The 63788-nt window shown below is 44.6% G+C and overlaps 5 protein-coding genes across 6 annotated transcripts; 1 reads left to right on the top strand and 4 right to left on the bottom strand.

Moving 5' to 3' along the window:
• On the bottom strand, nucleotides 28336-29312 carry LOC8080360 (23.2 kDa heat shock protein). The gene has a single exon (XM_021463828.1). It carries the CDS (start codon nucleotides 29142-29144, stop codon nucleotides 28494-28496), a length of 651 nt encoding a protein of 216 aa, XP_021319503.1. The 5' UTR covers nucleotides 29145-29312; the 3' UTR covers nucleotides 28336-28493.
• On the top strand, nucleotides 40893-44624 carry LOC8075862 (potassium channel KOR2). The gene is given in 10 exon segments (XM_021463409.1): nucleotides 40893-41138; nucleotides 41533-41754; nucleotides 41885-42584; nucleotides 42712-42783; nucleotides 42882-42980; nucleotides 43136-43357; nucleotides 43443-43631; nucleotides 43775-43850; nucleotides 43929-44223; nucleotides 44376-44624. Coding segments are annotated over 10 exon segments (2292 nt in total). The 5' UTR covers nucleotides 40893-40941; the 3' UTR covers nucleotides 44596-44624.
• On the bottom strand, nucleotides 44785-50588 carry LOC8075861 (translation initiation factor IF-2). 2 transcript variants are annotated; one of them, XM_021463407.1, is made up of 7 exons: nucleotides 50191-50588; nucleotides 49981-50071; nucleotides 49817-49883; nucleotides 48504-48837; nucleotides 46765-47799; nucleotides 46432-46581; nucleotides 44785-45559 (listed from the first exon to the last, which is right to left on the bottom strand). In XM_021463407.1, exons 1-7 carry the CDS (start codon nucleotides 50215-50217, stop codon nucleotides 45125-45127), a joined length of 2139 nt encoding a protein of 712 aa, XP_021319082.1. In that variant the 5' UTR covers nucleotides 50218-50588; the 3' UTR covers nucleotides 44785-45124. The 2 variants fall into 2 exon arrangements, with proteins under 2 accessions (XP_021319082.1, XP_021319083.1); XM_021463408.1 differs by having other exon boundaries at nucleotides 48504-48823; nucleotides 50191-50587.
• Nucleotides 52634-55302, bottom strand: LOC8075860 (PHD finger protein ALFIN-LIKE 7). The gene is made up of 5 exons (XM_021462609.1): nucleotides 55016-55302; nucleotides 54877-54909; nucleotides 53940-54168; nucleotides 53294-53411; nucleotides 52634-53202 (listed from the first exon to the last, which is right to left on the bottom strand). The coding sequence occupies exons 1-5, from the start codon at nucleotides 55122-55124 to the stop codon at nucleotides 52939-52941; spliced, it is 753 nt and encodes a 250-aa protein (XP_021318284.1). The 5' UTR covers nucleotides 55125-55302; the 3' UTR covers nucleotides 52634-52938.
• On the bottom strand, nucleotides 58098-62927 carry LOC8080358 (ferric reduction oxidase 7, chloroplastic). Its single transcript, XM_002446494.2, has 9 exons — nucleotides 62459-62927; nucleotides 62242-62335; nucleotides 61630-61827; nucleotides 60629-60863; nucleotides 60067-60394; nucleotides 59700-59970; nucleotides 59342-59597; nucleotides 58781-59237; nucleotides 58098-58646 (listed from the first exon to the last, which is right to left on the bottom strand). Exons 1-9 carry the CDS (start codon nucleotides 62721-62723, stop codon nucleotides 58450-58452), a joined length of 2301 nt encoding a protein of 766 aa, XP_002446539.1. The 5' UTR covers nucleotides 62724-62927; the 3' UTR covers nucleotides 58098-58449.

Here is a 63788-nt window from a genome sequence, read left to right as displayed (position 1 = left end):
CTCCGCCGCCGCTGTTTAGCCGTATGATTTCGCACAAGCACGTCCCGCTTTCCCCACCCCTCCATGGCATCAATCGACGCCCTCAGCACCTCCCATCCTCACCGTCGCCAAGCTCCACTCTGCGCGGCAACCGCCGCGACCAGCACCCTTCTCGGCATCAAGGGCCTCGCCGGCGAATTCTCCGTGAACCTATCTTCCTCCTCCCCCGCCGGCCGATGCCCCACGGCCACCGGAGCTCGACCCCAGCGAAGTGCCGATGAGCCGCGCCGCCGTCGGGAGCACCATTCCCGTGCTGCACAACAGCCCGAGGAATGAGATGCTCTCAGTGCCGCTGGATCATAGATTGACGGCTGGGATCGACTGTTGACCCGTGGTCAACCGGGTCAATACTCACCACGTCAGCTTCCTCTTCATTCGATCACGGAGCGCCACGCCATCAGTCAAGCAACACATCTGCAGGTCAAAGCTCCCGTCAACTTACTTTATGTGATCTAGTCCTTGCTCTTTTACCTATTTATCTAATTGTTATTAGAGTCTATACAACCTTTAGGTCCTATTTGGTTTCTATACTCAATTTTAGCCAACTAAAACATCTCTAAGGATTTTGCATAATTGAGTTAACATTTGTTGTTGTTTACAAACTCTCAAAACAAAATGCAAAGTCTAAAAATAGATTATTTCCAAGGGTTTTGCATAATTGAGCTGGCAATTAGCCAAAGTGGACCTGACCGAGATTTTTTTCCTTCCGCGCGCTCGTGATCGTCTTCCCGCGTGACTTCCCTTCACGCGCGTAAAGTCACCGCCGATTCTCGCATTTTCCTCACAGGTCGCGCCTGCTCCCCACCGCTCGTTGTAGGTGCCGCCGCGATGACTCGTATCAGACTCGTTGCAGGTGTCGTCGTGGTGCCAGCCCGACGGATGCGACCTGCCTAGGTACCCGGATCCTCTTCCTGCTCTACTCGCGAGTTCTGTAGCGGACGACGACGATGGACCATATATGGCGCGAAGAAAGTCTGGGTCGCGCGGGGGACCGGGAGACGCGCGCGATCAGCCTTTTGCCAAGTCGTGCGCGGCTTGACATATATGACAAGTTTGCTCTCTCATTTGCCAAGTTGTCTAAAATGTAAACTCCAAATGCAAAACCATTGGATACCTCTTTTTACGATTTTTAGCAAATTACAAGAATACAAAGTCCAAATGCAAAACGCTTGGAAATGCTCTAAAATCCATGTTTTAACTAGCGAGCTAAGGCCAAGGTGTTTAGTGTTTTATAAACCGTAATTAGCGTACTTTAGTGGCAAAATTATGCATGAACGCAAATAGCGGAATGATTTTTTTCAAGCTATTTCGGACTATAGCGGCAAAAATAGCTGGCTATTTTTTTCTATGTCTAAAATTATTTTAGCTATTCTTGGGTTAACTAAACTATTTTAGCTTCTTTTAGTCAATGTGTTTGAAAGTTTAGCTACTAAAGTGACTAAAGTTTAGCTAGCTAAAATTTAGCAAAAGGAACCAAACAGGCCCTTAAAACGGCCCATAACAGTTTTCAAAAGTGATTTTATACATCTAATTAATGGCCTATTTGATACAGCCCACAACAACTTCATGAGCTGTTGTGAGTTGTTTTTTTACCAAACACTTATTTCTAAAACAATTTCATGGGTGCAGCTATTTTTTTCTCTCTCACAAAGACATGAGTTGGGGTGAAACTGAAAAAAGTAGCTTATTGTAGGTCTCTCCCTCATTTCTCTCTCGTCCATATAAGAAGTAGTTGGTGAAGCTATTTTAACAAACATTTTTTTTTTCAAAATAGCTTATCTTCATCTAGAAAGTTGTTCATAGAGCTATTTCTAAAAAATTAGCTTTAGTTGGGCTATGCCAAAGAAGAGCTAATTCTAGAAATGGTTAATGATGTTATTATCTCTATTAATAATATCACTAATTTGTTTTAGTGGATAAAAATAAATATAAAATAGTTTTATTTTGTTTTTATTAAAATGAAAAATGATTAATGATGCCACAATTTATAATTATGATGTCATTTATGTGTTTTATCTAATAAATATTGATTTAAAAGGATAATTTACAAATAAATTATTTTGTTAAATAAAATATCTCTAAAACTTCAAAATCCCATATTTTTTCAACGGTAGCTCCATTTTCAATGGATCTTTGGCTCACACGATCGTAGAGACAAGCCCTACACGACACTAACCTTTATAATATGTTTTTGTAGTGTCACACGACACTAACCTTTATAATATGTTTTTGTAGTGTCTTGTATGTTATTTTAGGTAAACTTGTTATGTTTGTATGCTTGTTGTCTCTCGAAGAGAATATGTCTAAGTCTGATCGAGAAGGATAGTATCCCAATGTCCGAATAACTATTTGAAGGCAAGTGTCCTCGACCATACTTGCTCCTATGTTTATCTTATTTTGAGTTAAAGTAGCTATACCATTAGCTGCATACTGAGTCTAAATTTGAATCCCATGTTAGGATTTACTAGAAACTTGTGATATCATCCTTGAAACCTAGGTTTGGATGGGTAGCTATCTTGCTTAGGTTGCGGTCTAGGGCTAGGCTTGGTTATGTTAGTTTTGACTAATTGATGATTCAATATGTGGGATGGTAATCTTTTTAGCAACGTGGTGATTAGGAAATATGGATGGTTGCTTTTGCTGGTGGTATGTGCTAGATTTTTGGGTAAACGTTTTCTGGTGGAAGGTTAAAATTGGTGGAATGGGCTTGTGTTAGTTTCTTGCCTAGATTTTAAGGAACAGCTCATGGACAAGTAACTCAGCAAAACAACGCAACCATGAGGCTAGAATTGTACCTAGTTATGCTATAGGTCTGACCAAAGGAAAAGGGTCAACAACTCACCCAGAAGTTGGTCTCAAAAGTGATAGCTGGCTCATCGTCCAGACCACTTAGGATTAGGAGGGTCAACAAACCCCAGTCCTAAAGCCATGTGCTATCTTGGAGGAGGTGAAGAGCTGTTGTCGCCTAGACATCCTACTATCACCTCGCTGAACAACTGGGTACCAACACCACTACAGAAGTCCCCTCTTGAGCCACAAAATGGCAAGTGGTGCCATCATGATGGTTTTCGCCTCCTCTCTCACAAATGTGTTCTCTAGGGCTGGTTCTACAGACTGAGGCACTCCCTCTAAGTTATAGGTGGAACTAGAGCTAGTGTATAGCACTAGCGCTTTTGTCGACCATGGCTCGTGCTAGGAGTGCTTTGGAAGATTGCTCAGAGAGGAGTAAAAGAGGGCTTGTGCTTTTGTGTGAAGAGAGAAGAGGCTCTAGGTGCATTATATAGGCTTGGCCTCTACTACAAGGAGGGATATTTCTACGCAATACCTAGGGGATAACAATCCTATTGAGTCATGGAAGCTTATTGCACGGACAAGGCTCAAGAGGAGTTAGGGAACGGTCTCCCCAGGGGGCGCCCACACCCTAAGAGGCTCTGCCATGACTAAAGCTTTTTCTAGAAGCTAAGGCATGTATTAGATGTTTGTATTCCTTCTCTGGTATGTCTATCTGACCATCATAGCTACACCATTGTACCACTATATTGACCTCTTCTCGCTCACATCCCTACTCCACCGATGGCGGATGGACTCTCGTGAAGTCTATGACCCTAATGTTATATAGTGTGTTCACCGCAACTAGGCTAGATCATCCATTTGTGTTGATCTTGATCTTTAGCTAATGCTTTGGCTCTCGCCGATCTGCTAACCAACTTCACTCTTCTCAATGGCACTAACTTCTCAACACAGAAAGAGGAGCTTGAGATTTGGCTTGGGGAGAAGGAGTTGCACCTAGCACTACGTGAGGATGCGCATGTTGCCCCAACAGCTGAGGGTGATACTGATCCCACCTTAGCTGAAAGGACAAGTAAGTATGAAGGAAAATTGGAGAAGTGGGGACACTCCAATAGGTTGGCTATAAAGGTCGTGCAGAGCAACATTACTCCTACAATCAGGGGAGCCATTCCTACCTCAGATAATGTTAAGAACTACCTTGCAAACATTGAGGAGTAGTTCCAAAGCTTACTTTAATTATGAAAATGAGTTCAACTAAGTACTTAGTGTTCACTAGCATTAGAGAGCATATCGTGACAATGGTTGATATGTTTGAAAAACTTAAGACCATGGATATGGAAATCTTTGATGGCTTCTTAGTGCACTGTATCATGACTTCACTTCCTATTACCAAATTTGAGGTGTTTAAGATTAACTACGACGTCCTAAAGGAAAAGTGGAATGTGAGTGAGCTCATTGTTGTGTACTAGAAGAAGAGAGTCTGAAGGCTAATAACAAGGATCATGTCAACCTTGTTGGCCAAGGCAAAAAGAGGAAGCATGGGGATGGGGATCCTAAGGCTAAAAAGAAGTTGAACTTTGTTAGAATCTCGAACTTGGCAAGAGAAGGAAGATGAGAACACACGCGAACACACTGGACACAAGGTTTTGGTGCTGCAAAGCGGCAACGTTTTTAGTTGATTGCTACTTCTATATAAAGGAAATACATGCATCTTTACATGGCCACTAGGGAACTAGAAAATCATAGCATGCGTGACTTTTCAGATTACTAGCACAATACCCTAGCAATAAAAAAACATATGTAAACTTGCAAACAAGATATGAATCTGAAACAAAAGGCTTGACATGTAAATCAAGAAGCTGATATGTAGAACGCGATTAACATCACATTGATATGAGATAATTGGACTTCATTGCTCTCATAATATATGTTCACAAGATGCAACTTACAAGCATCCATAAGAGAACTCTACAAAAGTTCCTGAAGCACTTAAAACAACTACCGGCTAATCCAGCATGCGCTGCCTCTCTTTTCTATGGGTCACACTTGTGTGCCTCTGCAATTCTGTATCCATACAGACAACGTTGTCCACCTTTTATAGGCCGTCCTCCATGCTGATTCAAGCCTCAAAGTCACTACAACCGTTCACATGGTCTGCACCATGACCAAGCTCCACGCCACCAAGCCAAAAATAGTTGTGTGAACCTCTCCTTGCCAATTGCCACATCCTGGTCAAAATTTGATGGCGCCACCCGCGTGTGTGCCTAGCCGAAGACGATCACTCACTGATCTACTTCCAAAGAATAGAAAAGCTATCCAGGGCTTACTATAATAATCTCCTCCTAAGCCCTGAAGTACATTTACACAATTTTTTCATGCTGATCCTATCGTGAAGCTCTTGAAACCGACTACGACCGTGCGCTTTCGTGAGGATGTCACCCAGCTGCAGCTCAGTGCTGACTTACTTGACATCGATCAGCTTCCTGTCGCAGCATTCCTAGATGAAGTGGAACTGAAACGACCTGATTTTCCACGAAGGGAAAATCCACATAGTCGAAGTGTAAAATGACCATTTAAATCAAATTACCCAATTCCAGTTGATAATCATCATCCATACATCGTACAAAAGCATTAAGAATAGAGAGTATTACATTATTACATTGCCACATGGCAGAAACAAAATCTAAATTATCAACCGGAACAGCTCGATAGATGTGGAAGGTAGAAACTCCATTGAATTGAGCGAAGGCACGAATCCCCTAGTCGCTATATCCCTCGGAGTCATAAGAACCTGTATGCCAAAGTATCAGTACGATTTGTACTGGCCACTCCCACCCTATGCGCTAGCTTTGTGGAATTGGATGCAATAAAGGTAAATTCAAGAGGCCTATAATGAGCTCTGGTTTTCCTAGGCATAAAGTAGTCAAATAAACCAATTAGGGGCAAGGCCTGCTTGGCCACTTCCTCTCTCGGGCTGGCCATGGACGAGCACCGATTGGGCCGAATGCAGGGGGTCAGGCCCATGCGGCCTTCCCTCTTCCTCAGGCGTGAGCTGGGCCACGGAGCCGGCCCACTCGGCCTCATCGCGGCCTGCGGCGCGGGGCTGAGCGGCGGCGGCGTCCGGGGCACGACGCGGCGGTGTTCGGGGCGCGGCATGCGGAGGCGCGGCGCGGCAGAGGCATGGCGCAGCGCGCGGAGGAACGACGCGGGGGTCCGGGCGAAGAAAGAAGGGGCGACTGGGGTGCTCACCTTGGAACGAAGTGGGTGTGGATCGGGTACGGCTCGTCGTCGCGGCGCGGGCAGAAGACGACGACGGCGGCGTTCGGTGCGCGCGGTGTGGCGCGGCGACGTTCGGTGCATGCGGTGTTGCGCGGCAGTGCGCGGCGGAATGGTGTGGGGCAGGTGCTGTGCGAGGGCGGGGTGTGCCGGCGGCCTGTGCGCGAACGGCACGATGGCGGTGCGGTGGTTGCGTCGTCGGGCAGGAGGGGGAGGTGAGACCGCGGGGGCCACTTATGGTGAGTTGCAGCAGCTGCGCGTGGAGTGCGGGGAGGGTAGGGGCGGTGCATGCGCGTTGCGGGGAGCGTGTGGACGCATGGCGTGGCGCGGTCGTGCGGAGGCACGGAGCTCGTGGGCGTGCGCTGGGTCGCGTAGGAGAGCGCTGTGCGCAGACGGTGATGCGCGATGCATGCGGGAGCGCGGTGCGCGCGCGTGCGCGCGGTGGCGAAGGCGGGGTCGCGGCTGGATGACCACGACCTCATCTCTATGCATGATCAATGCTCACCATCCGAGAGAGCGGAGGGAGAAGAGGGTTGCCCGGTGCCTCGGTCAGAAATAGAAATGAGAGGAGAGGACATATGGCTATTGTTTCTTGCATGAAAGAGACTTGTCCATCGCCCATCTGAAAGTTAAAGGAGGGAATTGTGGGCAGCCATGAGAATAATGTTGCCTCCTTTTATTTGTAACTAATAGAGGGTAGGCTATATATAGATTATTACTACTTCCAGAGATTGCTGTGATGCTCCATACGTGCATGGTTTGGCCAAATTAAAGTTAGGAGTGTGGATTGTTACGTGAATGAGAAGTATATATTTATTCTTTTTGTTATGTGAGTGTGGATTGTTTTGCCAAGGACCGGTACACCCTTATATGGCATTAGTTTAACATAGTAATTTAATAGAGTTATAATGCAATAAGAGTATATGCTTTAGAAAATTGAACTACAATACAAAAGTCCAAATAAAATTCCAAATCACCATCATGAGTTATAATGCAATAAGAGTATATGCTTTTGCAATAAAATCCTAGGGTGACAATATAATAAAAATAAATGCAATGTGGTGAGGCTTGCTACATGCCACTCATCAATCATGGGATATTTTCATAATTTTTTTTGTAGTTGCTATTTTTGTATTCGGTAATTTTTAGGGTTGTTACAGTACTACCCCCTTATCAGGATCTCGTCCTCGAGATCAAGAGTAACTAACTGTAGGGTCGAGATGGCGGACTAGAGGGGAGGTGAATAGTCCTTTCTAAAACTTATTGCGCCGGCTAACCAAAACAAATCGGAATTAAAACTATCGGTCTAGCCAAGACTACACCCCTCTATCTAAGTTCTCTAGCACCTTGAAAAGATCCTAAACAAGCAAGCAAGGTGCTACCTTAGCAAGAGCTCACCTAATCAATTCTAGGAGCAAGGTCACACAAACCTATGCAACTAGTACTTTGCAAACCGGGGGAGCTCCTACACAAACTAGTGAGGCAAAGCGCACAAAGCCTAAGCTCACTAGCAAGCTCAATAACAAGGCAACCAATACCAAATTAGAGAGCGCAAATTACTTAGCTACACAAACTAAGCAATGTGACTAACAAGGTTACACAAACCAAATTAGTCACGCAAGGGAACTACTTCTAGCTACACAAGCAAGAAGGTAACTAGCAAGCTACACAAGCTAATTAATTACAAGAGCAACTACACAAGCACAAGTATATGAAAGTAAGAACAAGCTTGTGTTAGGGACTTGCAAACCAACGGGAAGAATAATGTTGACACGATGATTTTCTCCCGAGGTTCACTTGGTTGCCACCAAGCTACGTCCCCGTTGAGACAAGCTCCAAGGTTGCCGCCGTTCCTCTTGCTAGTGGTGACCCGCAAGTCACACTCTCCCACGTGGAGTGCTTACCACAAGCTCTAGCACTTGACCCGGCCGGACCACTTGTCACTCTTCACGTCTCGCTCAACTAGAGTTGCTCTTCGCGATCCCCGCGGGGTGAGCACCGTACCCCTCACAAATCCTCCTCCGGAGCACCGCACAATCTTCTTGCGTGCTTCAAACGGAGTCACAATCCACCAAACCGTCTAGGTGATGGCAATCACCAAGAGTAATAAGAAATCCCCAATCACAAAGATTTCCTAGTGCCACCAAATGCAAATCCCGAATGCACACACTAGGGTCTCACTCCCTCACTCAAAATAGCACCAAGCCTGAGAGGGACAGAAGGGGGAAAGGGTGGATCTTCAACCTCTCATCCACACCCACAAAGGGCTCTCAATCTCTCTAAGAAATTTTAACTCAAAACCATGGGAGAGATAGAGGAGAGGAGGAACCCTAACTTCCTTGTGCTCCAAATGGGTAGAGAGAAGAGTAGGAAGAAGAAAATGGCTCCCTCATCTTCTCAGCTCGCGCTCCAAACGGTATTTATAGAGTACCACCGGAAGTTCCGGTGCCTGGGACCGGAACTTCCGGTCTGACTAGATCTGACCGTTGGAGCCTCGGTCCAAGCAGATCTGACCGTTGTGGCCAAGCAGATCTGATCGTTGTGAGAGACTCGGACCCATCGGAAGTCCCACCGGAACTTTCGGTCAGAGACCGGAAATGAATCCTGACACGCGAGGCCATGCGCAAAGGCTCCTATGCGGACTTCCTTTCAAGGACCGGAACTTCCAGTTGTGGACCGGAACTTCTGGTCAAGGACCGGAACTTCCGGTCAGACACCGGAAGTGTTTTCTCAAACGCGAGCGCACCTCTCACAGCCCAACCGGAACTTCCTGTCAGGCTGACCGGAACTTCCGGTCAGGCACCGGAAGTACCACCGGAAGTCCCACCAGAACTTCCGGTCCTGCATTCTCAGCACCATCTCAAAACTTGTTAGGATGCTAACTTTTAGCTCCGAACTCCGAATTCGATGATCTTGGACATTTTGGAAAGCTTACTTAGAGGGCTATACAATCCATATGGATACTCAATCCAAAACATAATGGATCAAAGCAGTATTTCAATCTAAAAGTCATCCTAATGTCCGAAGAACACCGAAAAGCCTCTCTCTCTTCTCCAAGTTGATCAAAATCAACTCCAACACCTTCTCCTTTGCAAATGTGTCAACACCACCAAGTGTACACCACCATGTGCATGTGTGTTAGCATTTCACAATCATTTTTATAGGCTTTCTCAAGCATCTCACCACGTCACTAAGCGCTAGGTATATGCAAATGAGACTCACACTTAGTGGCACTAGATAACCATTGCAATTAAAGATTTCCCCTCTTTATAGTACGGTTATCTATCCTAAATCCGGTCATAAACTTCTCTACACACCTATGACCGGTGAAATGGAAATGCCCTAGGTTATACCTTTGCCTTGTGCATTCCATTCCATCTCTTCCAATGTTGATGCAACACATGCACCAACCAATCACAAAATGATATGATCCACTTCATATCATCACGTGACCGTATTGGTTCATCGATCTTGACCTCACTTGCTCTTCTCCATTGCCTTGGTCCATCGGCGCCAAGTCTTGCTCAAGCTTCACCGTCACATGCGGTCCCTCGCTTCGAAGCCTCCGACTTGCCCTTCACTCTTGCAACCGGTCCGTCGAGCCAAGCCTCATCTTGATCTTCTGCACCTTGGTCACATGACTCCATGTCATGTCTCATATGCAATGAGCTCCTTCATCATCACATAATCACCTGTGGACTAATCTCCTGTGTATCTCACATAAACACCATTAGTCCACCTAAGTTGTCACTCAATTACCAAAACCAAACAAGGACCTTTCAATCTCCCCCTTTTTGGTAATTGATGACAACTCTACAAAGATATGGAAATTAAGCTTTTTCAAGCTAGCACTTCACACAAGTGTAAGTTGCTAACTTGTTTTGGATTTTATGCTACTTATCCAACATTTAAGCTCTATGTCAAAATTTGGATAAGCACCATAAAACCCTACTAAGTGCTAAGGTGTATAGAATAAACCTTTGTAGCTCGATACCAAAATCGATAGCATTTGAAGCATTCAATTGTACACCATCCTTAGCACCATGTGTAGCTAGACAACAAAAACACTAGAAACCCCGTGAGATCAACATTATAAGCAAGGGTCTAGTTTTTACTTGATAAACACAAGTCTAGCTACCAACCTATGCATGCTAGTTTTCATATCATCAATCAAGTTCTATAACTAGCATACACCACACAAGCATGCATATTGTATTTTGAAACTTATGCAATGCAAGCAAGCACATGAATATGCACAAATCAAATGCAAACAATCAATGTTCATGAGCTTGCTCCCCCTACTTGTGTGCTTCTCATGTTCAAGAATTTTGATCCATCTTTTTTCCTTCAGTGCTGCTCCCTCTTAGTCCATGTCCATGTTTGATCTCTCTCCCTTGAAACATATCTTTTGTTGTCCAACTTATCCCATGATTATATCTTTGTTCCAACTTCTCCCCCTTTGTCATCAATTTCCATAAAAGGTGTGATATCAATTAAATCAATTGATACCAAAAAAGTGTGAATCTCATTGTGACAAAGGATTGCATTGGGATAGATGGTTGAGGCTTGAATCTTGTATTTTTGATGGACATCACCATATGTGTTGGAATGACATTACTTGAATTGCTCTTGAGATACCACATAGGATCTTTGACCTTGATACCATTTGGTGGGGCACTCCCCCTATGTCATAGCATGGGTCATTCACTTGTCAATCTTTTTGGTAAGGGAACTTTCTTTGCTTGATGATCACTTAAAGTTGAGGATCACTTGTGGAACCACCTTCTTGTATGATAGATACCATATGTATAAATGTGATATTTGGAATATCTTATCCGATATCATATGGGATTCTTTTATCAATTAAGGTCTTCTAGTATGGAACCACTTGTTTGCGATCTTGAACATTTGCTATCATCTTCATGAGTACCAATTGTAGGATACTAATTGAAGAAACATTTGAATCTAGATATCCACTTGCATTGTTGTCTTGTTCTTGTACTCTTATCTTCATGAGCTTCTATTTGTTGACTTGAACTAAGTTGATTTGCCTAAGCTTCCAAGTCCGGTTTGAACCAGTGACAAGCTTTTTCACACCTCACATTAAGGGTTATCTTGCCAATGTTGTACTTGTCACTTGTTAGCAATCGAAAATAGATCAAGTACATGGGTTCACTAGCTCATGAACAAACTCATATACATACCACTAGATTAATTAATCATTCAAGCAATTGTGGTAGGCTTATGAATTTAAAACATTTCATTTGTCATGCATGATCCTATTAAGCATGTACTATATGCACTAACCGCATAGTAGTAAGGGATGAAATGATCATGCACATTACAATGATACCTTTGCTATCTTGGAGTAGAGGATAGTCAATAAGATTCCAATTTAGCTCCAAATAGCAATGTGAAGTCCAACTATAAGCTTGGTGAAGACTAATTATAAATGTTAATTGATAGATCAAATCTTCACCTGTATGAAATGAAAACCACTTATATGATCAAGTGCACTATCTTGTTGTGGTTGGCTTGCTTCATATTTTCTTGTTATTGCTTGCATGAGAGAACTACTAAGAATATCACTTGAAATAGCATGACTAGCTCTCTTTTGGGTTGTTGCTTGCTTTCTTGATCAATCCTTTTGATTGCTTCAACTAAGCATCTCAAATATCCTTTAGATCACCACTTCCATGTTAGCCTTCCAAGCACCACACTTGGTTTACCCACTCCTCGGGCGGCACGCCCCTCACATAGGGAGAAGTGACCTCTCTCCAAAGAACTATTTTTGATACTCACTTGAATTGCCTTTGATTGATTGATTCAAGTGATGGACTTAGTATGATGAGTAACCATGAATCCTTCTTTAAGTCCTTTTCTTTCTACTTGTTTAAGTCCTTTTCTTTCTACCAAATGATTTCCAATAGTCACTAGAACTTAAACTTCATCTTCATCTTGAGTTTGATTTTGCTCTTCAATTTGAGTACTAAAATGTGCACACCAAGTACACTCCACAATCAAATAGCCTTGTACTCAATACTTGTCATGCTTCTAGATTAATTCAAAACCAAACTTAGGTGCCTCAAACACTTATAATCATAATTCCAACTTGAGGACCTTTCAAATTAAGTGACTCTAGATCAATCCAATATTTGTCACTTTTCTGGCAGATTCTGTACCTTTCAAAGAATAACTCATATCTCACAATGGACAGATCCAAATACTACGAAATTTGGTGGAGATGTGCTTTACTGAGTCATCTAGCAGCTGTAAAAATTTAAGCTTCCTTTGACTTCTAGATTGCTACCAGATTTCAATTCTTCCACCACTGCAACATGCTGAGAACTGCTGCACTATTGCTGACAAGATCCACTCAAAACTAGAGTATCCCTTATCCAATTCTCATGAAATTTCTACAGCATATTCTATGATAAGTGTACCGCATGCATTCAAAATTTCAAGCCATTCCAAATAGATTTGATCACTCAAACTCAGACTTGATCACAGCTAGCTCAGTTTTTCAAAAATGGACTGATTTCAAGCAATCGAGCTATGCTTCTTCAAATTGAATCAAACTTGAAATCAACTTGATTGAATACTTTCACAAGACATATATCAATTCAATCCACTTAATAAAAGTCATCTTATGAACTTATCCAACTCAAATCAATCCAAACTTGATTACTAAGCATTTATCCATTCAAACACCTTATAGCAAGCAACATTGCATATATATCCAATTCAATCAACTCATATGCACCCAAATAAATGTGATCAACAGAGATATACCTTGGTTAGCTCATGATCATCTAATTTGCAAGCTTCAACTCATGTATTTACAAGCCATCAATATAATCAATAAATCACCACAACTTGAATATTTGCACTTGTATGTTGTAGCACTTGGACTTCACTTATTTGTCTTGGCATTGGGATAGGATAAGCACTAAGCTTCAATTCTTAACTCAATCATATAATGAACAATTATAGGATCAATTGAATCAAGCCTCCAATGCCGATGGTACCTACACATATTCATCCACTTTTTGATGGTACCCAAACTAGTTTGGGTCCTCTCAAGTTAGGAGCAACATACTTAGGCGATGCCTTAGTATGAACAGTGGGATGTTTTGCAATAGCAACCATAGAGGTACCATTACCATCCTTTCTAAGCATATTATGGTTATCAATTGAAATTGGCTTAGAATTATTACCTAGGGGACATGAATGAGCCATGTGTCCCCTTTCCCGGCATAAGTAGCAACTTCTTTTGGATTGAGCCTTTTCTTCCTTGCTCATGTGTTGCTTCTCATTGCCTTGCCTCGTAAGGATTGCTTGAGCCTTCTTCTCAAGCTTGGTGGGACACCTCGAGGCAAAGTGTCCCTCATTCTTGCATTCAAAGCACTTGATGTGAGCATAAGCTTTCTTCTTGTCTTCATTCATGCTCATCATCTTGGCATCTTGGATTTGTATTGGATGCCTTGCTCTTCCACCCCTTCTTATTTTCTTCTTCTTCATTGTCAAGTCATCACCATCACGGTTGATCTTGATTTGCTCTTGGGGTGTCTTTTCTTGCCTAACTTGTGGCTTTGGTTGAGGCTTTACTTGTTGCTTCATCAATTGCTTGGTTGGGCACATTGAGGTGAGGTGACACCAAGTGCGGCACTTGAAGCATTTGACATGCTTAAGCCTTTCTTCTTCCTTCATCTTCTTGAGCTTCTTTTTATTAGGGCAACCATTAGCAAGATGTCCCATTTCATGGCACCGGTAGCACATGAAATGAGAGAGCTTTTCTCTTTCTTGCTTCTTTATCTTCTTTTCTTGCTTTCTTTCGCCCTTTGTAATCTTCTTCTTGAAGCCAAGGCCACATTTGTCACCATAGTTTCTTTGAGTCTTCAATATATGCTCAAAGGTGACTTTTGAGTAGTAGCACCTCTCTAACTTGTTGCTCAAATTCTTCACTTCACTTTTGAGGTCATTGTTCTCCTTCAAAAGGTTAGTCTCACAAGGCATGGAAGTAGAACAAATATCTAATTGTGAAGAACATGGCATAGATAATAAATCATCACAAGAGGTGGTTACATGCTTCTTGCCTACATCACAAGGGTTAGTAATATCATATGATTGATCATTTGACCCAAATGATGAGCTCTCACAAGTTTTAATTTCTTCGTTAGAAAGCTTCTTAGTGAGAAAAGCATGATCTTTTACCAAGTTGTCATGAGCAACACAAAGTTCCTCATGAACCAATTTTAGCTCCTCATGTGAACAATTAGTAACATAAAGTAGATGTTTTTGTTGTTCACATGCGGTCTTTAGAAATGAGTTTTCATTTTTCAATTTACATGTTTTTGCCAACTCATCTCTTAAAGCTTTTGAGAGTTTGCATACAAGCTCAAAATTTGGATCATCACAATCAACAATTACACCACCAATAGATACCTTGGTGTCACCATGTGACATGAAGCAATGTGGTGATGTAGTGAATGAGCTTGTAGAAGCATCACTCTCATATCCATCATCTTCATCATCAAGTGTGCATGGAGTAGCATCATTGGTTGCATCACTTGTGGCATCATCATTGTCCTTGTCAAGTGATCTTGTGGTAGCATCATCATCACCATCACTTGACCCTGAGGTGGAGCAATCCTTCACAACCACCATGTTGTGGTCATGCTCAAGATCCTCTTGTGCCTCCACATTTGGCACAACATCTTCTTTGGAGATCACCCCATATTTCTCATTGAGAAATACCCAAATCTCATGGGCGGACTTCATGTCCATGATCTCACCAAATATATTATCTTTCATGGATGAATAGAAGATGTTAGTAGCTTGGCAATCGAGATGTAGGCATTTCTTTTGCGCTTGAGTTGCAACCTTTTTATCAATTGCACAAGAAAAGCCCACATCTACAATCCACCACATTTGAGGAGAAATAAATTTAAAATTATATGTCATCCAATTTCTCCACTGTGCAAAGTGTGTGCCATCAAAAATGTGTGGACACTCAACATCTAGCCCATAAGCCGCCATCCTCTCAGGTCGGTAAAGACCACAAATGAGAGACCTAGCTCTGATACCACTTGTAGGGTCGAGATGGCGGACTAGAGGGGGGGTGAATAGTCCTTTCTAAAACTTATCGCGCCGGCTAACCAAAACAAATGCGGAATTAAAACTATCGGTCTAGCCAAGACTACACCCCTCTATCTAAGTTCTCTAGCACCTTGAAAAGATCCTAAACAAGCAAGCAAGGTGCTACCTTAGCAAGAGCTCACCTAATCAATTCTAGGAGCAAGGTCACACAAACCTATGCAACTAGTACTTTGCAAACCGGGGGAGCTCCTACACAAACTACTGAGGCAAAGCGCACAAAGCCTAAGCTCACTAGCAAGCTCAATAACAAGGCAATCAATGCCAAATTAGAGAGCGCAAATTACTTAGCTACACAAACTAAGCAATGTGACTAACAAGGTTACACAAACCAAATTAGTCACGCAAGGGAACTACTTCTAGCTACACAAGCTAACTAATTACAAGAGCAACTACACAAGCACAAGTATATGAAAGTAAGAACAAGCTTGTGTTAGGGACTTGCAAACCAACGGGAAGAATAATGTTGACACGATGATTTTCTCCCGAGGTTCACTTGGTTGCCACCAAGCTACGTCCCCGTTGAGACAAGCTCCAAGGTTGCCGCCGGTCCTCTTGCTAGTGGTGACCCGCAAGTCACACTCTCCCACATGGAGTGCTTACCACAAGCTCTAGCACTTGACCCGGCCGGACCACTTGTCACTCTTCACGTCTCGCTCAACTAGAGTTGCTCTTCGCGATCCCCGCGGGGTGAGCACCGTACCCCTCACAAATCCTCCTCCGGAGCACCGCACAATCTTCTTGCGTGCTTCAAACGGAGTCACAATCCACCAAACCGTCTAGGTGATGGCAATCACCAAGAGTAATAAGAAATCCCCAATCACAAAGATTTCCTAGTGCCACCAAATGCAAATCCTGAATGCACACACTAGGGTCTCACTCCCTCACTCAAAATAGCACCAAGCCTGAGAGGGAGAGAAGGGGGAAAGGGTGGATCTTCAACCTCTCATCCACACCCACAAAGGGCTCTCAATCTCTCTAAGAAATTTTAACTCAAAACCATGGGAGAGATAGAGGAGAGGAGGAACCCTAACTTCCTTGTGCTCCAAATGGGTAGAGAGAAGAGTAGGAAGAAGAAAATGGCTCCCTCATCTTCTCAGCTCGCGCTCCAAACGGTATTTATAGAGTACCACCGGAAGTTCCGGTGCCTGGGACCGGAACTTCCGGTCCGACTAGATCTGACCGTTGGAGCCTCGGTCCAAGCAGATCTGACCGTTGTGAGAGACTCTGACCCATCGGAAGTCCCACCGGAACTTCCGGTCAGAGGCCGGAAGTGAATCCTGACACGCGAGGCCATGCGCAAAGGCTCCTATGCGGACTTCCTTTCAAGGACCGGAACTTCCGGTTGTGGACTGGAACTTCTGGTCAAGGACCGGAACTTCCGGTCAGACACCGGAAGTGTTTTCTCAAACGCGAGCGCACCTCTCACAGCCCAACCGGAACTTCCTGTCAGGCTGACCGGAACTTCCGGTCAGGCACCGGAAGTACCACCGGAAGTCCCACCGGAACTTCCGGTCCTGCATTCTCAGCACCATCTCAAAACTTCTGACCGGAAGTGAATCCTGACACGCGAGGCCATGCGCAAAGGCTCCTATGCGGACTTCCTTTCAAGGACCGGAACTTCCGGTTGTGGACCGGAACTTCTGGTCAAGGACCGGAACTTCCGGTCAGACACCGGAAGTGTTTTCTCAAACGCGAGCGCACCTCTCACAGCCCAACCGGAACTTCCTGTCAGGCTGACCGGAACTTCCGGTCAGGCACCGGAAGTACCACCGGAACTTCCGGTCCTGCATTCTCACCACCATCTCAAAACTTGTTAGGATGCTAACTTTTAGCTCCGAACTCCGAATTCGATGATCTTGGACATTTCGGAAAGCTTACTTAGAGGGCTATACAATCCATATGGATACTCAATCCAAAACATAATGGATCAAAGTAGTATTTCAATCTAAAAGTCATCCTAATGTCCGAAGAACACCGAAAAGCCTCTCTCTCTTCTCCAAGTTGATCAAAATCAACTCCAACACCTTCTCCTTTGCAAATGTGTCAACACCACCAAGTGTACACCACCATGTGCATGTGTGTTAGCATTTCACAATCATTTTTATAGGCTTTCTCAAGCATCTCACCACGTCACTAAGCGCTAGGTATATGCAAATGAGACTCACACTTAGTGGCACTAGATAACCATTGCAATTAAAGATTTCCCCTCTTTATAGTACGGTTATCTATCCTAAATCCGGTCATAAACTTCTCTACACACCTATGACCGGTGAAATGGAAATGCCCTAGGTTATACCTTTGCCTTGTGCATTCCCTTCCATCTCTTCCAATGTTGATGCAACACATGCACCAACCAATCACAAAATGATATGATCCACTTTATATCATCACGTGACCGTATTGGTTCATCGATCTTGACCTCACTTGCTCTTCTCCATTGCCTTGGTCCATCGGCGCCAAGTCTTGCTCAAGCTTCACCGTCACATGCGGTCCCTCGCTTCGAAGCCTCCGACTTGCCCTTCACTCTTGCAACCGGTCCGTCGAGCCAAGCCTCATCTTGATCTTCTGCACCTTGGTCACATGACTCCATGTCATGTCTCATATGCAATGAGCTCCTTCATCATCACATAATCACCTGTGGACTAATCTCCTGTGTATCTCACATAAACACCATTAGTCCACCTAAGTTGTCACTCAATTACCAAAACCAAACAAGGACCTTTCACTTACCCGTCAAAGAGGTATGGATATTGTAGGCGAAGGTCAGACTCTTGCTCCCATGTTGCTTCACGTTCGGTGTGATTGCTCCATTGCACTTTGCACATAGGGATGGTCTTGCTTCGGGTCTCTTTAGTGTCATGGCCCAAGATTTTGACGGGATGCTCCTTGTATTCCAGCGTGTCCTGGATATCAAGCACATCTATAGGTACTTCCTCGTCTTCGGGTACCCTCAAACACTTGTGGAGTTGCGACACATGGAACACGGGGTGTACCCCAGTCAGCTCTGGTGGTAGCTCAAGCTTGTAAGCAAGCTTCCCAACTTTCCTGCAGATCCTGTAAGGGCCAACGTATCTCGGTGCGAGCTTCCCTTTCACATGGAATCTAACAGAGCCACGGAGTGGGGACACCTTGTGGTAGACATAGTCCCCGACTGCAAATTCGAGGTCTCTACGCCTCTTGTCAGCATAGCTCTTATAACGGCTCTGAGCGATCTTCAGATTTTCTTTCACCTGAGCAACACCTTCCTCAGCTTCTTTGATCTTGGCGGGACCAAAGATTGCTCTCTCACCAGGGTGGTCCCACATCAGCGGGTTTCTGCACTTTCGGCCATATAGAGCTTCAAAAGGAGACATTTTGATGCTCGCCTGGTAGCTATTGTTGTATGAAAACTCAGCATAAGGCAAGCACTTCTCCCAATCTATGCCATATTTCAGAACACTAGCACGGAGCATGTCCTCCAGAATCTGATTCACCCTCTCTGTCTGCCCGTCAGTCTGCGGGTGATACGCTGTGCTGTAATCAAGCTTGGTTCCAATGGACTCATGAAGTGATTGCCAGAATCGAGACATGAATATGGCCCCTCGATCAGATATGATGTTTGTCGGGGCACCATGAAGTCTGAGGATGTGCTTCACATAGAGATCAGCTAGCTGCTCAGCGCGAATCTTTGACCCACAAGGTACAAAGTGTGCTACCTTGGTTAATCGATCAACTACCACCCATATAGAGTCATGGCCTCCTTGGGATCGAGGAAGTCCCACTATGAAATCCATGGATATGCTTCCCCACTTCCATTCAGGAACATCAAGTGGTTTGAACAATCCTGCGGGTCTTTGGTGCTCAGCTTTGACTCTATTGCAGATGTCACATTCAGCCACGTGTCTTGCAATATCTGCCTTCATGTTCTTCCACCAAAAATGCTTCTTTACGTCCTGGTACATCTTTGAGCCTCCAGGGTGAAGGCAATATTTGGAGTCATGGGCTTCCAACAAGATCTCCTTTCGCAGGGCAGAGTTGGCAGGTACACAAATTCTGTTCTTGAACCAGACAACTCCTTTCTCATCTTCTCTGAACTCAGGGCTATAGCCTAGCTTCATCAGCCCTCGGATGTACTCTATCTCCTCACAGTCCTTCTGGGCTTCATGGATTCGATCAGTGAGATTGTACTCAACTCGGAGCTCATGCAATAAGCCATGTGGTAGTATCTCAAGCTGGGAATCATAGATTTCTTGCCTCAACTCTGGTGGCATAGACTCGGTGATCAGAGTGTGGCAATAGCTTTTGCGGCTGAGAGCATCAGCGACCACATTAGCCTTCCCCGAATGATAGTGTATCTCCAGATCATAGTCCTTGATTAGCTCCAGCCATCGGCGCTGCCTCATGTTTAAGTCTTCCTGAGTGAAGAAGTACTTCAGGCTCTTGTGATCAGTGTAGATATCGCACTTGTTGCCAATGAGGTAGTGCCTCTAGATCTTGAGAGCGTGTACAACAGCAGCTAACTCGAGATCATGGGTAGGATATCGCTGTTCATGCTCCTTCAACTGTCGAGAAGCATAAGCATTGGCTCTCCCATTCTGCATCAATACACATCCAAGTCCTTGGCGTGAGGCATCACAATAGATGACAAAATCCTTGGTGATATCAGGCAACGCTAGGACAGGTGTGGTAGTGAGTTTCTCCTTCAAGGTTTGGAAACTATTCTCGCACTCTGGCGTCCATTCAAAATCTTTTGCCTTCTTTGTGAGATTGGTCATCGGGCGAGCGATCTTGGAGAAGTTCTCGATGAATCGGCGATAATATCCTGCCAATCCTAGAAAACTCCTGACTTCTGTCACATTGCGGGGCTGGTCCCATTCTTTGACAGCTTCAATCTTTGCGGGGTCCACTGCAACACCATCTTCAGAGAGTACATGACCAAGGAAGGCGACCTCGTTGAGCCAGAACTCACATTTGCTGAACTTGGCATAGAATGATTGTCCGGCTAGCCTTTCCAGAACTAATCTCAGGTGTTGTTCATGTTCCTCAGCAGTGGCGGAGTAAATCAAAATATCATCAATGAATACCACCACGATCTGGTCCAGCACATCATGAAACACCTTGTTCATCATATTCATGAAGTATGCGGGAGCATTAGTGAGACCGAAGGATACAACGGTGTACTCGAACTGCCCATAGCGGGTGACAAATGTTGTCTTTGGAATATCTTCCTCCCGAATCCTCATCTGATGATAGCCAGATCGAAGATCGATCTTAGAGAAGTACTTGGCACCGCGTAGCTGATCTAGTAGATCATCAATCCTTGGTAGGGGGTACTTGTTCTTGATGATGACAGAATTCAAGTTACGGTAATCAATGCACATTCTCATTGAGCCATCTTTCTTCTTGACAAATAGGACAGGAGATCCCCAAGGTGAGGCACTTGGCCTAATGAATCCCTTCTCTAGCAGCTCATCAATTTGCTTCTTCAGCTCTGCTAGTTCATCAACTGACATGCGGTACGGTCGCTTTGCAATGGGACCCGTACCCGGCATAAGGTCAATCATGAACTCCACATCACGGTCAGGTGGCATACGAGGTAACTCCTCTGGAAACACCTTAGCATAGTCTCTAACCACGGGTACATCATCAACAGTTTTCTCCTTGGGCTGAGATTCCTCCTGAGCCTTGAGGGCGCACAGGAGTGTGACAGACTTTTCTTGACTGGGTCTACACTCGGCTTTTTGTGGGTTGGTGGGGTGGTGCACTTGGACACATCTAGGGGAACATGATATCACTCCTTTGTGTTTGGTTAGCCAATCCATGCCTAGGATAACATCTAAGCCATCGGAGGGTAGCAGGGTAAGATCAGCTTCAAAGGTGACTCCCTCAATGCTAAGTTTCACTCCCTTACATATGTGGGTGCTTCTCATCTCTCCTAGGGGTGATGTGGTAATTATGGGTTCTAGGCGAGGGGTAAAAGGTATATTATGCTCTCGTGCAAATTTGGATGAGATGTATGAACATGTAGCTCCAGTATCAAAAAGAACAGATGCTGTAATGCCATTAACCAAGAACGTACCGTACACCACATCTGGTGCAGTCTGGGCCTCTTCAGCGGTGATGTGGTTGAGGCGACCACGAGAAGCAGACCCTTTGTATGGAGTCTTCTGTGCGGCAGAGGCAGTGGCCTTCAGAGGACACTGAGCAACCTTGTGACCAGGCTGGCCACAGTTGAAGCAGGTGAAAGGCGCGTCGCCTGCTGAGGCTGGTGCGGGGGCCTTCCAGTTGCTCGTACCTGGTGCAGCGCGTGCAGGAGTAGAGTGATCAGTCTTGTGGCGAGGCTGCTCTGAGCGGTCACGAGAGTAGCTGTCCCTGGAGTGATCTCTTGAGTGGCGGTCACGCGAACAGTCACGGGGGTGATGGTCACATGAACGGTCGCGCGAGTAGCGATCACGTGAAGGACGGGAGTAATCTGAAGAGTGTGTCCTGCCTCTCCTCCCAGATCTGGAGGCATCATCCCTGGAGTAGCGGGGGTGTCCAAATGACGACCCATCCCTGTGGAACCTCTTCTGATATCTGCCACGGTGAGAGAACTCAAATCTGCGCTTCTCCCTTCTGCTTTCTTCACCAGCTTCAATCTGATCCTCCTCGATCTGTATGCTGCGATCGATCAGATCACGGAGGGTACGGCTCTTGGCTCCTCCCAGTGCAACCTTGATCTTGGGGTTCAATCCTTTCCTGTAATGGTGGATCTTTTCCCGCTCGGAGGCCACCACAGCAGGGGGTGCACAGTGAAGCAGAGTGGTGAAGCGAGTGGTGTACTCATGAACAGTGTCACCCTTCTGCCGGAGGTTGCGGAACTCATCTTCCTTGCTGTCCAGGACTCCCTCTAGAATGTGGTACTCTGTGAAGGCCTCAACAAACTCATCCCAAGTGATATGCTCGGGGTCCTCATGTGCATCAGAGTAGCTGTCCCACCAAGAGCGAGCTGCGCCAGGGAGCTGGTGGGCTGTGATCCCGACGCACTCCTCGTCGGTGCAAGTAGTGAGGTCCAACTTCTTCTCAATCTCCCTCAGCCAGTCATGTGCTGCCAAGGGCTCCAGGTCAGTGCCATCGAAGGTGGGCGGCCTGAGCTTCAGGAATCCCTCCAGCTTGCGCTGGAAATCATCTGGTCGTCCACCACCAACATTGCGGCGGTTCATGCCCTCGACCAAGGCAGCCATCAGCTGCGTCTGCTGAGCCATCACCTCAGCCAGATTTGGTGGAGGCGGCGGTGGAGGGTTGTTGCCGTTGTCGTTGCCACCGTGTGCGCCATTAGGGGCCTCGTCCCCACCATTTGGAGCAGCCACAACTGGGGGCGTCTGCTCGCAGCCATCTCCCTCGTTACGGCCACGGCGGTTATCATCACGACCACCGCGACCACCACCACGCTGACGAGCGCGGCGGTTGTCAACACGCCCAAGGCTAGGCGCAGGGGACGGGGAGCGGCGCTGCAGGCGGTGAGAACGGCACATCGACATCTGTGACATGGCAAACAAGGGGTTTAATGGGTGAGGCATAGGTCATAAAGCTTATAACTGAATTAATTGCTTAAGATTTAATAATTAATGAATGATTTCAACAATTTAAAAATAATTAATCTATCCTACACTCATATAAATAAGAAGCAACAAAATCCAATAAAATTTCGGTAAGACCCAAGCACTCATTACATTGGTTTTATTACAGGGCGACTTCTCCTGTAGCTACACTAGGAGAATCACGAGACACGTACTATGCGTAGGTTTGCAGTAATGGTAGGCTTACTGTTCTCCATCTTATCCACCGTGGTGCTCGTGATTGGACATGTTCTTGTAATTACTCCGGGGCCCAAGAACATGATTAGCAGGTCAGTGGAAGGGGTAACCCATGCACAAAATTGTGCATGGTCGGTAATATAACCGAAGAGAGAGTTGGCTTGTCCTGTTCTAACGTCCAATCCTAAGGGCTTCGTCCTTAGGTCAAGTACGGCTCTGATACCAACTGAAACGACCTGATTTTCCACGAAGGGAAAATCCACATAGTCGAAGTGTAAAATGACCATTTAAATCAAATTACCCAATTCCAGTTGATAATCATCATCCATACATCGTACAAAAGCATTAAGAATAGAGAGTATTACATTATTACATTGCCACATGGCAGAAACAAAATCTAAATTATCAACCGGAACAACTCAATAGATGCGGAAGGTAGAAACTCCATCGACTTGAGCGAAGGCACGAATCCCCTAGTCGCTATATCCCTCGGAGTCATAAGAACGTGTATGCCAAAGTATCAGTACGATTTGTACTGGCCACTCCCACCCTATGCGCTAGCTTTGTGGAATTGGATGCAATAAAGGTAAATTCAAGAGGCCTATAATGAGCTCTGGTTTTCCTATGCATAAAGTAGTCAAATTTTATTATAATAATAATAATAAACCAATTATTTATTCCATACCCTTACCCCACATCTCCGTCCATACCAAACCATATCCAACCACCCCATATCCACCTCCATCACATTCACTAACATAACCCACACTCAGGTCGACATGCCAACTCCCACTCGGCCTGTCTCAGCGGCCCGCAGCCCTCATCCTATGGCTCACGGCCGGAAGTATCTCTCGGGGAAGGTAGAACACTCCTCTCTCTAGTCTAGTGAAAACAGAACACAGGAAAGGTCCATAGCCGAAAGGACAGCATATGTATCGATCGATCAACCATACACTCTGCAGAGGTTTCACTATTCCACAAGATAGCCGTCATCGATGCTTGCAATCATCTAGGCAGATTCCGGGCGCCTGCCGGCCTAGGACAATGCCACTCTACCTCTCAACCCTGGAACACCCCACCTGGAGTGACTGAAACTGTGAAGTCATGTCCCCTGTCCCGAATAGGGAGCCATGATCGTCTCGGGAGGGTGTGAGACCAACCCTGCTCGTACCTCCCTAACACATCCTCGCCTAGTAGTAGTGGCATCACCCTACCCGGTGGTTCGGCCGTCTCCCCCCATGGGAAGCGAGTGGAAAGCAAGGATTCCTATGATCCGGTTACTAGCATTGTCAGTCCTTAGGTGTGACCAAACTGGAATATCTTCACTAGCGTTTCCATTTATCGTGCCACCACAGCACCTCCTCCCCGAAGCTCCTCCCGAGACTTACACCGGGTTCACCTCGCATACACCTCTACCACATATTTACCCGCCACAGGTATAACCAACAGGAGTGTCCAGTTCATTCCACGGCATGACTCGCCCCACAAGCTCGTCGTAGATCCCAGCCTGGTCGACTCAACCCTCACCCTCCACACACCCAAGACACACGCCAAGATCACCACATATCCTCACCATAAACCCCAGATCCAACACGATCACCCGGTTCGACTTCCCAAGCCAAACCATCCCCTTAGGTTCACCATCGGCGTCACATCATCGATATAAAGCCGAAGAATATATATAAAGTAGAAGATATAAATAAAACGCGTGTCTAATCTATCAGCGGGTGAGCAGGGTGATAGGTAACTCAAGGCAGGGTACAAGTATAGTAATTCTACTATGCAACCCTATAGCAGCAGTTATATTCGACAGAAATATAAAGCACTAGCAATTCTAATATTTGCGATGCGTAATGGGATCTACGAAAATGGGTGGGATGTGGCACCTTCGGAGTAGTCGTCGCCTAACTCCTCCCGATATTCCCGATCCTCGTCAGTCCGATCCTCCTCCGACTCTGCACGTAGATTATTGGTCGCGGAAACGACCCCTATAGATGAGCACAAAGAACGAACAACAGCGAAAAGATCCAAATGCACACAAAAAGTATACCATCAGGTAGAAATTTATTTTATATAAATTTCGATATTTATTGTGTGATTTTTGGAGTTCGTATGAACGAGATATGATTTTTCTACGATTTTTAGCAATTATTTAATATATTAAATATGACCTCATAAATTAATTAATGGTAAACTAGTAATCTATAGCTCCACTGTGTAGATCCTGTCGAGACGAACCCAACGCAATTAGAATCGCTCGGATCGGATTTAAAATAGAGAGGTTATAAATTTTCAAAGTTGATCTACTTATTTAAAAGAAAAAGGAATTTTCTTTGCTGTTTTGCGCGTGGGCCGAAATGAGGGGCAAGGCTTGCTTGGCCACTTCCTCTCTCGGGCTGGCCGTGGACGAGCACCGACTGGGCCGAATGCAGGGGGTCAGGCCCATGCGGCCTTCCCTCTTCCTCAGGCGTGAGCTGGGCCGCGGAGCCGGCTCACTCGGCCTCATCGCGGCCTGCGGCGCGGGGCTGAGCGGCGGCGGCGTCCGGGGCGCGGCGCGGCAGAGGCATGGCGCAACGCGCGGAGGAAAGAAGGGGCGACTGGGGTGCTCACCTTGGAACGAAGTGGGTGTGGAGCGGGTACGGCTCGTCATCGCGGCGCGGGCAGAAGACGACGACGGCGGCGTCCGGTGCGCGCGGTGTGGCGCGGCGACGTTCGGTGCGCGCGGTGTGGCGCGGCAGTGCGCGGCGGAATGGCGTGGGGGCAGGTGCTGTGCGAGGGCGGGGTGTGCCGGCGGCCTGTGCGCGAACGGCACGATGGCGGTGCGGTGGTTGCGTCGTCGGGCAGGAGGGGGAGGTGAGGCCGCGGGGGCCACTTATGGTGGGTTGCAGCGGCTGCGCGTGGAGTGTGGGGAGGGCAGGGGCGGTGCATGCGCGTTGCGGGGAGCGTGTGGACGCATGGCGGGGCGCGGTCGTGCGGAGACGCGGAGCTCGTGGGCGTGCGCTGGGTCGCGTAAGAGAGCGCTGTGCGCAGACGGTGATGCGCGATGCATGCGGGATAGCGGCAGGTGGTGATAGCCTTATCCGTTCTTAGCATTCTCCCCGTTTGACTTGAGGTAGAGATTTGACCGGCATTGCTTGGCAAACCAGGCATACTCTGAAGACGGAAGCAAGCTGCGGTAAAAACAAAGTTATCTTTATTTAAAATACTTAACCTTAAAAAACCTCATCACTTCATCCATCACACTCCTTGTGATTTCTAGGCTAACTAAGAGCATCTCCAGAAGTTTGGTAAAACAACTCCCTATCTTAATGTTTTAGAAAAAAGAGAAAAAAGCTTCCTCTAGCAGTTTGGTAAAATAGTTCCTTAAAAATAGAAAGTTGTCAAATATCTTCATCAACTTATAAATTTCCAAAGTCGGAAGAACTCGCTATCTCTCCTCCTTGGACCTGTTTTCATGCCATTTCTTGTACAGTCCTCTGGTCTGACCGTCGTTGGTATGTACCGGCCTCCATTGTCGCCGCCCTATACGTCAATGCTATCGCTCCGTGCTTGCCTCCGCAGATGTTATTAATCTTTGGTTCAAAAAAATGACATGTTTTCTTCACATGTGCATAGCCTGCTATCTTTATATATGCTCATCACTTACATTATTGGACAAAAAACATGGAAACTAGACATGCCTTGCTGACCATACAGAGTTAGTGCTCGCTTCTGTGCGGTGCCGACAAAAGATGCAATTTTCTTTTTAATTTTTATGAACAACATAACAAACCAAAAAATCATTAAATATGGTCCTATTATAACTTTTAGAAAGTTATTATAGGAGACTGTTGGAGAAGAACAAAAATTAAGGTTGTTATTTATTTTGTTAACTTGCTAAATTGATTAGTTTATCAAGTAAATTATACCAAACTCTTAGAGATGCTCTAAGTAAAGAGTCTAATTCAACCGTTCTTTTGGGAAAAATACGATACTCTGAATACTTCAAGATGAAATACTACAATGATATATCCGTGCGCTTGTGGATTCCTTTGTATCTGTTAAAAAACACCAACAATCTAAAAAAACACAATCGACTGGTTGCCGACCTTCATCTTGGCAATGTTGTCTACCCCCCATAGAGAGTCCCGAGCAAGGCATTCGAGTCAGATACTAAGAGCATCCCCAACCGTTTTGCAAATAAGCTTTGCATTCATGTATTTGCAAAAAAGTCTTAAAAATACTTATCCAACGGTTTGGCATTTAGACTTTGCAATTTTGTTAACTTGGCAAAAAGAGAGGAATGATTGGCATATATGCCAAACCTGTTCACACTTGGCATTGGGAAATTGGCACGAAGTGATTAATGCCAAACCATTGGAGATTGCCTCTTTTCATCTTTGCCATATTTTTTTAAGAGTTGGCAAACTCCCTCATTTGCCAAACCAATTATGCAAAACGGTTGGGGATGCTCTGAAGTAGCGATGCACTCCACCACATAGCTTGGTAGAACTATGGCCAATTGTTTCTGTGACTGAGCAATATGTTTAGCAGTTTTTTTTCTGCTACTCTTGTTTTGTGTCACCATAAATATTCCTCTAGTAATGTGTTTATGATGAGTCAACAACGCATTGTAAATCGTAATGATTTTTTTTCCAAATAAGTTGATGCCCCATTTGGTTCACTATAGCTTATAACAAAATCTAGATTATGATTAGGATTATAGTAATCTAGATCAATGATTATAATAATCTCGCTTGTTTAGAGCCCTGAATCTCCTAGTAGGTTGAAGATGAATAATATAATTCTTATAATCCATCAGTTGGGTTATCATATGATTTAGGGTGTTTATAGATTACCTAGAGATTATTTTTTTGAATCACTATAATCTAAGGTGGTCCAAATAGAGCCTGAAATACCAGTGATGATTACCTTTGCGTGCGGCTTTTCACAGAAATTTCCGTGCTCATGGTTATACTTGTTCACCGGTTGTTTCGCCCATCCTGACACCATCGCCAACGCTAGTGCCTGGCCATCGGCTCGGCGACGCCGGGGCTTGCCGCATGCCCGTTCGGCGCTATGGACCAGGACCAAATGTATCCATCTGTTGGATCGTTCAGCGTCAAGCAATTACCAGCAACAGCAGGAGTAACCGCACTATCTGATAAACCCAGACAGTCGTATAAAATTTCACACATTACTTTCAGATTTTGAAATGCAGTTACTACCAATTTTTTTTAGTTCACAAATGCAGTTACTACCAATTAGTCAAAAAATAAAACTCAGTCTCGCAAGACCATCAGTAACTGTGTTTTGAGTTGAAGAAAGATCACTAGTAGTACTGTATGTTTTTATTTATTCCTCAGTTAACATCGCACACTTCCTCTACAAGTGGATACACGTCGTGGAGTACTCAAAACATACAGACCACACAAAAGAACATACTAGGCACAGCCATCTCCTCATTTTCACTGTTCAGAGCTCCACCTTCTTGGTCTGATGATCGTCCCCGGCGCCGGCGCCAGCGCCAGCGCCGATGCTCTTCTTGGCGTCGCCGCCGTCTCCGTCTCCCCCGGCGATCCCGACGACGCGCGGGCCCTTGATCTGCTCGGGCGCCAGCTTCCGGAACCGCACGGTGAGGACGCCGTTGTCGAGGCTGGCGGCGACGGAGTCGAGGTCGGCGTTCTCGGGGAGGCGGAACTGGCGCCAGAACCTGCCGTAGGACCGCTCCTCGCGGTGCCAGTGGTCGCCCTTCTGCTCCTCGACGCGCCGCCGCTCGCCGCTCACGCGCAGCACCCGGTTGTCCTCCACCTCGATCTTGAGGTCCTCCCTGCGCATCCCGGGCACGTCCACCACGATCTCGTGCGCGTCGGGGGTCTCGCGCCAGTCCACGCGCGCCATGGACACCATGGCCACGTCGTCCCGGTCGAACCCGAAGGGGACGTGCTCCAGGATCCGGAACGGGTCCGCCAGGAGTCCCACGTCGGACAGCGGCGACACCGCCGCCGCCTCGTCGCGCCCGCCGCGCCTGCCGTCGCCGAACCACGGAAGCAGAGCGCCGTCCGCCAGCGCCGCCGTCGTCACGGCGAGGCACGCGAGCGCCAACGCTGCGGTTCTCCTCGACATCGTCACGGACCCCGACGGCTTCAGTGCGTGCGCACTTCGAACTTCAATCGAACAGACCTCGACGATCGGTGAGCAAGAAACTCCACCCGATTAAGGTCGTCGACACTCGCCAAAATTTCAAGATCGATGCGCAAGCCGAAGTTGCCGCTTCCTTCTTTCTAGATGGTGACGGGCGGCGAGGCGGGGTGCATTTATAGGGTGGTGACGGAGTTTATTTGGAGAATGGAGGTAGCGCGGTGGCGAGCGAGAAGGTTCGACGAGCTCGAGAGGGTTCGAGGTTGTTGCAGAGGCTTTGCCGCACCACCGCTAACGACCTGATGGCGGGAGAGATCTCCCGAAGCATCTTAGTCGGCGTCCCTTGTGGGCTGGGCCAAGTCAGCGTTTCTTGTGGTCTGGGCCACCGTGGCCCAGCACACATACCTCTCTTTTTTTTTGGGGGTAATAAGTCCATCTGGCCATCAACTATTAGGTAGTCCGATTTATATCCTTCAACTACAAAACTAGACTAGATGATTGTAACTCCTTAAAATACTAAAACTTCCCTAGATCAGGAGTCAATTATACTTTACAATAATTTTTGAAAATATTATTCAAAAAGTATGTAAACATTTTTTCTAGAATAATATATTATTTAAAATACTAAAATATAATTTAATTTTAAATTTTTTCATAAAAATATTTTAACGAGAAAAATATGAAACATTTTTCATATATTTTTCTAATATCACGCTCTATCTTATTCCCTGCTTTGAATTATTTGAATCTTATATGATCTCTAAGTTGGTATGACTTGAGAACACAATTTTTTGACTCGGTTTGTGGCATATATAGTTTCACAATATATAATTAGTCCATCCAATCTAAATTTGAGTCATGTTGGCTTTTCTAGATAAAAAAAACTTTTGTAATGCATCTAGATGTGCATTATGTTTGGATACATATTTTCGTAATATAACTACTTCCTTCATTTCAAATCTAAATTATTTTAGTTTTTCTAGATACATAGTTTTTGTCATGCACCTGTAAGCCTGGGCAAAATACCCGATACCCATTAACCGGACTTGGACCCGAGGTACCCAATCATAAATTCGGATAGCAATTTTGATTATTTAAAATTAGTTTGGGTAATTCGGGTAATATCCTCCGGTACCCAAACTACACGAATTACCCAACATTTGTATGTCTTTGTATTTATTATGTGTTGTTAGTTAAACTTTAGAACTTATCAATTTATTAGAATATAATTCTCTTTATTTGAACAAGTGACCGTAATATATTATTCTCTACAAAATGCTATTGAAATTCTATACAAATTGCTGCTGAAATTATATATAAATTGTTATTGAAATTTTGTGTAGTTTGTTGTTTTCTGAAATTCGGATAAATCAGGAATACCCGAATTATCGGGTATCCGAAATTACAAGTAGTGTAGTGTTTTTTCGAGACTAATATCGAGTAACAGTTTTCATTACCCAAATTTTGAATTACCCAACTCAAAAAAATCGAGTATCCGGAACGCCAAAGCTTATGCACCTAAATATGCAGAGGAGCTTCCTAGCGTGGTTTAACCAACTCATGCTTTATGGTTGCTACAGCTTTTCATAATTAACTTGACAAAAAAAAACAAAATTCTCAATAAAAAACCCCTGGGATCACCGGCTCAGAAAATTTATGCTTCCAAAGTGTGCTCTGCGTAACCCAACCTGCATAAGAAAATATCAATTAAAAGAATCACAGCGATTGTATCCTTATCTAAGAAATGGGAGAACAAAGGACCATGGGCAGATTATATAATTAGTGAATGCTTGATTGTGTGGATGACGTGTCCACGACTTTGCTAGCTTCTAATTGACGCATTTCTAGTCATCGTAAAATATAATGCCAGAATGGAAAATGAAGAGAGAGAGAGAGAGAGAGAGAGAGAGAGAGAGAGAGAATACAGACCAAAGGATGAGAAGGTGTCGTCCTCTCCTTCGGGAAGAAAGTGGAGCCATTTTTTGTAGATGCTGCTTTTGCGTTTGTCCTTTTCGTTTGATTTATTTATGGATTGAATTACGAAGCTTTATGGCGTAAGGTTTATGGCATCATAATAATATTACGGTTGTCTACTAGAGTGGAGGGCACTACACTTCTTCTGGTGCTCCGGCCAACTGGTTAAATGCTGCAATGCCTAAATCAATTGCGCCGTTGCTGTTTGCAAAGATTAGAAGGAAGAAAATCATAGTGTATCAGGCGCTAACTCAGAACAGGTGGATTCATCATATTTACCCACCAAACTCGCAAGAAGTAATTCAATTCGTCGACTTTGGGATGCATTAAGAGGGGTGGTGTGCTGAACAATTTGGTCGAAGATGATATAAGATCAAACTAACTCTGGAAGCCGAAGGTGGAGCACAAATGTCGTCGCTTCTTCGCTTGGACTTTGCTGCATAAAAAGATACTAACTGCAAACAATCTTGTCAAAAGGGGATGGACTGAAGATACAGACTGCAAGCTGTGCAACAGCAATCTGGAAACTCCAGACCATTTATGCAAAGATTGTCCGTTTGCAAAGGAGGTTTGGAGGATCTTAAGCAGTGGCTCAATCTGTCAGTGTTGAATTCAGTCAATTGTCAAGGCTCTATTTATGCCTTCTGGTGGAGATGTTGCCGTAATTTTGACAAAAATCAGAGAAGAGAGGTAGATGGGGTCCTAATTTACTTTTGGTGAAATGTTTGAAAAGAGAGAAATAGAAGGATTTTCCAACAGAAACATCTAACCCCGATCCAAATGGCTTCCCTATGCAAGGACGACATCATGCAGTACAGACTTGCAATAGCACAAAGGCAGCAGGTTTCCCAAGTAGACCCAGATCCCACATTAGTTGACTAAAGTTTTGCTGTTCTTGCTGTTTTCTTCTCCAGGTCTTTAAGTCTTAGTGCCTGTGCGCCATTCCATGGTTCATTGCTCTGTATAGGTTGAGTTGTGAGGTTTTTGTTTTGAGGTTTTGAAGGTGGTAGTAGTCCTTTGGAGACTGCCCTCTGTAAAGTTTACTGTACGGTTTTTTCTTTTTATTTGTCTAATATAATTTGCGGTAAAGCTTTTACTGTTCTTTTTTTTTTTTGGATATTCGAACTTCTGGGTGTGTAAGATGTTTTTTATTTGTAATAAATGTGGAGTTTTGCCACTTCTTTGAAGAGGGCTGAAGCCGTAACCTTAATTCCATTATATATTAAAACAATTTAATATTATGGTTAGAAAATCCTTTTGTTTCGTGACAATTATTGGCCACAATTATATGTGGTAAATCTATACATTTCTTGCTGTTGCATGTTACTATCTCCATGTCATGGCATATACTTGTTCCTTCCCTGGTTTGAAGAATGAATTGGAACGTAATGTTATTATATCTCCATGTTCATGTATATAAAATCAAAGGTGCAGGAAAGTTAGAAAGCGTAATGCAACAGATATTGCAAAACAAGTACTTCCCTCTATTTCACAATATAAGATATTTAACATTTTTAGATATATATTATCACTGTAGTGTATATCTAAGTATATAGTAAAGACAGAATTGGCTGTAGGACATGTCAAATGGTGCCCATTAGCTGGAAGACATCCTCACTTCCACTAATTGCCCAGGGACACTCTTGTTGTGTGAAATGCTGCCAATGGACACCGCCACCCGGTCCACGCAGTCAAAGGCGTGCAAAATGACCTCTGGTGCCCCTGAGCCGCATCTGGCAACACGCGCGACATGGTCTGGTTCAACCGGGTTTAGACGGCACGGACGGCGCCGTTAGGGTTTAGACGGCCCGGACTCCCGATACGCCGCCGCTCTCCCTCCCCAATCCTCTGGCCTCCCGATACGCCGCCGCTCGATACGCCGCCGCTCTCCCTCCCCAATCCTCTGGCCTCTCGATACGCCGCCGCTCTCCGCCTCCCGCCGTCGAATCCACCCTGTCGCCGACGAATCCATCGAGCATGGTGGGCTGAGGATCTGGAGGACCCGTCCACAGGCCCGAAGATGGACTCCCCCAGTCGGAAGGGCGTGCAGCCCCCTGGGTCACCGGCTAGGGTTTGTCCTCCATTCAAATGGATGCCAAAGGGGTGAGTTTTCCATCTTCTCTTCGCTGTTGTTTTCGATTTGTATGCGTACGATGCGTTAGGGTTGCGGTAAAATTTTTTTCCTTTTTGTTGAATTAGGATGGATCCTGGCAGCGCTTGTAGATTGGCGATTAGGGTTAATGCCTATGTAGAGCAAAGACCAGATGGACTCGGTGACTATCATGTGACTGAGAATTGGATTCGGGTGGTTGACAAGGATGAATTCAATTGGATGGGTTTTCATCAGTTGCTTGCTGAGGATATAGCTCATGGTCAGGATCAAGAACTGCAAGTTACATATTTGGACAAAGAAAAGAATGAGACAGTTCGCATAGACTCTGATAGCTCACTGTTACATGCACTGGATCAGTATTGGGACAGTAGGAAGGTACCACTAACAGTTGATGTTGTTGACACTTATCCTTGGGACAAATCTGCACAACTGAGTCTTAGTGTTATTACTAATCCTGATGTTTGTGTGCCATTAGATACCATTTCCCCTGACATAGATGATGATGATGATGAGCACAATGACCCTGAGCCTGATGCTAATGATAGAGATGAGGCTGATGTTGAAGTTGATGACAGTGATGCCAGTACTGACCCTGAGCCTGAGGTTCAAGATGCTGACTGGGGAGAGAATGATGAAGTAGAGTATGTGGGAGTAGATGAAGAGGGGGAGAAGTACAATGATGTTCTAAATGATGATAAAGAAGACGATAACCCTGTTTGCTATCCTGACACTGATGATGAAGAAGATGATCCACTGAAAGTGGATGATCAGAAGGACTGTGCTGGTTTGGTGCATGTAACTGACATAGATAATCCTATAATTGCTGTTGGTGTTACTTTTGAGGATGGTTTCTGTTTTAAGAGGTGCATTAGGCAGTATGCTGTGCTTAATGAGTATGAACTTGCAGTTCCTTACAGTGAGTCCAAGCGGTACAGAGCGTACTGTAAGGCGAAGAGGTGTAGGTGGAGGATTCATGCATCACAGTGTCAAGATGGGAAGACATGGCAGGTATTTTCGAGCAGTAATTAAGCTTTTTTTGGATTTGTTGTTTCTATATTGATTATTGTGTTCACTGCAGATTAAGAAGATGCCACACAAGCATAAATGTGCAGGGACAGGACAACAACAAAGCAATTGCATGGCTACCAATCACTGGGTCAAGGACAAAGTTATAAATTGGCTTAGGGAAGATCCAACTATTCAGGCAACAGATTTGAGGAAGAAGTTGCAAGACAGGTATTGCATTAAGCTGAGCTACTTCAAAGTGTGGGACGGCCGGCAGATGGCATTGGATAAGATATTGGGTGGATGGGATGACAGCTTTGTACAAGTTTTTTCTTGGAAGAGGGAGATTGAGAAGAGATGTCCAGGTAGTGTTGTAGATATTGAGTGGGATATTGTGAATATGGAAAGAAGATTCTCTAGGATGTTTGTAGCACTGAAGCCATGCATTGATGGCTTCCTTCAAGGTTGCAGACCTTATTTAGGCATAGACTCCACTGTTTTGACAGCCAAGTGGAAGGGTCAGTTAGCAACAGCTGTAGGTGTGGATGGCCATAACTGGATGTTCCCAGTGGCTTATGGTGTCTTTGGCAGTGAGACTAAAGACAACTGGGAGTGGTTCATGAAGATGCTGCATAAGGCAATTGGTTCTCCTAAAGGTCTTGTAATCTCCACAGATGCAGGGAAAGGAATTGATGAAGCAGTTACAAAGGTATTCAATAATGGAGTGGAACACAGGGAATGCATGAGGCACCTTGTAAAGAATTTCCAGAAGAGGTTTAAGGGAGAAGTTTTTGAGAGGAACTTGTGGCCTGCATCAAGGTGCTATAGAATGACAACCCATGAGAGGCACTGGAATGAGATGCATAAAGCATGCCCAAAGGCAACACAATGGCTTTTGGAGAATCACAAGCAAAAGTGGGCAAGAGCCAAGTTCAGCACAGAAAGCAAGATTGACTATGTCACAAACAACATTGCAGAGACCTTCAATAGCTGGATCAGGGAGTACAAGTCTTTACCTGTGTTAGACTTGATGGACAAGATTAGACAGCTCATCATGGAGAGGTTTTGCACTAGGATGCAGCTGGCTGATAAACTGTCAGGATTCATGATTTTGCCACAAGTAATGAAGGAGTTGCACAACAAAAGCAGAAACCTTAATTACAGCATTCACAGGAGTGGCCCCATGGTTGGAGAGGTTGGAGGGGTGAGTAAGGACCTAGTTCCATGGAGGTTCATTGTTGATCTAGAGAAGAGAGAATGCACTTGTAGAGGCTGGCAGCTGACTGGACTTCCATGTGTGCATGCCATATCTTTCATTGGCACAAGGAGGATAGCATTGGAGGATTATGTGCATCCATACTACTCTGTCCAAATGTTCAAAAAAGCTTATGCATCTGCAGTGCCTCCAATGCCAGGCAAGGAGGAATGGGAAAAGGTAGACCTTGGGTTCAAACTCCTTCCTCCAATCTGCAAAAGAGCAGCAGGAAGGCCAAGGAAGAGAAGGTTTATTGGAGTTGAAGAAGGTGGATCCAGCACCAAAGGAAAGAGAAGGTGCAAAAGATGTGGTGGATTTGGACACCTACAGAAAACATGCAATGAAACTGTTCATGACCCAGATGCACCACCACCTGCACCACCAAAGAAGAGAAGGACTTACAAGCCAAAAGTGATAGAGATTATAGAAGAAACAGTGAGTGATCCATCTAAGAAGAAGAAGAAGAGGGCTAACAAGCCAAGGGTGGTAGAGGTTGTAGAAACAACACAAGATGCACCTAAGAGTCAGAAGAGGAAGGCCCCTAGCAAGGGTAATCAAGCCAACAACAAGAAGAAGGGAACCACTGCTGCACAGAATGATGCATCAACTACTGCACAGTAAGTGATCCATCTATAACCAGTACACTTGTTTGTTGTTACTTGAAGAACTAATTGATAACATATGTCATCTAGCAGAGTTGTAACCTCCCCGGTCATAAGGAGTCAGTCTAAGCAAGTGCCAGGTACCACAACTGGCAGTCCAAGCAGCTGCACCAGGAGCAAGAAGAGGTTGCTGGAGGTCTAGGGCGTCACATGGAAGACACAAGATGGCCTTCTGTTATTCTGGGAACTTTTGTAAACTTTGTGTGCTATTTTGTGAACTTGGTTGGTCGTGTGCACTAGCATATGCACTTGGTTCTGTAATTTAAGCACTTGGTTCTGTAATTTGTGCACTAGCAGATGTCCTGTGAACTTGGTTGTGTCATTTATGCACTTGGTTCTGTAATTTATGTTGGTTGCCTGCCTGGAAATGTTCCAAAGTACTACCTATCATTGCATTGCATCAGACACTTGCACATTTCAGCAACAATACATGACAGTTAGCATTCTCAAATGATTCTTGGTTACATTCATTTGACAAAGCGATACAAACCAAAGTTCATGCTTTGTAGTACATGACAAAGCACATGACAACTCCTACAAACAAACCGGCCAGATGCATCCACCTATTCAAACTCTGTTGCCCAACTATGCTTCTAACATCGACACTAAGAGCTTGAACAATATTGCTCAAGACCTGCACATTGTTCTCCAGACCCTCAAATCCAGCCATCAGTGTTGCCGCATCCACGACTTCACCAGCGCCGACTGGCTTCCACATGAAGAAACCGCAGTTCATGTTGCCCTGTTCATAAAAAAGAAACCAAAGATGAACAGGAAGAACCCTAGATTCGGATTTTGACGGCGGGTTGTTGTTGGTCCTCGACGTCCGCTCCACCACAGTTGGCGTCCGGCAGAAAGGGCACAAGGCCTGCCCACCCGTAGCCGCTTGCCCACCCGTAGCCCCCTTCCCACTCCCTCCACGCGAGCCTATCGATGAAGATGCGCCCGAGCCTGTAGCCATCCTGCGCCGCTCCAGGTGAAGACTGCAGACGGGGAAGGAAAAGGGGATGGAGGAGACTGCAGACGGGGACGGAGAAGAGACTGGAGACGAGGACGGAGGAGACTGGAGATGGGGCGAAATAACGGCCGGCTCTGGGCCATCTTTATTTGATCCAACCAGACCAGCCAGATGCGGCTTAGGGGCACCAGAGGTCATTTTGCACGCCTTTGACTGCGTGGACCGGGTGGCGGTGTCCATTGGCAGCATTTCACAGAACAAGAGTGTCCCTGGGCAATTAGTGGAAGTGAGGATGTCTTCCAGCTAATGGGCACCATTTGACATGTCCTACAGCCAATTCTGCCTATAGTAAAAGATGTGAATTTAGAAAAAAGCCAATGCGTCTTATATAGGGATCGGAGTACTGTATATGCAATGCGCAACAGTTTAAACAGAATATCAAATCCCTGCTGCATTTAGCATCAGAACCCATGCACCACACATTAGTTTATTGCTCAATCAAGTTTGCACTAGTGCAAGCAAAACATTAGCATTATCATGCTCGCACATACATGCTTAATTATAAAACCAAAGGAACAAAACACAAACCCCTCAAGTAGTGAGTGTCGGATGCACTACAACTTCGTCCTAATCCGAAAACTTTACCTGCCCAAACCACAGCTTCTTCAAAAGCTAAACACTCCCCTCATCAAACATCTCACTAATTCCTCCGGTGTAATTAATCTAATCCCCATTTGGCACTCATTAGTGGAACAACCTCCCATGGCCATCCATCTCCCCTCCACTTCTTTTCCCTAGTGTTCTCGCCTTTAATTGTCCAGCATAATGCAGCTAGTTTAAGACGCTGGTACGGTGCATCTAAAAGGACCCCCCCCCCCCCAAAAAAAAAATTGCACTAACTTGTTTGCAAATATTTGTCTTTGCTAGAGAGTGCATATACCTTGACGAAAAGTTTTTTTATCCTTATGGATCCAAATGTGCAGCAAAAAGGAATTGTTGTTTGTTTTTTTTTGTGAATTGAAGCTGCTTTGCCTTGGAAGGAAATGCTAACCAGCTGGATTTAGCATTGTTATATGATTGTTTATGACCAATGTATTTATGGTAATGTTTAGGCCCTGTTTGATCTCATAGTCTAAAGTTTTAGCCACTACTTTAGGCCACTTTAATTAGCTCTTGAGACTCCAAACAAAATGTCTAAAAAGTGTGGTCTAAAGTTTAGACCACCTCACAAAAATTTTAAATCACAGGAGTGAGCTAAAGTGGTCTAAAGTCTGGACCACCTCATAAATTTTAGACCACACAAGTGAGCTCAAATGGTCTATAGTTTAGACCACCTCAGAAAAAATTTATACCACACAACTGAGCGAAACTGGTATAAAATTTTAGTCCTCAACTTTAGCCACTAAACTTTAGATAAGAGAATCGAAACAGACCCTTAACCATGCAGGCCCACAAGAATCGTATCGTAATGCTCATAGAAATTAGTTCAATTTCACATGAGAAAATATAAGAATAAAGAAAAAAATCCTGCATTCTAAACAAGCCCTCCCTCCGGTGATAAATACTTAAAATTTTAATTTGCTAACATAAAAACATATGTTTGTTAACATATGAGCCATATCGTCCTCCTCGCGAAAAAAAGAAGAAGAAAAAGTTATCTGAAGGTTAATTTGGACTTCGTCTAGTCAGCCTTGTAATTTGACATCCATTCATGTGTCAACGTAAAAGGCCAGGTTAGTGAACGCACTACGCTCATCGCCTCATCCTGTGTTACGGTGTCAGTACTCACTACCACCTTTAATTTTGACCTCTTTCCTTAATCTTGTGTGGCCAAAGAGACCCCCTGGCCGGGGCATCACCCAGGTACTCTGGGCTTTGAAGACGACACGCAGGATGCGCACTAGCAAAGATACCCTGACAGCGACTTACCTACCCCTTTGATTCAGCTTTGACCAGTTTGTTATTACCGGCCGGAAACTGCCCTAGATGCTTGTCGAAATTCACTTGGAAAACCTTGCTGGTTCTTCGTTTCATTTGCCGGCCGCAGCCCACAGATGGTGAGCTTAGCTTAGTTCCAATATAATATATATTTTAATTAGTTAGGGCACTCCCAATACAGAAACTATCTGTTAGTTTCTATGACACAAGATACCACCCGTGGACACTATACATTCCAATGCAGTATTTTGTAATAGAGTCTAAAAAAATCAAACCAATCATCTCTACTCATTTCGTCAGATCATGTGCGGGGCAAGTTCTGTGTGGCCACACGCAACCGAAGCTTTCTCATCTCCTTGCTGCTCGTGAAGGTCTGAAGGAGGACAGGATTTGGCGCATGGGATCTGAAGACACAGGAAAGAAAGCACGCTACCCTCCCATCGCTGCAGAGACCGGTTTCTTTCGTCTCAAATCTCGCGTAGACGTCGTTTCTACATAAGACGTCGTTTCTTCATTTTTCTCCCTCTCTCTTCAATAAATGATCTGCCACATCAACAAATTACTTACGTGGCAGTGCAATTAATAGCTATAGAAACTACCATAGTTTCTGCATTGAGAATGCTCTTAGGCAAATTTCGCATTAACTGTTGTTAATTAGTTTGGTCGCCGCCAAATTTGTTCATGGGAATTCGGCAATGCCCTCGATCAAATGGTACTGGAACGCACGAGTCATATCGGTTCCGGCGATTTTTTTCTCGTGTTCCGAACGACGCCTGGAATTCCAAACGGGCAGATGCACGCTACTGTCTGTCTGCAAAAAAGAAAAAAAAAAGAAAAAAAAAAGGTAGCTGCCCGAAATCAGCTGATCCCTGCAGGATATGGATATTTGACTTGTCCTTGCGCTGCAATGCAGATAAAGCCTACATAAAGTGACTTGGCTGCATGCATGATGCATAAAGTGTTGAGATGGCCATTGCAGTGTTGCAGGCAGCAGCAACAACCATCACTGTGGGCATGTCAAATGGGAAAATACGTAGCTGCCTACAAACTATATACAAATTAGTGATGGCATACCTCGCACAAGCAAACTTGAATTTAGTTTCTGCAACGCAAGTTGTAGCAATGAGAGATATGTATATCGGCACATTCAGCAAAAGGGCCTGCACCGGCCGGGAGGAAGAGGAGAGGGCTGCAAAAAGGCGCTTATTGAGTGCGCCATGCCATGCGCTCTGCAGCAGGGGTTTTTTAAGCGTTTTAAAGGTGAGGTGATGACGAGAGAGACGACATGTGCTGCAAGCAACTGGAGTGTGGAGTCTCCCGGCCGGCCGGCGGCCATCCATCCATCCCCAGCCCCCAACAAACCTTGTGCCGAATGCTGGTGGCTGGCTATAGTGCCGTCTGTCGTCGTCTGTGTGCAGCACCCAATGACGGAATGACTCAACTGCCAGTTGCTCCTTCTTCAAACATTGTTAACAGCCACAAGTGGCAGGGCCACGTTAGGGCACTCATAATACAGATTCTATCATAAAATCTAAAGTTATTTATTACATCGAACAATGTGGATTTAGAATCTAAATAAGATTTGAAGTCTTATTTTTTCTATCTTTTTTTTAAATAAATATGTTGCCGCATCAGCAAAATACCATAAATAATATATAATTAGTTGTCTTAGACTTTGTGATAGAGTCTTGTATTGTGAGTGCCTAATATATATATATATATATATATATATATATATATATATATATATGCATATGCCCTGTGTGTGTGGCGTTCTGGACTTGCATGGCATTGCATAGAGAGACGCGAAAGCAGCGGTAAGAGAGAGTAGTGTAGATTAAGAGAGAGATCGAGCGAGCGAGAAGAAGAGGAGCATCATGGAGAGGGAGATGTCTGCAGAGTATGAGTTGAATGAGATAGATGCTGCGGACACCTTGCATGGCTCTGTGGGGAGCAGGCTCTCCCTGTTTGCGAGGGAGCTCAAGTCGAGGAGAAGCAGCTGGCAGAGCAGCAGCGCCCTCAGGCTTCCACAAAACTGCTTCTATGGCAGCTTCGTCATACACCCTAATGGAAGGTATGTAACATTAGAGTTTTTTTTTTTCTCATTCTCTTATCTGACATCTCATCCGGTCAGCACTTCCAGCTGATCGATGATGCTAGCTAGCTAGCTAGGTAGGTAGCAAAAGATGAAGCTGCCAATGCATGCAGAAGCAACTCTTTTTTGCATTCCACGTACATGTGCCGTTCATGAGAGATCGATATTGATTATTGAGCAGCCAATCAGAAAACCTTTGCATGGAATGAGATGTTCCTGATTAAGACAGGAATCATGCAGTGGAGGATATAACTGCCTACCGTTGCATTTCACTTTCATTCAGGCGTACTAGGCTACTAGCTTGTCCAATGATGCCAGTGTTCTTGATATAGCTGCTTAGCTGCCTGATCTATCTCTGCTCTGCTGCACACAGGTGGTACAGGATCTGGTCGACCGCGATGTTCCTGTGGTCCATCTACTCCACCTTCTTCACCCCATTCGAGTTCGGCTTCTTCCGGGGCCTCCCGGAGCACCTGCTGGACCTCGAGTGCGTTCAGCTCGTCTTCCTCGCCGACGTCGCCGTCCACTTCTTCCTCGCCTACAGGGACGCCCACACCTACCGGATGGTGTACGACAAGCGCAAGATCGCTCTGCGGTGAGGCCACGCCACGCCGGCCGGCCGGTTGCTCGATCTGGCCCTCGATCATCACCATTCTTTTGATCTTTTTTTCTCAAACCGTGATTTGACTGGCCTAGCAATTTCTGGTGTTCTTGCGCACGCACAGCTACATCAAAGGAAGCTTCGCTCTTGACATCCTCGGCTGCTTCCCATGGGACTTCATATACAAGGCGACGGGGAGGACGGAGGTGGTGCGGTGCCTGGTGTGGCTGCGCCTGTACAGGGCCCGGAACATCCTGGCCTTCTTCAAGCGGATGGAGAAGGACATCCGGATCAGCTACCTCTTCACGCGCATCGTGAAGCTCATCACCGTGGAGCTCCACTTCACGCACACCGCCGCCTGCGTCTTCTACTACCTCGCCACCACGCTGCCGCCGGCGCGCGAGGGCGGCACCTGGATCGGCAGCCTCACGCTCGGGGGCACCAGGTACATCAGCTTCAGGGAGATGGACCTGCTCACCCGCTACGTCACCTCGCTCTACCTCGCCATCGTCACCATGGCCACGGTCGGGTACGGCGATGTCCATGCGGTGAACCCGAGGGAGATGGTCTTCACCGTCGTCTACATCTCCTTCAGCATCCTCCTCAGCGCGTACCTGATCGGCAACATGACGGCGCTCATCGTGAAGGGGTCGAAGACCGAGAGGTTCAGGGACAAGATGACCGACCTCATCAGGTACATGAACAGGAACAAGCTGGGCGCCGGCATCAGGTCACAGGTGAAGGATCACCTGCTGCTGCAGTACGAGAGCAGCTACACCAGGGACAGAGTCGTCGACGACATCCCGGTCGCTGTACGATCCAAGGTACTCTTCTTCATAGTTCATACCAGAAGTATATATGACCAGGAGAGCTTCATTTGAAAATGTTGCATGCATATGTACGTAGTTAAGATTATATATGAACTTGTATTTTGGTTTGCAGATGTCCCAGACACTGTATCTGGACATGGTTTCAAGAGTGCACCTGTTCAGAGGATGCTCAGAAGACTTCCTTAGCCAGATTGTAAGATTTATTTGCAGATGTAGCAGAAGCTTCTTTCAGTAGTAATACAATCAGTATACGCATAGTGTTTATTCAAATCCTTCCGTTCATTGTTTCAGGTGGTAAAGTTGCATGAAGAATTCTTCCTCCCTGGGGAGGTTATCTTAGAGCAAGGCACTGTGGTGGATCAAATTTATATTGTGGTACACGGATGCTTGGTACGAATTGTCGACAGAAATTTACAATCATGGTTCTGTTGTTCATTTTCCAAGAAAAATACAAGATTTATGAGAAAACAGAACTGAGCTGCATCACTGCATGAGCACAAACAGCTAACCTTCAGTCATCATATTCCTGTTTGTGGCTGTTGCAGGAAGAGGTGGCCACGGGAGAAGATGGATCAGAGGAGATCATCTCAGAGCTCCTGCCCTACGACATCATCGGCGATGTCTCCGTAGTCTGCAATGTTCCACAACCACACACAGTCAGGGTCTGTGAGCTTTGTAGCCTCCTGAGAATTGACAAGCAGTCCCTGACCAGCATCCTGCAGATTTACTTCAAAGATAGCCGTCAGATCTTGAGCAACCTACTCAAGGTAAGCATGTCATGTCAATCAAAGAGAGTAAAATGTTTCCGCAGCCCGGGCCAGAATTTAGCTGAAAAAAAGAAGTGTTCTGTAGGGGCGAGCAACCGAGTCCAAGGGGAAGCAGTTGGAATCAGATATCACTTACCTGATATCAAGGCAAGAAGCAGAGCTGGTGCTTGGAGTGAACAATGCCGCGTACCATGGAGATTTGTTCCGTCTGAAAGGACTGATCAGTGCAGGAGCAGATCCGAGTAAACCTGATCATGATGGAAGGACTGCACTGGTATGTGACCTCTCTCATACAGTAATTACTATTCAGACTTCAGAAGTTCATTTTGTGAAAATATGAGCTGCAATACAGTAATTCCTTCTTTTGTGTATACAATTTTAGACAAATTTTATATTTACCAAAATCTCTCCTTACAGCATGTTGCTGCGTTAAGAGGATATGAAGATATCGTCAGGTTCCTAATTCAGCGGGGAGCCAATGTCAACAGCATAGGTATGCAGGAAAAATATTTTTGTAAAGTACACATTCTTTTACCCATACATCCTATAACAGCCGTATCTGAAACTGCAGATAAATTTGGTAATTCACCGTTGCTGCTAGCACTGAAATCAGGGCATGAGAGGATCACCTCTCTCCTAGTGAAGCACGGTGCGACCCTGAACCTAGAGGATGCCGGAGGGTACCTGTGCAGGGTCGTCACGGACGGCAAGGTCGATCTGCTCAAGAGGCTGCTCAGGTTCGGCGTCGACCCCAACTGCAAGAACTACGACCAGAGGACGCCGCTTCACGTCGCCGCTGCCGAGGGCCTGCACCTCGTCGCCACCATGCTCGTAGACTTCGGAGCAGATGTTCTCGCCAAGGACAGGTGCGTGGCAGTATTATGCATGAATTTTCACAAGAGTTTCAGAGGAAGCCATACAAATTGTATCGCGTGTTGGCATTGTGAAAACAAACAAACAAACTTTTTCTTGCGAAATGGAATGCATTCTTTGACGCAATGGCATGACTGCAATGCAGGTGGGGAAACACACCGCTGGACGAAGGTCGGAGATGCAGCAGCAGACCACTGGTCAGGATTCTAGAGCAGGCTAGGACTGTTGCAGTCACGCTGTGATCCAGCTCATGCTATGATCCAAAAACCTTCATTCTGTGTTCATGTGGGAACAGCTGGCAACTCCAAATGCATGTCTCAAATTCTCAGCAGCGGAAAATTACGGTTTCCACCGAAATTGGATAGATCCGAACAGCACATGAAAATAGTCGCTCACTGCACCAATGAAACTAGCGTTTTCAACCGATAGTACAAAATGCAACTACAATGACGAGTGATGCACCTTCAAATCTAACAGCATATGGTTGTCAGCTGACAGTGTTTCAGAAAGCGGGGCACGAGCAAGCACTGCATATATTGTTTAACATAGAAACATATTTAATCTGAATCCATAACGTGAAAAACTGAATGGTGTGGCAGTTACAGAGTATCAAATACTTTGCATTCACGTGACATGATTTTGGATAAATTATGAACCGGAATATACAATCCACTGATCTTTGTGATGAAGACATGACAGAAAAGACTACAAAGGCAACTAAATTCAGTTATTTTGTCCTAATTATCTCATATCAGAGTTTAGAAAGGGTTTTGGTTGCAGTTGCAACAAGTTGCTAGCGAACAAAATCTTGTTACACTCGAAACCTTTGGTCAGTTCAGCCCAACTAGCTGAATTAATTGAAATGGAACAGTGCCAGCCGCAACGATTACTGTATCAGCATTCAATCCGAACCGAACCACTCTGTGTCGAGATGAACTTAGGCTTCCTAATCACCTGCTCCAAACACTGTATGATATCCCCTACCTGGAAATCATCACAATCCTGAATCACCAGTCCACAGTCGTTACCCTTTTCGATTGTTTCTGCATCCTGCGTCTCCCGCTTCAGGGACGCACATGGACCCTCAAAGACAACATCTCCGCTCCTCAACAATCTCATGGTTCCAGATTTGCTGAAGTGACCATCAGTTATACGGCAGCCAGCAATTTTGATATCTGGTCCTTTTGACTTGCTGCGCCCTTTCAGCTCAAATATGTTCAGAACCTCAGCCTCACCTGAAACCTGGGTTTCAGTAGTTCCCGGTGCCCTCTCCACAATGGCCCTTCCCATTTCCTCAAGGAGGTGATAGATGACCTTGTGAAGCAAAACCTAAAGAATTAACATTATCATGTCAGATAAGTCCATTCACTCAGATGTATACAAAGATTACATATCAACTGAGAATATACAAGCAAAATAAATTAGTTCATGGGACTCCAGTAGTGTGGATAGTGGTCGTTGACACTTTAGCAAGTGGAAATACAAGGAGACCAACAGGCTGGTTCCCATTTCATGACACTCAAAGCAACACATGATGTGACCAAGAACAGCAAACGAGATTTGCAATACTTCAACACATAATTGCTTCTTTGTGAAATGATATAATTAGAAATGAAGCATGTTTTCAGGGGAAGACAACAGTTAATGTTAGAATAAATGCATGAGGTGCTGAAGCAATATAACAAGATGCAAGCAGATTTGAAGCTCAGGTTATTGTTCAAATCCACAAAGCAATTTCCACATAAGATTAACTAAACTTCTATCGATTTGCATACCAAAGAGAGGGAACGGGCCATTCTATGATCAGAACATTACATCTGTATTAAGTACTTGAGTTATGAATCTACAGACAGCATTGCTGTGTTCAATTCAATCCAATGGTAGTTATATCATTCTTCCCGGGGTACGAGAGATAAATTATCTTAATATCATCTTCCCAAAGGATTCCATAACATCTAAATATAAAGGTTCATTTGGTTTAACATCACAAAGGAAAAACAGAACGGACATGGATGGTCAAGATTCTAGCATCTGTGCACAAAACCAAGAGTTTCCAAAAATGGAAAATGGAACATTTAGCCAAAGATGCACTAAAGTCTGAAACTCAATGGTAGCATAGAACTCAAAGAAACAAAACAAAGTTTCTTGAAGCATATAATCACAACTAGCATTAGAAAAGTAGTGATTCATGAACATGAAACCTTTATGTTGGCTCTTGCTGCTGCTTGCGTGATAGAAATAGGTGGACTGCGAATGTTGAAACCAACTATATATGCTCCACATGCTTGTGCCAGGTCAATGTCATGCTGACTGATTGGGCCAACACCTACATGAACAACATTCACGAACACCTGCAGAGGACGTAGTATTAAATTACAAACTTATAACTAAAAAAATGGCATCATGCAAACAGAATAACCAGCAAGAGATTCACAGTTGGCACTTGGGAGTTTAACTTAAAAACTGCATAGTGTCATATTGTGTGACGCTAACTGCAGAAAGAAATAAGACATTAAATCTCTACGAGAAAATACCTGTGCACTATTAAGACTTCGTAAAGCATCTGTGACAGCTTGAACACTGCCTTGTACATCAGCTTTGACAATAATGGGCATTTCGACTCTTTCAGGAGTCTCTTCTTTAATTTCTAGCTCTTCTGCCATGCCTTCATCAATCTTTCGAAGCCTGTCTTTCTCCTGCTTCTTCTTCCGCCCTTGACTAAGCATTCTTGCCCTTTCTTCTGAATCAACAACTACAACATCATCCCCAGCCATTGGAAGACCCCTTAACCCCTCAATCTCAATAGGCATTGCAGGTTTTGCAGACTGTGTTATATTCCCTGCTGTGTCTCTAAGAGACCTAATTCTTCCCCACTCTGCTCCCACAACAATGTGTTGCCCACTAACTAATGTGCCATACTTGACTATAGCTGTTGCCAGTGGACCCCTGCCCCTGTCCACCCTTGCCTCCACCACAAAAGCCTGAGCAGGGCCATCTATTCTGGCTTTCAGGTCCATCATCTCAGCTTGAAGGAGCAAAGCCTCTTCCAATTTATCCAAACCAGATTTTGCTACTGCAGAGATTTCAACAACCTGCACATCCCCACCCATATCCTCCAAAAGTAAACCTTCGGAACCAAGTTGAATTCTGACCCTCTCAGGATCAGCTCCAGATTTGTCACATTTGTTTATTGCAACTACAATAGGAACATTTGCTGCTTTTGCATGAGACATAGCTTCCAGTGTCTGAGGCATAACACCATCATCTGCTGCAACCACAAGGACTACAATATCTGTAACAGCAGCACCTCTAGCCCGCATTGCACTAAAGGCAGCATGTCCTGGAGTATCAAGAAATGTGATAGATGCTCCCGACGGCATCTCAACAACAAAGGCACCTATATGCTGAGTGATACCACCAGCTTCCTTGGCAGCAACAGATGTTTGACGGAGAGCATCCAAAAGCGATGTTTTACCATGGTCAACATGTCCCATTACCGTTACAACAGCAGGACGTGGTTCATTCATGCCTTCACCAGTGTGCATTCTTCTGGTATTAACACCAAGTTCCTGAGCAAGAAGCATGAAACAGTGGGTTCTTATTATAAGAAACATAATTTTTCTAGAGATACTTGAAATGTTACATCATGGCAGAACTTTCCAGAAAATTGCAGAAAATGGAAATATGCAACATAAATGAAACCTGAGTACCTGACATGTGCAGGTTCAAATAAAAAAATATAAAATCAGTAGTAATGCATAACTAATTTTGCTATTGCTGGCTCATGGAATAAACCACTGCCACAATCTGAAATATTTCAAATTTCCTATATCATTGGAAAGAAAGCACTTAATAATATAAGTAAGCTTAAACTGTTGCAGATGGATTATAATAGAATGGGAGCAATGGTATAATCTATATTCTATGCTACTAATCAATCTGCAATTCAAAGATAACCAGGTTTGCTCAACAGACCTATCTTTGCAACAGGGGCAAAACCAGCTGAGAACATCATCGGGGTCATCAAGCTTAACTTCATTACATGATATGGTTTTTTTTTTGTTTAAAATGGCATTTTACCGAAGGATTTGAATATTTTACGGGGTCGGCGGACCCCGTAAACATGGCTAAATTCACCCCTGCTTTGTGACATAGGATGTAATGAAAAGGAGTGAAGACATATATCTGTAGCCCATTTCTAGTATGCTTCAGGCAATTAACAGATAGAACAATACCAGTTTATGTAATCTGAAAAGAGAATTAAAAGACATACCATAGCAACCAACTCAGCAAGATCAATGCTGATAGAGTCAAACTCAGATTCAACCTTTTCACCAAGATCTGCAAGTATGCCTTGAAGTGTACTAATATGTGCACCAGTTCGTTTGGAAAGGTCAAGCAAAGTCATCCCATCAAAAATCTCAACAGTTTTATCTGGTAAAGATTTTCTAGGTATCTTCGGTTTTCGTGCAACATATGGTGCTTCTACAGGAGGTTGCGTTCTATTTTCTTTCTTCACTCGCTTCTCCCTTTTGGGAGCTTTCAGACCTACAACATCCTCCCTTTTCTGACTCCATGCTAACATATAAACACCTGCATGAAAATTCCTATAAAGAAGATGGTATAGTCACCTGACATATAAAACCTGAAATCAACACAAAAGTAACAGTAGCAAGAATCCTAATAAAATGGTGCCTAAACTTCAATGTTAAACAATTATACAACATCAACTGTTTCAAAATACAAACAAATGAATGGGACTAGAAGGATAAAGAATGAGATGAGCAAACTATGAAATCCGAATTGAGTAGTTACCAAGGAAAATAAATTGTTCATTTGTTCAACCATAATGTTAATCATTGTTAGCAGAACAGTACCCTATATCATAAACTCAAAGGTCGATCATCAGAAGACAAGTAAAAATATTCATGTTTAATATATGCCACGTAAGCCAACTCAAAATACAATCAAGCATCATGTCTTGAAGTCCATATATTCAATCTACCTATAAGTTTTATCTTTAGAGAGATGTTAGCTTCAAACCACTCAAAAATCTTCAGGATCTGAAACAATCAAAAGTTCACATCCATGTGCTCATCAGTCACATACATGATTTTTAAGAATCAGAGATAAAGCAAAATATGAAGCACTACCATCACATGTTTTCAGTACTAACAGGTGTGGTGGAATTCAAATACTTATCTAGCACCAAATAAGATATTACTAGTCGCATACAACGTGTCAACACATCATCTATATAAATCAATTGTGAAATTTGAACAAAAAGGAGCTTCACTGATGAGTATCACATCAACTTAGTTTCTAAATTTGTGGTCACATGAAAGGTCAAACAATATGAGATGCAAATTGTTGCATACAAAAGTTGCAACCATCAGGCACCACTCAGAAGTTTGGAAGGTTAACAATAAAGTCAAAGTAAGTTTCATCCACATAGACGATTTCTGATGGATCCAACGCACCTACCAATCTCTAGTAGAACCAAATAATTATTTGAAATACATGTGTTGGATGCTTCAAGTATGTGTTGTATATTTTCGGAACATTATAGCACATATATAAACATACCTGATAGTGAAATGGTTAGAGGGCATGCAACTAGCAGAATGTTTGGGCCTATCACAGCAGTGAAGCTCTGCATTTCGGAAGCCGAACCAGATGTAACTCCGATCATCACTTTTATGAGAGATTCACACTAAACTTGAAGATGAGAGAGACAATGATCAACTTACGGGCCAGATTTCCGATTGTTCCATTTGAGAAATGCTTTTTGGCCCCGTGATCCTTACGGAACGCCAAATTCACAAGACCCGTATGAAAATCCTGCAATACGCAGACGTTAGCACAGATGCTACAAGAGCTTAATCCTGGAAAAATCGAAGGGAAAATCGGGGCTACGCACGCGCAAAGACTAAGCCCTCTGCAATTAGTTCCCATCTTACCTTCCTTCGCAGCATCCGCCACGCCATTCCTCCCGCCCCGTCGGCAACGACGAGCTGTAGCCCGAGCCCGGAGGCGTCAGATTCAGGCAATCGAGGGTCACGCTCGTTGGGTTGGTCCGGGGACGCCGGGATATTGGAGCCGGCGGTGCTGTACGGGCGACCGGCGGCGCGAGCGAGCGCTGTGTGGGAGCGGCGGCGGCAGCGTGGGAGAGAACAAGCAAGACGTGGGAGTGCGGCGACGCAGGCACTAGGGCTGGCGACGGCGGCGTGGGAGAGGGCAAGCACGGCGTGGGAGAATGGCGGCGCAGGCACCGGGTGCGAGCGGCGGCGGGCTGTGCGAGCAGAATCGCGCGAGCGGTCTCGGTAGGGAGGACCGGAGGAAAGAGATGATGCAGATCGTATGGGCCTAGGCCCAAAACGGTGTCTCCCTCATTTTTTCCCTTAAAAAAATTAAATATGTTTTTTTTTCTTAAGCCGTTCTTGAGGACTTGAGGCGAACAACAACTCAAGAAGGAGCTTTTTGAAAATAGACCACTACGAGAAGTAGGCTTCCATGATATGTCATTCCACGGTGGGGCTTTGTCAGCTTGCTATTAGGCCTTGTTTCCAAAATATTTTGCAAAAATTTTCAGATTTCCTATCACATCAAATTTTTAGACGTATACATGAAGTATTAAATATAGACGAAAATAAAAATTAATTGCACAGTTTGGATGAAATTTACGAGACGAATCTTTTGAGTCTAGTTAGTACATGATTGGATAATATTTGTCAAATACAAACGAAAATATTACTATTTATATTTTGCAAAATTTTTGGAAACTAAACAAGGCCCTATGAAACGTGACCCACCCGCTAGAATGCCATCGAGACTTAGAAACGAAACTTTTTGACTCATTTGCCCTTGCCCTTTCCTTGTTCCTTTCACAGGTGCACTTAGATTATGCCATGTCTAGCTACGTGCCAAATATTATGAATCTAGGAATGACAAAACGTCTTATAATTTAGAATAGAGAGTAGAATTTTAGGTTAAAATGGGCCACAATAAACGGAGTATTTTTTACATATAAAAGTAATCAAATTTAATGTTATCGGTCTGGCTAATTTAATACTTTACCATTTATCTTTATATTTTAGGTGTTTGTTTTTTTCAAACTATCAAACTATATATATAATTTTATCGATATTTGATTGTAAAAACAATTATAAATTCTTTTATTTGTAAAAGTTACTTAAGTAAGTTTGTTGCTTGAACATTCCTAAAACTTTAGACACGTGAAACATAGCAACTCCCAAGCACAGGCTAGGTGAAAACTTTTCAGATTAGGCTCCTTCCCCTCCTCGAGTGCGATAAACGGACAATGCCACATCAAGCTTGTGGAAGTGAAATATTGTTCTAAATTTTCTACTTTCTCCATAGAATATAATAGAATATAAGGTATCCAAGTTTGTCCTAAGCCAAACTATGCAAAGTTTGACCAAATTTGTATAGAAGAGTATTGATATCTACTACATCAAAGATGTAAATTATGAAAATAGATTTCATAATATATTCAATAATGCTAATTCAGTGTTGTAACTACTAATTTTCTTTTCTATAACTTTGATAAAAAGATTACATAGTTTAACTTAGAACAACCTTGGATCCCTTATATTTTAGGATGGAGAGAGTATACTTATACCTATTTTCAAATATTGAAAAGAAAATTTTCTTTTCCAGATTTTGGCCCACCACTCTTTTTTTAGCATAAGAATTCTAGCTGGTTTTACTCGATGAATTAGACATAACATAGTTGACCCATCTGTGATCCAAATTCATTTCCCGTGCTCATGCAAGTTGCAATAGTAAATGCCCAGGTACATATAAAGTTTGATTCTAAAACATATTGAAACATGTGATGTAGGCATGTATGGAGTAGAGTCCAATTCGAAGACGTACGAAACATGTGATGTAGGCTATATGTTCTATTGCTCCGTACAAAATACATGGAGAGGTCGCGAGAGGGAGGGACAGTGGAGGCTAAGAGGAGAGGAATCGAGGAAGCTGGACGAGGTGAGGATTGGAGGGGGAGCTCGGCATGGAGGCTGAGCTACTTGGGGTGCCGGAGGTGGAGGGGCTGGCGGCGCGCCGCCCACAGAGGGCGCCAGTGTCTCGGGAGAGAGAGAGAGGGGGGGGGGGAGAGACAGGAGGAGGGGGGACGGTAAGTTATTTTACTAAACGTGTGGCCACTGTTTCGTGGGAGATTTTTTGGCTGCCCACAAGAAGGCAATTTGGGGCGACGTGGCTGAATGTGGGATTTCCAGGTGACATAGCCAAGGGGAGAGGCGTGGGCTCAACATGTGTTTAATTGGTTTAACTTGGTATATAATAATATATAAAAAAACGGAAGGAGCATGGTTTCTGTAAAGAGCAGGCATCTCTATGATTTGACCATAGGAATGATAACGGCACGCAAGAAATGGGTCATCAGTTCATTACCATTTACCAGAAACGACTACATTACTCGGGGAGAGTTTTGACGTTTAAGAATGGCGTCCATTAACACTAGTGCACTACAAGAGCAGCTGCGGCTAAGAGCCTACTAAAAAGTACACCCAGGAGTAACAACGACTACGACTAGTGAGATGGAAACGACTGGTGGCACTGGTGTGCCCAGGTGCTGCCGAAACAGCAGGAAACGCCAACCCTCCCCAGTCGAATTGCTTACTATCCTAACTACATCAGCCAGGGGCGTCGGCGACCCATGCTCACTCTCTGCTTCTCTTGTTGCTGCAAGCGGGGCATTTGTACTGCTTGATGTAGTCTGCCCTCGCAGGTGTGATGCGGACACAGTCACCATGGTACCACTTCTCGCAAATGTCACAGCCAATCCAGAATTCTTCATTAGAATACCTCCCTCCACATGTACCGCACAGGTAAGCTTGATCCTTGTCGCCTCCATCTTCTTTGATGATCTGTTGCTCCTGCTTTGGCAGAGGCTGCTTTGCTGGCTTGCTGTTAGAATTGGGTTTCTTGGATGGAAGGAATTGAAGAGAAAATGCATTATCAGAAACTTGTGCAAACATGAGGGAGAAACAAAGAATGTTATGTTTATGTGCTTACCTTAGAACTCGACTTGGTTTTGCCATTTGAGCTGGGGGCTTTTGGTTGCTTCTTCCCAATTCCTGTCACAACTTCAAATACAGTGGGATGATTATTTATCATCATGTAGAGCCGTCTCCTGCAATTCAAAATCCAGTGGCGAGGACCATTGTCAGATTTCCCAATAACCAGAAGCAAACAAAACACTGACAATCATTTCCCATGATCATATGTGTACGTATGTATCATGCTTCCGCACCATTCGACAAATATCATAGGCAAATTCCAGATTCAGGAAAAAAAACATTTGTGCACAATGAATTTGGTCAGCGCCTCGGCAGTTTTCTAGTTTAAGGCTAATGCAGGCATGTTGATCCACCAAGCCTTTCCAATTATTGGTAATGCCCTAGACTCACATATCTAATCCAACTGGAACCAACATACAAGTTATAGAAAAATGTTTCTGAATGACATTGATAGCCTTGAGAGGCATCGTAACATGTGTTCAAGAAAGAAAGTAAAAAAAGAAAAAGAAAAGAGAGGCATGTTGGCAAGCAGAGGAAGAATCCTCTGAAGCAAATATATTAGACACATGGAAATATCAAATTGAAAGGGTAAAACTTTAATAAAGAAATTAAATACATTGGAGTGGAAAATATGACCAGACCTGGCATCTTTATCAAATCCGAAGCGAGCCCCAAAGTAAAATGCCACAGCAATCAACCATGCATCACTGTGCACAGCTACCAGCGAGAGCCAATCTTTCTCTGGCATTCCATCACGAGCAAAGTTTATTCCCAGTGCGGGCTCTGGTAGTTCTGGAGGAACTTCCTCAGCAGGAACGGTCACTTCCCAGGTTTCATTAGATAGTCCATAGAGGCACAAGTTCTCCTTCTCTGGAAAAAAAAAAAGCCCACTTCAAATCAGCATTATGGCCACAGAGAAGACTTTCAATGACACTTTTGATAACACAAAATGGCACATATAATGTGTAAGAATGAAGTAGTAGGTTGATTAATTCAAGCAAGCAAGCATATAGAAGCGGATTTTGCCAGCGCGGACAGAACAAGTAACAACTCCTACATAATATCTTTCAGCAAAGCGACAATTCAAGAGAATTTGGAATATTCTGCAGCCAGGTAAAAAGGCATGTGCATTCTACCACACTCTGTGGTCAACTAGACCCTTTTTTTTATTGCAGCAAGCATAACTGCAAGTGAAACTAGGCGCTAGCATCCTCTAATTCAGATTAACGACGAATAAAAGTCAGATAACGAACAGAAAAGCTTCAACGCCCAACAAGCGCCCCAAATTTTGCAAGACTTAAACAAATCTACAGGCCCTCACTACGGTTGACCTAAATAATGATTAGACATCATGCAGATACGCAGAACCAAGCGTCAGCAATCGATAAACCATACAACACAAAATCCTACGACAACAAGGCGCACTGGAACTTCACCGAGCGCCACAAGAGCAATCCAATCGAGTAATGTAAACCGACACCCAGAAACGCAGTAGGGTTAAACAGACCTCCGCATTGTGCACGAATCGTCTCCAGCGGAACCAAAAAAAAAAAGCAGAAGCAAAGCAAGAGTACTGACCTGGGTCGCACAACTTGTAGAACTTCTCCACATCTGCGCGCCACGGAAACATCCAAGCAAACGAAACCGTAAGCCACGAATCCCACAGCAAAATCCAGAACAAAAAAAAAACGACCGCGGGAACAGGAAGGAGAGATACCGGTGGTGAGTGCCTTGAGAATGCCGGCACGGCGGGCGCGGAAATCCGTGAAGACATCCTCGGGGGTGCGCGTGTTCGGGAAGATGGCGGCCGAACCGGACCCGTCCATCGCGGCCGCTAAGCCGCACTGCAGCTTCCGGGGAGGAGCGGTGGCGGCGGTCGATGCGAGGCTAGGGTTCAGGCGGAAGAGGACGAGGAGGCGGCGTCGGAGGTGGTGGTGGTGGCGGCCTGGCGGGTGCGGACTGCGGAGTTGCGGGAGGATAGAAGTTCAGAACCGGGTGGGGGGAAGCTGAAGGGCTTCGCTGTAAATTTATTAAATTGGTTGGGGTCCGGGAACTTGCGTCTGATGCAAGCTCTATTTTCGAGTTGGACCTTGGTTGGACGCTTCTCAGGCCCACACGTTACTGGGCCAGTTTATTTTTATCACCGTTTTATTATAGTTCGTGTTTTGGTAAATATCAATGATTTGACACCAAACAATATATCCCTCTCCCTTTTTATCCATCATTATGGTATTCATGCTGATCAAATATTTTTAGAATAATTAAATATAAAAATATTAGCAATATTTATATCTCTAAATATATTAAACATAAAAATAAATTCAATGATATACTACAAACAACATTTCCTCAACAACGTCTCATTTGACCATTAAGACATGCACAAGAAATTTCAAATAAAAAATGTAATTTTAAATTCTAATTATGCATTAGCATGTATTTATGTGGTTGACTTTGCAGCAACATTATCTTTTCTAGAGAACATCACGATGACAATGCGTGGAGTTACTGGACCATTAGCGCAGACGTAGTATGACTTCTCGCACTCCGGAATATATGTGTACAACTTGGGCCGTGTTTAGTTCGAAAAATTTCAGAACACAGTAGCATTTTCGTTTGTTTGTGGTAATTATTATCCAATCATAGATTAATTAGACTTAAAAGATTCGTCTTGTAAATTCTGACCAAACTAGTGCAATTAGTTTTTATTTTCATCTATATTTAATACTTCATGCATGCGTTTAAACATTTGATGAAAAATTTTAGGTTTTAGAGTGGAAATAAACAAGGCCTTGGCCAACAACATTCCATAGATGTGATTGCTCCTTTGTTCGTTGTTATCAATCTGGCTAGCAATGCGAACACACACCCACGTAAAAAAGATTCGATCATATCTCAAGATGGCAATGGGTACGTACTCGACAGGTAGTGGCTATCTATGCCTACACCTGCGAAGTTTAAATTATACCTGTCGGGTTACCCACACCCGCATACAGGTAGAAAAATACTCTTATACCCAAACTTGTGGGTAAATTCTACCCAACGGGTAACCCGCACCCGATAGTATATCCGAGAATTACATATAAACATTAGACATTCACATGCAAAATAAATCATTCTAAGCCTCCAACAAGTTACATACTAATATTCATATAATAATGTTGATTCATATAATAAAATAAATTATTCGTTTGGCTGATAAGCCGTGGCAGAAAGTACTGTTAGCTGATTTGTTGTGAGAAAAAAAACACTGCTAAATGGGTGGCTGATTCGGCTAATAAGCTCAAGCAAACAATATAATACTAGGAGTGTTTAGTTAGATTTAGACTAAATTCATGGGTTATATAGGGTAAAATCACAATGGTGGCTAGTTATTTTGGCGAGTATTTTTTACCCGCGGGTAGGCGGGTATGGGTAGTATACACCCACATTCGTACCCGCCATACCCGATGGGTATAGGATTTTGTCCAATAATATACCCACTGGTAGAAAAATCATCTCATACCCGCCTCTTTATCGGGTAAAACCTATCGGGTATTCGGGTTTCGGATACCCGTTGCTATCTTGAATCATACCTGTAGGAGGGTGACACCACAAGTATAGTGTGAGCTTTCAAGCCCCTCAAGTAATAACTGGTTTCCAGTGGTTACTTTTATGGCTAGTGTGTGTCTTAGGAGCAACAGAAGTCTTATGTTGGGTCACAAAGCATGAAGGTAAAGAAGTGTCCTTAAATGATGATGATAAAAGAATTTAATGATAACTTTGTATGTGTGGCTAATGTATGGTTTGGAGAATCAAGTGTAAAGTTATACCACAATGCATGAAAATGAAGAAATTTGGCAAGATAACCATGCTAGATAACCAAGAACTAAAGATTGAAGATGAAGAGCAATCAAGAGTAAAGCAAAACTATCTAGGACTTAAGATTAAGGGCAAGGATCACAGATGAATCAGGTGTTTCAAGTGAGGACTCAAGATTAAAGACCTTTCAAGAGTTAGGTATTGTCAAGAAGAGAATTTGAGTGTGCATAGCTTGACCAAAAGTTCATATGCATAGCTTGACCAAAATTATTAGGCAGCTATGAGAGAATTTGTGACCTTTCGATGAAGGCGAGGTGGTCTCTTGCTGGTGCAAGCAACACAGGGTAGCATGATGCTATGACCACCTTATGTCGCCGTGGCCAATGAGCAAAACTCTTTAACTATAAAAACCAATCAAGTGAACTTTTGGTGGTTGAATATTAAAAATAGTGGAAACTGGATTTCACAAAAGCTTGCTATATGACAATCAAAGAAGAGGCGTTAGATTATGTCTCCAAACCACAAAAGCTGCACTTGCCAGTGTCAATGGGGATTTCATAGCTCAGTTTTCAAAACACTTGTATTTTGGAGACAGTGCAAAAGAGTTCCATCCCCATGAAACTATCTCTGCTCCCATAAAACTCTCATCATATTTCTCTTCATCAATATAGTGCCACATCAATATATTTAATGTACATGACAGTCTTATGAACCAATATATAGTGCTACGTCAACATATTTAATGTACATGACACTCTTATGAACCCCCATTAAGACTAATCTTAGTGTCACCTTTTCAACCCCTCCTCAACAAATTATTCTTTGCTAAAAACACCTCTTTTAAATGAAAAGAAAAATTGTATCTTCAAATCAAAGGTAACCTAGCACTACAAAACAATTTTTACCCAGGAATCCCAAAGGGACCTAAAGATAACATTTTCACTACTAAATCTTGCAACGCAACATACATAGCATACCTTGACAGACTCACAGAGCCATAAGAAAATAGAAATTCACGCATTAGACGCAAAAACACATGACATGATTATTTCACGTGTTTTTTTTTCGCGATCGGACCATTCACGTGTTTTGTCAGCCTTTTAACCTTCGTGCTTCTACCATGCATGCATATGCGCTAACACGCATACAGATTTATACATCTCTTGTAACTTTACTAACATAGTAATTATCAGCTATATACATAGATATATATATACACGATATCATACAGGATCAACATGTATATGCAACTACCGTGTGTGTGTGTGCTGTGCAACATACATGATGGTGACCCAGGGTCCACCCAATTTAATTCCGCTCGTTGAACCCACCGACCGGAGACGTGTATGATTAGAGGTCGAAGCTGTGGCTGTTGAAATGGAAGACCGCGCTGCTCCTGCTCTTCTCCGCCCCGCCGCCGCCGCGGCGGCGGAGGTTCCGCGCCCTGCACTCCCTCGCCACGCTCGTCTGCAGCCCCGGCGGTCCGCACACCAGCACGCCCACGTCCGCCGCGTCCCCGGCGCGCTCCGCGAACGCCGCGAACTCCGCTGAAATCAGTCCACAACCACAAAACAACTCGATCCGCCATTAGTTCGCGCTCGGCTCGGTCGTTGCATATGCATACAGTGATCAGCTCCAGTTTCAGGGCTGGGCGTGCTGCATGTGTGAAACAGTCAGTTACCTTCGAAGTTCGGCCGGCACCCGTACCGGGTCGTCCGCAGGGCGGCGAGGCTGACGCCGGGGACAGCGTCGTCGTCACCGCCACCTGCCGCAGCCGCGGGGCCTGTCTGCTCGGCGCGCGGTGACTGGGAATCGGCGGCGGCGTCCCACTTGTCGCCCTCCATCCTCTGCTTCTCCGACAGATGCCACAGGAGAACCACGAGGCCGCCGGGTAGGGCGACGCCGGCAACCATGCACAGCATGAACAGGAGGCTCCGGTACCACCACGCCACCACGTTGTGCGGCTTCACGTAGTAAGCCTCCACCAGGGTGAACGCCAGGAGGAAGCCGAGCGTGGACGCCAGGAAGTACATGGCCGCCCAGAAGTTGTCCCCGGTGCCGACCAGACCAGACATGGTCGAACCGTTCTTGACGAACATGCCAGGGACTTTGCGGTCGTCCACGACGATGCCGTCCTCCTACAATTCCAAGTGTGGAACAGTGAGCTCCCTACTTTTTAGTTGTGTACGAAAAAGGAGAAGAAGATTCTTGAAGAGCCGTTTAACTGATGACTAGTTCTTACCAATGGGGGCAAGGATTCTTGAGTCACGAAGGCCTGGATGTCCAGTTTCAACCTGTCCGAGACAGATGAACTGATGGTCTGAGCATCAACAGCGGACAAGAGAGAAAGCTCCTTGGACTTCTTGACTGACCAAAGGACCAGCACGTTCTTGGGCATGCATTGCTTGCCCTCCTCGATCCTGTGGATTATGTCGCTCAAGATCGCCAAGAACGGCGATATTCCAATGCCTCCTGCCACCAAGATGAGATTCTCGTACCTGAACACGTATCAAGCAGAAGTCATGAGCTTAAAATTTATTCAGTGGCATCAACGGAATAAACTAGTAGCTAGTGAGTATTCGGATCAAGTGAAAACTCACATCAAGTGGTAGGGTGATTCATGCCCATACGGGCCTTCCACGCAGGCTGTCATGCGTCCGCATTGCAACTCAGAGTCACCCCTGTTCTTGTCCTGGACATCGGTGATGATGCTCCTCAGTTTTTCAGTCCATGTGCCGAGTATTTTTATGAGAACCGACATGTGGTATCTCCCATCCATGGGACTTGAAGATACACTGAACGGATGCCACTGCAAGAACGATAGCTCGCGCACTTGAATGAAGATGAAACTCAAAGCATTGTAGCGGAGGCCTGTGGAACACCAGAGGTAATTGTTCAAGCCTTGAAGGAACCGTGACAACAGAAATGGAACAGTGATTAATACAGAGAAAGGAATTGGCTCTGTACCTGGTGGTTTTGAAAATACTAGCTCCACCGTCCCACATGGGCGGCAGGCGGCTGAAATGATGTCAACTTTGGCCCTTGACTGCCAGAACCTTAAAAAGCGGTCGAGCATGAAGAGGAACACAACCCCGGCCGAAATACTGAAGAGGAAGTTGCCGACATGGAACGCCAAGAACACGATGAAGATGACGTAGAGCTGGTGGGTGTAGAAGAAGAGCTCAAAGAACCTCTTCCTCACTGGGTGAAGTGATGTCACCCACATAAGTAGGCCGGCTGCCAAGCTGATCACACCAGGCAGGTTTGCTACTCCAGTTTCATTCCATTCTCTCATCTATAGAAAAACAAAAGCCAATATGGCTTGTTACTAGTGTTCTGAGATGCATGACACGTGTAGCAACAAAATACTATATGCCGTCAACCAAAAATTAAGCCATCGTTGATCGAGAATAGTTCTAATTCAGCTTTTACCCTTCAAAATTTCCCATTGTGTGATTTAGTAGATAGTGTTTTCTTTAATTGTCGCAAATCATTAACCCTTTATGGTTCTAAAACACTTAGCACTTACTTCTTCACGGAGGCGCCCTTCCATGGACCATGAGATCACAAAGAACAAGCCATGCAATGTAAAGAGAGCCATAGTGAGATGACCCAACCAGACGTGGTATCTTGTAGCATGCTCAAATGGAATATCGATAAGCCGGAGGAGAACTGAGCCTCTTGCGACTGGCAGGAAGAGGAAGAGCATGCAGAACAACCCAACCGCCCCAAAACGGGCGCCAATGACATCCAGTATCAATTCACTGTGCAAGGAAAATTTTTTAGTACTTTAGAACTTTGTTGCTCAGATCATCAAACTAATTCATGATACTGACTAAAATCCGTTGTTTAATTTTCAACAGTGGTATGAGTAAGGGCCCGTTTGGGAGGGATTCGGGTGGCTCCGGCTCCCACCTGGCACCTGCATAAATACTGTTATCCACTATTCACTGGAGCTAAAATTCTCTCACTTCCCTCTCTTTCTCACAGATCAAGTAGGAGCAGAAGCTAAAGTTTTTAGCTCCAGCAGCTCCATTTGTGTCAGTGAGAGAAGAGAGGAGGAGAGAGAAAAATAGATCTTAAGTACAATACCAGCACAGTGCTTATGTTAGAGAAGCTGGAGCACCCAGAATCCCTACCAAAGACACCCTAAGATAACTACACAAGTTGTGTAGTGATTGCCTATGAGGCTAAATCTACAGTACTGCAGACAAGAAGAACTTGATTGTGTACGAATCATTACAAGGCAGATTAGACAGAAGTATTGCAATATAAATAACTGCATACAGAGGATCATTACATCGATGAACTACTATGTGTGCATGTTTTCCACAACTTAAGCAGTAACTCTAACACTGCAGTAGATATATAATCATGTATCATCTACATAAGATTTTCCTATGAACAGCCTAGATAGTTTACTGGCGTGTATGACACTGTTGTATTCTAAATAAACAAGTAACGCTGCTGACTTTGCAGGTAAATCTGTTAGTGGGTTTCAGTCCAACAGTCGTTCATTATAGAACATACCTCTGAGTCATTGATGGAAGGTCAAATTTTGAGACAAGGCTCACGCTCTCCACGGCATAATAGGTCATTGAGTAGACAACAAAAATTATAAACAGGACAATTCCGATGAACTCAGCTGCAGAGACAACTCCAAAGGGGCCGTCTACAAGAACAGGGAAAGTCCAGAGCCTGAAACTCAGTGACCGCAGCTTCTTTTTTCTGGCACACAAGTAAAAGTAGGGATGAATAATGGACATGAACAAGGAGCAGGAGCAGACAACTATTAAATAAATCTATGTAAAGATTATGCAAGGCTCTGCCCTGAACTCAAAATGTTCAGATTATCCTGAACTTACAATGTTCGAATCTGAACCTATCGTCCTGTGCTGGTTCTGTAGCAATTAAGAACAACTATGTAATTGAAATAGCACCTAAATAATTGGACTAACATGCCTAGTCTTGTTCAAGTTATCAAAAGAATTCAAGTACTATACTAGTTATAAAATAGTCAACATCTGTGACTCTGAATTCTGTTAAATTACTAAACTACCCAGTTCCCACAATTCAGGAAGTATAGTCTTTTAAATTCTGAAAACTAGTAGTATTAAACAAAGGGTGAAAAAAAAAACTTACTCCACCACACGCTCACTCGGGAAGAATGAGATGTAGACATATGCCAGAAGCGCAATGATCAGAATGGGCGCGCTGAAGGCCAGGAAAATACCCCCTGCAAGAATTTACGAACAAGAAGAGAAGGGGGAAAGAACCCCAGTCACTTACTCTAACCTGCGTCAATTTCAGAAGGGGGTTAAAAGGAGGAGGAGAGCACAATTTCTCGCCGAGACCGTACCGGCGATGCCGAACATGGACTCCTTGCTGAGCCTGACCCACTTCGTGAACACTGCCTGCACGGGCTTGGTCGGGTACAGGAAGATCCCCGCGGCCCAGGTGAGGAACACCGCCCACATCAGGAACTTGAGCACGGTCCTAGCCAGCGACGGCAGCGCGGCAGAGGCCGCCGGCGCCGGCGCCGAGGACGAGCCCTTAGCACCGGCGGCGGCATTGCCGACGCCGGTCTGTCGTTGCTGCAGGAGCGGCTCCCGCTCGTGGGCCATGGCCAGGAGAAGGGAAAGCGGTCGCGCGAGAGAGAATCTAGGGGGGAAAGCCCGCACTAGCTTGTGCGTCCTGTGGGGCTAGGCCCTGCCGCCTTTATACGGCTACTAGGTATAGGTGCTCCGTGCTCGTCTCCGACGGCGATGGGCGGGCGACGAGCGCCGAGGGCGCGCAGGGGATGCCATGGTCAGGTGGTTGCGTCGTTGCAGAGCTGAGTGGCGCAGTGCCAGTGAGCCACACAACCAACGTGTGCTTCGGAAGGCCCCACCCATGCCGATCAGGTACGCAATTAGGCTAATTAGCCAATTACCATGCAAACAAATCTGACAACTAGATTGACTATCACTATCAACCAGCGCGTTGCCGGCAAATAAACAAACAAATAATCAAACTATACGCCCCGTTTCCTTAGCTTCCTCGTAGCATGCTGTAAAAGAAATGTTCACAAAGTAGTGCCTTTTTTAGAATAAAAAACACTTGTTTTTTTAAAAGAAAATGGTATAGTCTTTTAATGCAGAGTCAGCAAATATTTTTAAAGTTAGAAAATATTGATAAGATATAACTTATAGTAAAATAAAAATAGGAGTATATCTTGTAGAAGGCTCTACATAAAATCTTATCTAAGAATGTAAGGATTTATGGCCAAACGACGAATGCCATAATTTTTTTTAAAAAAAAAACTCAACGTATATAGCAAGGAAAATTCTCTATTTTAGTTTTGATGTGACCTATTTATTTATGTGTCATGCTCACTGGCACTCAACGTTATTATCATTCGGAGATGGATTTTCATATGATATTGGATTTCTTCACCTAGCAACACCCTGTTACATAAGCGGGTGATACTAGGAGAAAACTTTACAAACAATTGTTTTTCAAACTTGTCGAGTACCATAATCCAGGTACTCAAAGCAAGAGCTAAGAACCTCATCTTCTTCCTTAAACAAGAGACTAGATCGACCAAATAACCATTCTATGTCTCGCGTGAGACCTGACGACAAGGCCTAAGGTGGAGCCGAGACCAGCCCACTCCCTCCGCCTCGCCCGACCCTAGGGCTCGGCGTCCT

This window comes from Sorghum bicolor, chromosome 6, assembly GCF_000003195.3.
Source record: "Sorghum bicolor cultivar BTx623 chromosome 6, Sorghum_bicolor_NCBIv3, whole genome shotgun sequence".
NCBI classification, from domain to species: Eukaryota; Viridiplantae; Streptophyta; class Magnoliopsida; order Poales; family Poaceae; genus Sorghum; species Sorghum bicolor.
The sequence above is the reverse complement of the archived record's forward strand: the minus strand, read 5'-3'. Positions and strand labels throughout refer to the sequence as shown.

Excerpts from the sequence above, each read along its gene's own strand:
- LOC8075861 (XM_021463407.1), bottom strand. The coding sequence starts at position 50,217 with ATGGCGTGGCGGATGCTGCGAAGGAAG. Across the intron at positions 50,072-50,190 it reads GGCGGATGCTGCGAAGGAAG|GATTTTCATACGGGTCTTGT; the intron begins GTAAGATGGGAA and ends TGCGTATTGCAG. Across the intron at positions 45,560-46,431 it reads CAGCAAGAGCCAACATAAAG|GTTTTGCTTCACAAGGTCAT; the intron begins GTTTCATGTTCA and ends TTAATTCTTTAG.
- LOC8075860 (XM_021462609.1), bottom strand. The coding sequence starts at position 55,124 with ATGGACGGGTCCGGTTCGGCCGCCATCTTCCCGAACACGCGCACCCCC. Across the intron at positions 53,412-53,939 it reads GGATTTGATAAAGATGCCAG|GAGACGGCTCTACATGATGA; the intron begins GTCTGGTCATAT and ends TTTGAATTGCAG. Across the intron at positions 53,203-53,293 it reads AAACCAAGTCGAGTTCTAAG|AAACCCAATTCTAACAGCAA; the intron begins GTAAGCACATAA and ends CTTCCATCCAAG.
- LOC8080360 (XM_021463828.1), bottom strand. The coding sequence starts at position 29,144 with ATGTCGAGGAGAACCGCAGCGTTGGCGCTCGCGTGCCTCGCCGTGACG.
- LOC8080358 (XM_002446494.2), bottom strand. The coding sequence starts at position 62,723 with ATGGCCCACGAGCGGGAGCCGCTCCTGCAGCAACGACAGACCGGCGTC. Across the intron at positions 60,864-61,629 it reads CTTCCATCAATGACTCAGAG|TGAATTGATACTGGATGTCA; the intron begins GTATGTTCTATA and ends TTCCTTGCACAG. Across the intron at positions 60,395-60,628 it reads AAGGGCGCCTCCGTGAAGAA|ATGAGAGAATGGAATGAAAC; the intron begins GTAAGTGCTAAG and ends GTTTTTCTATAG.